The 72,089-nt window shown below is 39.0% G+C and overlaps 2 protein-coding genes and 1 pseudogene across 2 annotated transcripts; 2 read left to right on the top strand and 1 right to left on the bottom strand.

The window, feature by feature from the left end:
* Nucleotides 1-2,515: 2,515 nt before the first annotated feature.
* Nucleotides 2,516-9,620, bottom strand: LOC103037042 (zinc-alpha-2-glycoprotein-like). The gene is made up of 4 exons (XM_049472722.1): nucleotides 9,611-9,620; nucleotides 8,106-8,375; nucleotides 6,243-6,524; nucleotides 2,516-2,874 (listed from the first exon to the last, which is right to left on the bottom strand). Exons 1-4 carry the CDS (start codon nucleotides 9,618-9,620, stop codon nucleotides 2,516-2,518), a joined length of 921 nt encoding a protein of 306 aa, XP_049328679.1.
* A 2,650-nt stretch (nucleotides 9,621-12,270) lies between these two features.
* On the top strand, nucleotides 12,271-17,267 carry LOC103043382 (major histocompatibility complex class I-related gene protein-like; annotated as a pseudogene).
* A 12,257-nt stretch (nucleotides 17,268-29,524) lies between these two features.
* Nucleotides 29,525-53,919, top strand: LOC103041738 (zinc-alpha-2-glycoprotein-like). Its single transcript, XM_049472723.1, has 5 exons — nucleotides 29,525-29,599; nucleotides 30,404-30,818; nucleotides 52,313-52,639; nucleotides 52,728-53,006; nucleotides 53,612-53,919. Exons 1-5 carry the CDS (start codon nucleotides 29,525-29,527, stop codon nucleotides 53,917-53,919), a joined length of 1,404 nt encoding a protein of 467 aa, XP_049328680.1.
* The last annotated feature ends 18,170 nt before the right edge of the window (nucleotides 53,920-72,089 follow it).

Below are 72,089 nucleotides of genomic sequence, written 5' to 3' on the forward strand. Positions count from 1 at the left end.
TACTGAAGATGGCTAACGGCTAATGGGGAACTGTATTCCTGAACTAAATTAATCACTGTTTTTAATAACAGATGGGTGTGTTTGTGCTGGTTAGTGTAGTTTGTAGATCCTGTGGTTTTATAGTATGTGTGGATTATGACTATAGTTTACTCCAGTCTGTAGTTTTATATCTTTACAACACCAGAATACAGCTGTCAGTCCAGTGCTAGCTAGGCTAACAGACTGCTGTTAATAGAGATGGCAAGCAGCTAACTGTCCATGCTAACAGTATTTCTGAGCTAAATTAAGAGCTGTTTTCATAATTAATTATGTTAAAAACATTCATCGATGGATTCAGAGTGATGTTGAAATAGAATTATATCACATATCACTCGCTCTGATTGGTTTAGCCAGGAAAAGGAACTGTATGTTATAAACTGTATTAAAAGTATTGTATGGTAATTTGCTATTACCATATAAGCACTAGGGGTGGGCAATATATCATATACAATATATCGTGACACAGAAATATCATGATATTAAAAATCCATATCGTGATAAAAGGGATGGTTTGTCTTAAAAGTAGTCCATTATTTACTGTGAAGCTTTAGGTGTAATTATTGTAGAATTGTTTTAGTTTATAGTTTTGTTTGCAGTTTACATGCATGCACTAAATATTCTGCAATATTTTTGCTGCATTATATTATTTTATGCCCGTCAGGTCTGATGCTGATAGCGCTTCTGTTTCTCCCACGCTCAGTGCTTCCTGCGATCTCCAGTCTCCGAACTACACTACCCAGAACGCACCACACGCTGACATCACACATTCACCTGATCTCAGTACACCCCCCGGAAGTCCGGAATACAAATTTTTCACAGTATAAATAGCCCTTTCACACGCATACCTGTGCTGAGTATTGATTGGTTTTCCACTTTACAACGCGTTTCTATTTTTGCCTTTGTTTCCTTTTGTGTATGACCCCTGGATTGTTTATACCGTTGCTGATTTTTGCCTGCTCTTCACTATTGCCTTGCCATGTATGACCTCAGGACTGTCCCTCATTTTTCGGTACGTGTTATCTCTCTGGCTGCTGTTCGCCCCTGTTGAACCTTTTCTGTTTATTGACTACCCGTTGTTTCTGTGCTGTAAAATAAATCACAGTTTTCTGCATCTGCACGTGTCTGTCTAGCCTTGACAATGCTATATTATTTATTTTTCCACATTATGATTATACTGTTATAAATTAATTAATTATTTTTCTGTTTTTTATTTTGCCAAGTATATCGTTATCGCAAAAATACCCTGAAATATCGTGATATATACATTTTAGAGCCATATCGCCCACCTTTAGTAAGGAGCAAACTGATTGGCTCTTATTGTTGAAGCTGAACGCTTAAGTGTAATGCAGTGAGCTGGAATTAACTACAGTAAACTCAAAATTCTAAAACTCTAAACTAAGCTCACTGGAGTCAATAACTCATTTTAAACTTTTAAAGAGTTCTTTTAACTTTTTATTTATTTTAATTATTTTGTCTTTTTATTTACCTAATTTTATGTTTTACCTTTAAGCCCTTTTTTATTACTGGTTTTTACTTTTGGCCTTTTACCTTTTTATTTCATTTACTTCATCCTTTTATTTTTTTATACTTTTTTTTACAATTATGGTGTTATTTTGACCTCTATTTCTTTAATTGTGTTTATATTTTATTGTCCTGATTATTTATCGCTTTATTTTATTGCTTTACATTTTAGTCTGTCTGCACATCCTATTTTTTGAAATTATTTTATTTCTTCTTCATTAAACTTTATATTGTTTGCTCTTTTTTGTTTGCTTTATATTGTTTTTCAAATTAAAATGTATTTTTCAGTCTCTTTAAGTTGTAAATGCTCGGCTACACTGGAAATGAGGGTTCCCCTCATGTATTATGTATTACCGAGTGAAAATAAAGGTTCATTGATTGATTGATTGATGATGGTAGAGTCTGACCGCTGCACAAACTCTTCTCCAGCACATCCCAAAGATTCTCAATGAGGTTAAGATCTGGACTCTGTGGTGAACTCTCTCTCAATCCATGTGTGAAAATGATAAATGATGCTCCCTGAACTCTGAACTCTTTCACAATTCCAGACCCATCAATCCTGATATTGTTATCTTAGAATATAAAGAAAAAATCCATTGGTGGAATAATCTGGTCTATAATATTCAGTATATTCAGGTAGTCAGCTGACCTCATTCTTTCAGCACATACTGCTGATGAACCTAATCCTGCAGACCAACTGCAGCATCAACCAACCAACCCCACATCATTTACTTACTTAAATCCAGGTGGAAACTTTTATTTTGGCCAGGTAGTGTATTTTAACCAGTGGTTGGTCTCCTCATTAACCCCTTCATGCCTAATGAAAGATCTCCTAATGCTCTGTGTTCTGTTTTATTACTCTGAATAAAAATAATAAATATAAATAAATGCCTCATTCCCAAGCTTTGACTGGAACCCCAGAGTAAATAACACTAATCAAACACTAACTAAAACCTCACCAATAGTGCACTCCATTAGAGTTTCCCAGCAGGATCACTGGAAATAAGTACCATAAGTGGATATATTTACCCCATAGTTTAATCACTGGTTCTGTGAGGGAGCTGTGAGACACGTGACAGTAATAATCTGCTTTATCGTCTTCCTGTATCTCCACACTCTTCCTCAGCTGGTAGGTTCCATTGTGATTGGGTCTGATTTCAGAAGATGTGATCAGATGATCAGGAATTTCAGTGGTGAACTTCCTCAGACTCATCTTCACGTCTTTGGGGTAGAATCCCGTAGCCATGCAGGTCAGGATCCGCTTTCTCGAGTCTCTTATAGATTTCTTTGCAAACATATGAACAGCAGGTGGAGCTAAAGAGAGAAAAAGCAGATCTCCATTAATATAATGATCATCACTAACTGGCAGCTCATGCCTTTCTAATTACACTACATGCATTATGTTTTTGCAATAAAACAAATTTTACCTCACAATTCCAAAACATAATCAATTCAAATGCACTGTAATACTGTGAACAAAATATGAATGAACGAACACGCACTTTTGTTTTATTTACTTAATTTATTTTATTCTATTTTTACATTTAATTTAACCACAAATGACTTAATTTCAGAACCAAATGATGAATAGATGAAGTTACACTTATATAGCACCTTTTCAGAAACACGAGGATGCTTTAAAATCACATTGTACACTCCACTATTTATACTCATTTATATCTCGTCCACACACTGGTGAGAAACTGCAGCCAATCACACACAACATACTCTCAACCGGAAACAACCATACACCTGAAGGAGCTGACCCAGAACAGAGTGCCAATCCAGCATAAAGTCATGTCATTCACACTTACACGCACCAAGACAAATATAGAGAATCCCATTTTTCTGAGCAATTTAGAAAATCCAATTTACCTGATCTTTATGTTTCTGGACTGTTGACTTTTAAAGCTGTATAATGTAAAATTTATCTTAAAATCAAACTAACCAAATAAGATGTAAGCGTAAGACTTTCAGGTTTAATTCAAGAGGTTGAACAAAAATATCAAATGAAGCGTTTATTAATTATAACCATTTGTATAACCATTCTTCTACAATGTCTCCTCATTTCAGGAGCTCAAATGTAATTGGACAAATGAACCATAAATAAAATGATAATTTATAATGCACTGCTGAGGATCCTGGGCCAATGATACCAGCAATACTGGTTCATTTTTATTTATAAAGCTCTGTGTGTTAAATTCTCATCATGTTTGTGCTCTGTCTCAATAGTTTCTAAGATCTGTTGGAAGACGTGAGACAGAGCACAAACATGATGAGAATTTAACACACAGAGCTTTATAAATAAAACTTAAACCTTTCTCAGATTGTGCACCATGATCATTTTTATAACCTTCAAAACCTTAAAAACAAATTACAGCTTTTTGCGCCTTCTTGGCCAGCCTTTCCTCGAAAAAAAAAAATCTCAATGGACCGCCTGTTTAAATAAAGGTTAAAAAAAACTGTATATTCCACAATTAACTTTTAGGGCCCTATTTTAGTGATCTATAGCGCACCAGTTAATTGCAGGTCGTGCAGCTGGATTTAGGGCATGTACGCAAATATGCCTTGTGCAGCTCAAAATGCACAAAAGGCATGTACTACTTCTCTAATTTATTCATGGGTGTGGTTAATTTTGGGTGTAGTGTGAAATAAACCAATCAGAGTGTCAGTTGCTCATCATTCCCTTTAAGAGTCAGGTGAGCTCTGACTTAGGCGCGTTTGTATTTTAACAGCGCAGCGCTTTTACTTTTACAATGTTGCCGAACATTTACACGTTAAAACGAATTGAAAACATTTAATAAGAAATTAAAAATGATAAGGAACAAAAAATAAATAATAAATAAAATAAATACTAATAAACTAATCAACATTTAGTATAAATGAATAAAATACATATGTAAAAAGGAAAAAAGAAAATCTAAAAAGATCATAAAAACAAATTGACACATAAAAAGCAAAAAATATAATACAGAATAAGAATATATAATAAGAAAAAGGTAATAGCAAAAGTAAAGTAAAATAATAAGAATGATATGAAATTATAAAATGAATAATAATGAACTAAGAACATAAGAATAAAAAAACATTAGATTAAAAATGGTAATAAATAAATAAAAAACAAATACAAAATTTAAATAATAACAAAAAAATTAACTTTTTTTTTTAAAACACTAATTTAAATCAGTCACATGCTCTCTGGTGGTATTTAAAAACTAAAAGTTGTAAAAGCTGAATTATAACTGTAGTGAATTCCAGCTCACTGCTGCTGTTCTGCAGCTAAAAACAGATTTTCCCAGTTCACTAAAAACTCTTGGTACCTGACAGGTGATCCAGACACTGGAGCGAGTCTGATAATTACTGTTATTAAATGAGATTAAGGGAGAGATACGTGAATTTCTAAAAAAAATTAGCCAATGAGATTCTCTTCATGCAGCTACTGAGAACTATCCAGCTCTATGGTATAGTGAGCAGTGGTGAGTAAGGGTAAGGGTCACCAAGACAGAAACACGCCAGAAATGTACCTGAACACACCTCACTTACAGACCAACACGCCCATCAGTGTAGATATATTCAGAAACTCCAGGGCTGGACTGGTAATCTGGTGTAGCGGCAAATGCTGATTTTTTTTCTTCTTCCTTTTTTTCTAAGAGACCGGCCCACAAGTTAGAGGGGGTTTTTCTCTCTCTTTCCCTTTTTTATCTGTCTCTCGCTCGCTCTCTCTCTCTCTCTGACTGTCTCTCTCACTTTTTCTCTCTTTCCCTTTTTTATCTGTCTCTCGCTCTCTCTCTCTCTCTCTGACTGTCTCTCTCACTTTTTCTCTCTTTCCCTTTTTTATCTGTCTCTCGCTCTCTCTCTCTCTCTCTCTCTCTGACTGTCTCTCTCACTTTTTCTCTCTTTCCCTTTTTTATCTGTCTCTCGCTCTCTCTCTCTCTCTCTCTGACTGTCTCTCTCACTTTTTCTCTCTTTCCCTTTTTTATCTGTCTCTCGCTCACTCTCTCTCTCTCTCTCTCTCTGACTGTCTCTCTCACTTTTTCTCTTTCCCTTTTTTATCTGTCTCTCGCTCGCTCTCTCTCTCTCTCTCTCTGACTGTCTCTCTCACTTTTTCTCTCTTTCCCTTTTTTATCTGTCTCTCGCTCGCTCTCTCTCTCTCTCTCTGACTGTCTCTCTCACTTTTTCTCTTTCCCTTTTTTATCTGTCTCTCGCTCGCTCTCTCTCTCTGACTTACTCTCTTTATTTGCTCGCTCTTTCTCTTTTTTCGCTCTCGCCCTTTTTCTCTGTCTCTCGCTCGCTCTCTTTCTCTCTCGCTCTCTCTCTCTAATATAATTTAATTTAATCAATCTAAATCTGATATTTCTTAAAAATAACACTAAAATGCATCCAGTAATAAGGAAAAATATTTGTATTGTAATGTGTTAACGTAATGCTGTTGTTTTTGTTTTTAATAAAGAAATTACAAGTTGGTTGTGCTCTGCAAATTAACCAAAAATGGTCTAAACCAAAAATGCCAGGGCCGATTTTTTGTCCCAGTCCATCCCTGCTAAACTCTGACGCTATTTTAACAGCACCAGGGCAATTTGACACGTGACATCTATAACTGCTAATACCACGACTGATAAGACAAAGAACAAAAATGAAGACGAAAATTATGAAACAATTTCAGCAAGTATTCAGATACTTACATTGACTTGTGTTGATATCAGTAGTGTTGGCAGTTCTGTACTGTAAGTACATCTCCAGCACCTTCACACACTCGTCACATTTTTTAATAGCAATTAGACGATAGTCTTTATTCCACTTCTCCAGCATCCTGTCCGTCGGCTTCCCCGAGGTTAACCACATCTCAGACGTGCAGTTAAAGTAAATTAACTCAATTCCATCATAGGCTAACTCACTAATACTCTTAACAACCGTCAGAGACCTGTCGACCTCACAGCCGTGCCGCCACTGAAGAACATGACCATCTAAAACAGAAGAACAGAAACATTTTAGTAACTATTTAATATTATATGGATTTCTGCATGAATATCTAACTAATTTTAATCTGGGCTTCATCTAAATAACTAAAAAATACACTAAATCCAGGCCTACCAGTACCAGTACCAGCTGCAGTGGTTTGTGTAAAAGGCAGTCTGAGCTGTTCATCTTCATTTTACATAAATTCATATTAAATTTTAGTCCAGCCCGAGTGTCTTAACGCTTTTTGTGAACTATAAAGACTATAAAAAATTTGTAATAATTACAGTTACAATTATATATCAAAGAGTGTGCACACACTACACATATACACACACACACACATATAGGTATACATATAATCACCTACAGTATAACCTCTGGGCATAAATATTAAACTTTATTAATATTCTGTAATAATAATCATGATTAAACCACATTTTCTCTTCTTCTTAAAAATGTGAATAAAACAAATGTTAGAATATATCTATATTAATGGTGTAATTAAATTTAAAATAAATTTGTTGTGGAAATTTGGTGGTTTGGAGTGAAATAATAATGTTGAATGCTGAGTCAGGATCGAAGTGAGCAGCAAGGTTTTATTGAAGTCAGACAGTGTCGCGTACACCAAGAATCTGCTTGCCCCCAGCTGCCCCCTCACGGCCTCTTATCTGCTCTCCCAGCCCCCAGCCCAACCAAACTCTGGACCCCTGCTGTGTTAAACCTCCCCCATTTACAGCCCTTGGTATTTGTACAAAACCAGATGTAACGATTTACACAGTTGCAAACACTTTAACATTAAGAATCATTTAATACCACAGCATTCCATTACAACATGAGGAACTGTTTGGCCACTTTATTCTGCAGCTCTGATTCCAGAGCTTGTTAGACTCTTGGCGGTTTCTGCGATGTATCTGCGCGTCCATGTTTTATCTGCGATGGTAGGAACGAAAAGTGAAAGGAACCAAAAATTCAGAGAGCAGAAGCTTGAGAAATGCTAGAATCCAATTGTGTTGGAATGTCACTTTCCAGTGGGAGCGCAGGGTAAGTTTTGAGACTTGGCTCATGCAAATAGTGACGTAAACAATGTCAACAACCAATAGGAGAAGAGCTACGGAAAGCTGCAAGGCAAGCGCGGGAACGTTTGCGGAACTGAACATGGATGAGACTGCGCCGGTGACTCAGAAATCACGGTTCTCCTGGAGTGTAGAAATGGAGGAGAAACTAGTGGAGCTGTGGAGTGAGCTAGAGCAATAATAATATAATATAAATAGTTATAATAATAATAAAATTGTCTCAAAAAGAATTTAGTTGCAGTCTTGCAAATAATGACGCTGCAAGATCCCCAGTCTTTGCAAAATCTTAGTCTGTGAGTAAAAATCTGTCAGACTTCAGTCTATTAAAAGTCTTTTCAGAGACTTAGCATGAATCAAATATTGGGTCTATATATAGTACTGCTCCAAAATATCCTTTATAGAGACAGTCAAAACTGCTAGAGCAAATGTACCAGAGAGAGAGTAAAGAGAAAGCTCTTAAACAACATACACCACCTTAATTGCATAAGAAGAAGAATCCACAACATTTCTCACCTGACTGAGAGTGTCTGAACTCATTTAGCTGTTGGTCGAGGAGTCTATTTAACAGCTGTCTGTCGTACTGCAGTTTCTCAGAGCTGGTTTTCCAGTCAGATTCTGGAATGTTCTTCAGCCAGTTCTGTTTAGCAGTTCTGGGTTTATTTGAGCTGCTGTTGTAGAAATCTATCTGTCTGTCGTCCAGCAGAGTTACAGCAGTGCAGTCGTAGAGATGAGAATCAGAGGTTTTAGACTGAATAGTGTAGAGATATAACAGAGAGTGTTTATCTGTAGAGAAACAGAGGAAAAATCATTTCACCAGCCGATTCATTATAATAAATAAGAACAGTAATTTACAGAAAACTGAAACAATGCACTGATTAGTTTATTCGATTGGACAAAAATTGAAAAGTTTTATTTATTTAATACTTACTATGATTACATTAGCAGGTTAATGATATTAGCTAAATTAGGGATTCACATATTTGGCAACCAAAAATGATAAACAAAGGCCCTTTCAGTGTTTTGTCTAAATAAGTGAAAAGTGATCATTGGGAGATGTTTTTCTCATCTAAGCCTGCTTTAGACTTCTTCTCCACAATTTTATCTCTGAGTTCCTTAAGTTTTCATGATTCTGTTTTTCACTAGTGTTCACTAACAAACCACTGAGACTTTCACAGAACATCTCTATTTATACTGAGACTAAATTACACACAGCTGGATTATTAACTCTATTAACTTATAAAGTTTAGATTTCTGAAGGCTGTTAGTGTATCACTTAAAATCTCAGTAAAACACATTTAAGTTTGTGGTTGTAAGGTGAGAAAAGATATATAAAAGATATACAAAAGAGGTATGAATACAGTAACACACTGGCATGTACTGTAAATTTACCACAAAATAACAGTTATTCTAACTTACTGTTATGTATTGTCAATATACATTTAAAAAAAACTGTTCAATTTTTTTTTACTGCGGCCAAGCCAGCCTCCACTTCTAAACGCTTGTTTAAACTAGCCGCCGCGCTTTTTTATTTGGTTGTGCATACACTAAACATTACGGCATTTTTTTTTTTTTTCAAAATAAAAGCACAGTGTATCCGCGTTTGCAAGTGGAGACTGGCTTGACCGCAGTAAATAATTTGCGTTAAATGCGTAAAAAACCCACAAAAACCCACAAATTATTGTTAAATTAATGTCGAATTAATGTTGCCACAAAATCCTTTGTGTAGGTAAACGCAGCGCACAGAACAGGATGTTTGAAATCACTTTCGTTTTCAGCACCTCACCCGCACGTGTTAATGTTACATTTGACTGTACTATTTTTGTGCATTTCGATAAATTACAATGAACAACAACAACTAACTATTTAATTCAATCCCCCAAAGGAGGCAAACTTTTCAAAGTGAAACTAAATAACTTACACCCCAACAACTGATCCTCTAACTTACCTCCAAATACAGCCGGAAGATGATTAAATACAGCCAAAAATACTAAAAATAAAGCAGCAGAAGTCATCTTTACCCTCCCACATTGTAACTAATATAAAAATATTCATTATACGGTGAGAGACCGAGTAACACTGCAAGTACTTAGGGTCCGTAAGTTAGAGAAAGGCGGAAGTCCCCAAAGACCCGCCCCCATCAAACAACACCCCCCTCTGGCCCGCTTTCCTCGAGTCCACACGCCACAGTGTTGTACTGTATAAAGTATTTTCTTTATATATTTTTAAATATTTTTTTAACTCTGTTTATTTAAGAAAAAAACTGAATTGCATTAAAAGGAATATATATATATATATATTTTTTCATCAGAACAATTTTATTTAAAAAAAGAAACAAAGAAACTAAAAATTTTTTTTTTGGTGGTTTCTCCTTTTCTACCTCAAAAAAGATTTATTTTCCTAATGTTAAGGCAAACCTGGTTTTGTTGCTGTTCCATCTTTTATTAAAAAAATGTTGATTGTGATAATAAAGTATTTTGTTGTCACGTACAATCCCAGCTGGCATTTCAACATTGAATAAACGTTGTTATGGATGTTATGGATGAATCAAGGTTGGATTTGATGTTGATTTTAAAAAGTGAATCAACATTGATATGGGAATGTTGTTTCAACGTCATACGTTCAACCTTTAATAAACCATAGCTCACTAAACTGAGAAAATCCTATGTTTAACAGAGTTTTAACAATAAACTGTAGTAAATCTGAGTATAAATAAAGTTACCCACCACCACTACCAATCTGATTACTGAACAACTGATCTCAAAAACAGTAAAACTATTAGAACATGAACATGGTGTTCAATTAAAAAGCAGATACTGCAAATAGAAGTAAAACACTGTTTCACTCCTTCAATTGTATGATGATGAAATGTAAAATGCAGATTCAAAAGCCAGAAGTTTGAGGACATTATGTTGCTTCAATGTTAAAATTTCAACGTTCAAACAACAACAGACATTACTTTAATCATATTTAAACTACATTTAAAGGTTGAAGGTCAGTTGTGTGCCAGCTGGGATGTTTGGAAAAAAACTCCTGGGTCTTTTGGATCCTTGGATCTACGAAGCTTAAATATTAAAACAGTATCAGTATCGGTATTGATATCGGCAATACTGGCCCTGCATTTACTTGGTATCATATCAGTACCAAAACTCACAGTATTGTCCTCTACTTCTCTACCTCTACTTAGAACTTCTAATGAACAAGGAGTCAATTCTTCAAAACGAATCCTTTTTCTTGCATCCCCTGATATGACCCACTGAACAGTCTCTTATACCCATACTTTATATGTATATATGTATGATGCTATTTTTGGACCATAAGATTGTCAGTTGGGACACTGCATTAATAAAATCATAATAGACCTTTTTATTGGGTATTTTAAGTTGATCATGTATAAATAATACATCATAACCCATTGATTTTAAATATGGTATGGATGTTTATATATAAGTTACTTTTTTTTATAAAATATTAGACATATATTACAGTAAAAGTATTCATACCCCTTCGAACAGTAAAGGAAAGTGTGGTATAATCACAGTAATACAATCTGGGTTTGCAGCATTGGGCCCATGGCCACAGCACAGAAGTGCCAAAATAACTCGTAATAGCACTTGTGTATTATTGCTTAAATAAACTGTAAAACCGAAAAATTATATTTTTGTAAATCTTACCATATATACTATTTACTGTCATGCAATTAATCTGTTAATATATTTTTAAAAAATCAAAAATTATTTTAATTATAGTTTTTTATTTAAACCCTCTGTCCCTCTGATTGAACTTCAGAATCAGACTGGTTATAGTTCTGTCTAGTAAACAGTGAGTAATAACATAATATGTGGTTTAGGATGATTCTGTCGTTCTGAACACACTTTATACAGTGTTTTTCCCCAAAATTCATCCCTTCAACCCCTAAACTCTCTATAGCACAGTGCAGTTCCTCCACATTCCTCTAATGTTTCATACTGTTTTTAGAGCCATTCCTGTGCTTTTATCTTTCTCTGAGATCAGCAGTGCTATCTAAAGTCCTGTAGCTCCACCTTGTGTCCTGAACACGCAACTAACACTATATGTCCAAATGTTTGAGGACACTTTCTAATGATTGCAGAATTCAGCTACTATAACTTTCACTTATTGCTGATATAAATGTGCAAATTCACAGAAACACACACAGCGTGTGTAATCCCTGTAGAAGAAGAAGAACTGCTGATAGAATAGGAATCTCTGGAGCTGATAAACTAACATGAAGCTGTTATTTACATCATGCCTGATGAACAGTGGAACTGTGTTCTCTGGAATGATGGAGCTCCATACAGTACTTTAAGATGGGATGAGTGGGATGACTGGATGACCTTATCAACATTCATGTCATTAATGCTCATGAATGCAATCAAATCCTCACAGCAGTGTTCCAACATCTATCAGAAAAACTTTGCTGGACAGTAAAGTAGGACTGTAGAGTTTATAGTTAATATAAACCGTTAATTTATATGTTTACATGTTTTAGATTTCAGTATAAGGGGCATTGCCTCTGCTGATTGGCTGAGGTGTCTGTTTTTTTTTTTTACATACCTGTACAGGTTTTACCTGTCTCACACTCATGCAGGTGAGAGAGAGAGAGAGAGAGAGAGAGAGACAGGTGAATAACAGGTAGATCACTCTGAGGGAAAAACACAGAATGGCTGTCTGGGTTCTGATTCTGCTCTGTGCTGTTGGGTCAGATATTAGTGGTGAGTTCTGATTTTATACAGCAGATATTATACTGTAATCTCCTCCGTATGTGGTGGTAATCTGCAGAGTTTATTAGCGAGTTTATATCATGCAACTTTATTAATATTTTAATTAATAATAATATAATATTTTTCTACAGTGTTTAATGTATTTAATCAATTATTTGTCTAAAAAAAGAGTTTAGGCTCAGTAAAGTAAGTTTATTTTTTTATAAAGTTTCAAACTTTCATACACAGAGGTTTAAAGGTGCTGATCCCCCGATGCACTCAGTCCCACTGATCCACCTTAAAAAACACTGTAAATAAAACTGAGGAGAGTTTACAGGAGGGGCGAGTAAATCATATTGGAAGAAATAGAGTAATTTAGATTAAAATTAGACACACAAACTATTATAAGCAGGGTTCAGGTGTGTTACTTTTAAAGATAATTTTAAACATACAATTTTTTTATCAAACATTCCTCCCACAGATAAATTCTCTGTTATCTGCTCTAATTTTAAAATTTAAAAGCGGAAAGCTACTCAAAACTAAAAAGCTTAGTATAAAAACTTCAAATATTAAATCTGACCAAATTCACTTTGGTTTTTATTTCTGCTGACTCTCTTTTAAAAATAATTTTAAAAGCTTAGTTGTGTTAATCACACGTTTTACATGAATACAACTAACGTAGCGGTCACAACACTATATTTTTATATTTGTTAGTCACAAGTTCCCAGTTGTTAACTTAAATTATTACATATCTGTATTTATTGTCAGCAATATAAACTTACAGTAATGTAAATATAAGTAGCTGGACCCACCCAGTATATTGTCTATCTACACTCAGCAACACTAAACACAGTAACTTGCTCTTATAGCCTACAACACTGATACCAGACTATAGATACCATATTTTTTGCACTATGAGGTGCACTTAAAATCTTTTAATTTTCCCCAAAATCATCAGAGCTCCTTATAATCTGGTGTTCCTTATGTATGAATTTTATCAGTCAGGTATTAAGGAGCAGTAAAGATACTCCACTGAAGTACAGAGTTATACAGGAGTTTCAGTGAAGTTTCTCCAGCACCGGGACTGGAGCAGCATTAGCATTACTGCTAATCGCTATTTTCCCATTCAGAGGTGAGTATATCGGTCTGTAGCCTGCTGCTAACCCCGGCTAGCAATGCTGAAGCAGTATTAGCTTTAGCTAAACGTGCTATGCACTAGCTCTTTCACTTTTCAGAGGTGAGTATTATCGGCCTGTAGCCTGCTGATAACAATGGCTAGTACTGCGGGAGTAGCATAGCATTAGGCGCTAACTGCGTTAAGCACTTTCTCTTTCATTGTCTAGAGGCAAGTATATCGGACTGCAGCCATGCCTGTAGCGTAGCCACTAATTCTAATGCTGCTGCACCCAGCATTAGTGAACATCTGGAACTCTAAGCTAACTGTAAGTAAACAGAAGCGCTTTACTCACCCAAATAAACATCCACCACTCATTTTACTTACAGAATTACAGTTTTGTTTAATTAGCTTATCACCCCACCATCACCAACCAGCGGCAAGACCTGCTGAATTAGAAGAAAAACATGGAGACACACCTGTTCCTTACTAGTGTTGCATAATGCACCTTATAATCCAGGGCACCTTACAGTCTGAAAAAAAACAGTATTATATAACACAAATTATATAAACCCCAAGAGATGCAGCAGCAGCCTGCGGGGAATGAGTACACACTGACGGTGAGGGGGAGGTGGGAGGACATGCACAATATGCAAATAGCGTGACCAACATCACGTGAACCCCCTGCAGAATTGCTCAGTAGACCCCGTTTAACTAAACAAAGAGTCAAACTGAGCATGTGCAGTAGTGCAGAGTAGTAGGCGTAGCCTCAGGTTTTAACAAGAAACTAAATAATTCTAAATAATGTTAGTTGAGGTGTTGAGGTTTAGTTTGCTAGTTTGCTATAGTTTACATTTAATTCAATATTTTTTGTTTAACTGATTTACAAATCACAAGGAGTACAGTTTTAAGTTTATTTTTTTAGAGTAGAGCTGCATCTTCTGCACAAGAATAGAAATTAATGCAATGTTTTCTAATGATTTTTCCCAGTGGGAGCATGTTTATTTTCCATTCCAGAGAGACACTCTCTGTTCTACATTTACACCACCCTCTCCAAAGACGTGTCTCTACCAGGAATCTACGAGTTCACAGCTCTGGGTCTGCTGGATGACCGAGAGATCGACTACTACAACAGTAAGGAGCAGAAGAAGATTCCTAAACAGAGCTGGATGATGGAGAAGATGCAGGAAGATTACTGGGTGTCACGTGGTCCCTGTCTGTTCTCGTGTTTCTGTGTTTATTTACCTTTTCTGTGCCTGTCTCTGCTTGTGACTGTGAGTGTGTCTCCCACGTGATCCGTGTTCCTCAGTGTTTCTTGCCCTCACCTGTGTTCATTTGTAACTCCGCCCCTTAGCCCCAGGTGTTTTCTGTTTCCCGTGTGTGTGTTACACTATTTATAGTCCGTGCTCCCTTTCCCTCGTGTCGGTTCTTGTGCTTTGTTAGCCTGTTGTGGTTGTGTCTCTGTTCCCCATGTTTCTTGTTTTCAGTTTAGTTTCAGTTTATTTGTTTATTTTTGTCTTTTGTTTATTGTTAAATAAAATCTCTCGCATTTGCGTCCGCTCTCCTCGTCCTTCCTTCCCGCACCCTGACAGAAGAACCGACCAAACAATGGATGCAGCGAGTGGCTTCTACCTGGGTTCCAGATTGGCGATCCGCCGCACCTCCCTTTCTCGCGGCGTGCTGGAGGAGCAGCCTTCTCCGAACTCCTCAGCTAGCCGGCGCCGGAGGAGGAAAAGACGGCAGCGGCGTTCTCAGCGCTCCCGCTCGCCTGTGGAGGACCCTCTCAAGGGGGGAGCACTTTTGGGGGGGGGGGGCGCACCGTGTTGGCAGGGACGCAGGTTGTGAGGAGTCTTATTTCTGGGATTATGTAGACTTCCTCACACCTGCGTCCAGCTCGGAGGAGGAGGAGGGAGATTACCTCCCTACACCAGCCCGTCGGCCGTTGCCTGCAGGGGCAGTTCTGCCTCCTGCATGCCTTTGTCCGCCCTGGTTCCTGAACGGTCCCGAGCCGGATATCACCGGCGACCTAGCGCTCTCCGAGCCGGACTTCACCGGCGACCCAGCGCCCTCCGAGCCGGACTTCACCGGCGACCCAACGCCCTCCGAGCCGGACTTCACCGGCGGACCAGCGCCCTCCGAGCCGGACTTCACCGGCGGACCAGCGCTCCCCGCGCCGGACTTCACCGGCGGACCAGCGCTCCCCGCGCCGGACTTCACCGGCGGACCAGCGCTCCCCGTGCCGGACTTCACCGGCGGACCAGCGCTCCCCGCGCCGGACTTCACCGGCGGACCAGCGCTCTCCGAGCCGGACTTGAGCGGCGACCCAGCGCTCTCCGAGCCGGACTTCAGCGGCGACCCAGCGCTCTCCGAGCCGGACTTCAGGGGCGACCCAGCGCTCTCCGAGCCGGACTTCAGCGGCGATCCAGCGCTCTCCGAGCCGGACTTCACCGGCAGACCTACGGTCAACTCACCTACTCCTGTGGCCGTGGCTCCCGTTACCACGCCCACTCCCAGGCCCCGCCTTTCCAGGCCTGCTCCGAGGCCACCTGAACTATTTTCTGGAGCTGTGCCCAGGCTGGTCCCACAGACATTTCCACAGACTTTTGCCAGTCCTGGGCACCCATCTATGTTTTTCGTGCCCCTGTCTCTTCCCGTTATGGTTCCTGTCTCTGTCTATGTTCCAGTTCCTGTCCCTGGTGGTTTTTCTGTTCCAGTCCCTGTCACGGTGTTTGTTTCTGTCCCTATTACTGTTTTCATTCCGGTCCCTTTGCCCAGTAATGTCCAGTCCCTGTTTTCCGCTCAGTCTCCTCTCAGGTGTCCTCTGTTCTAGTCTTGTGTTTTTTTTTTGTTTTTTTTGGTTTCCACCCTCTCCTGACCGGCTCCTGGGGGTTTGTTTTTTCGCGCCCCAGGAGTTGCGCGTTAAGGGGAGGGTTCTGTCACGTAGTCCCTGTCTGTTCTCGTGTTTCTGTGTTTATTTACCTTTTCTGTGCCTGTCTCTGCTTGTGACTGTGAGTGTGTCTCCCACGTGATCCGTGTTCCTCAGTGTTTCTTGCCCTCACCTGTGTTCATTTGTAACTCCGCCCCTTAGCCCCAGGTGTTTTCTGTTTCCCGTGTGTGTGTTACACTATTTATAGTCCGTGCTCCCTTTCCCTCGTGTCGGTTCTTGTGCTTTGTTAGCCTGTTGTGGTTGTGTCTCTGTTCCCCATGTTTCTTGTTTTCAGTTTAGTTTCAGTTTATTTGTTTATTTTTGTCTTTTGTTTATTGTTAAATAAAATCTCTCGCATTTGCGTCCGCTCTCCTCGTCCTTCCTTCCCGCACCCTGACACTGGGAAAAAGGAACCCAGTCTCGGTAAAGAGTAAAGAACAGTGGTTCAAGGTTAACCTGGATATTCTGATGAAGAGGATGAACCACAGTAATCAGGGTTAGTGATTTATCAGCATGCCTTTTTTATATTCCTCAAATTTTACTTTTTTAATTCTTGCTTGAACTGAATTTCAGATCTTCATGTTCTTCAGTGGAGAACAGGCTGTGAGATCAGCATTTACCGCGGAGAAGTGAACTTTGTGAGAGGCATCAGTGAGTACGGATACGACGGATCAGATTTTCTTTACTTTAACGATAAAAACATGAGCTGGGTTGCTGCAGTTCCAGAGGCTGAACCTATCCCATCCTGAACCAGTACACCCAGGGCTACCAGGACACAGAGTGTGTGGACTGGCTCCTAAAATTCCTGGATTACAGAAAAGAATTCTGTAAGTTATTAAAATACCTTTCTATTAAAATTATAATAAATTAATTTTCTGTTAAAATAAAGGGCAGTAGTGGAAAACACCCCTTTTAACTTCTGTTATAACTCATTTAACACATTTATCTTGTGGATGTTTCTGTTTTTAGTCAAACAATCTTTCTTTAACACAGTTAAACACATTTTATACACAAATAGCATTCTAACACTGTCAAGGTGTCATACTTCTTCCTGCCTCTGTCAATTCAAACTACAGCTCCCAGAATTCTCTGTTTTCTAAAGGCCCTGTCTTCATTCCTAATTACAGCAGCTTCCCCTGAGTCTGTGTCTAATTACTAATTGTATTTCTGCCTCTTTGCGAAGTATTGCCAACCACATTGTTGGATTCCATGTGTTCCATTCCTGTCTGTTGCTTATTGTGCATGACCCTCACTTTTCTCTTAATTCTTAAAATTCTTAAAACTTTCTCTTTTGTTTTTTTTTTCTTCAGTAAAGTGATAAGTTTTTGAGATTATCTATTTCATGAAAAAAAACATTAACGCAATTAGAACTTGATTTCAGCAACAGATCTCAAAAAAGTTGGCATGGTACAACATAATCGATTTAGGTACTAATAGAAAACAGTTCCAATAGTACACCAATCTGCCAAAATGTGAGCCTAAAAATTGTGAAACAATTTCAGAAAAACACTAAAATAAAACTGCAAAGGTTTTGGATATCCCACCATCTACAGTACATAGTATATAATAAAAAATATAATAGAGAATATGGAGAACTCCCTGTGCATAAGGAACAGGGCATCCTGTCCCCAGAAACACATGGTGTTAAACAGAACGGTAAACTGTTCTGTGGTCAGATGATGCAAAATTATATATTTTATAAACAGTACTGATTCTGAACGGTGTTGATATATGGGTTTGTCTCTGCGTGATCCAGCTTTGACCTGCATTAGTAGATTACAGGATGGTGAACTGTGTCCACAGACAGTATTCTGAAACTGTTCCTGGCAATATAGTCTACATTTGCGGCCCGTTTCCTTTTTTGGAGCGGCCCGCGAGGTATTTTAGAAATAGAATGAAAGTTGGCCCGCTGTTAAGCAGGATTTTATAATGTGAGATTCAAAGTTTGAACGCTAGGTGTCAGAAACGGGCCAAAGAGTCAGGGAGGGTGCGCATTTCTAGTGCAGAAAAAAACGGGCCAAAGAGTCTAAAAGCGGAGAGGGTGCGCATTTCTAGCGCAAAAAAACGTAGCAAAAGAGTCTAAAAGCGGAGAGAGTGCGCATTTCTAGCATAGAAAAACGGGCAAAAGAATCTAAAAGCGGAGAGAGTGCGCATTTCTAGTGCAGAAAAACGGAGCAAAAGAGTCTAAATGCGAAGAGAGGGCGCATTTCTAGCGCAGAAAAACGGGCAAAAGAGTCTAAAAGCGAAGAGGGTGCGCATTTCTAGCGTAGAAAAACGGGCAAAAGAGTCTAAAAGCGGAGAGAGTGCGCATTTCTAGCGCAGAAAAACGGGCCAAAGAGTCTAAAAGTGGAGAGGGTGCGCATTTCTAGTGCAGAAAAATGGGCCAAAGAGTCTAAAAGCAGTGAGGGTGCGCATTTCTAACGCAGAAAAACGGGCCAAAGATTCTGAAAGCAGAGAGGGTGCGCACTTCTAGCGCAGAATATCGGGGCAAAGACTCTAAAAGCAGAGAGAGTGCGCATTTCTAGCGCAGAAAACGGGGCCAAACAGTCTAAAAGTTGCCGTAATTAAGATGTTTTATATTAAGAGACATCATAAAATGAAACACTGTCAAAGATAAAGATAGTAAGTCAAGTAAAATGGTGTGTAAATGAAATAATCAGGAAAATGTATTATTTAAAGTGGTATATTTCATTATTTGTTTTATTACAGGGTCTGTGGCCCGTGACTTCACATATATTTCTCCTTCTGGCCCCCATCAAAAAAAGTTTGGACACCCCTGGTCTACATCTATTTTCTATTCACAGAGCCAAAGCAAATGTACATTTGCTCGACTTTTTCAATTTTCTTTTCTGATGTTTTCAGAAGTGGTGTGGTATATTTTAGAACTGTTTCTATTGTTTTATCCTGACAGCTCCTCCTGATGTTCACGTGTTTGAAAGGAAATCAGTAGCTCACCCAGGAAAGCGTAAACTGACCTGCCTGGCCACGGGATTCCACCGGAAAACCACCTGGATCAATGTGGAGAATTTCTTTCCTAAACGTCTAACAACGTCTTCTGGAGTCAGACCCAATGGTGATGGAACCTACCAGCTGAGGAAGAGTCTGGAGATCCCAGAGGATGATGTGGACCATTACTACTGTAATGTGTATTACAGCTACATCAGTGGACCTATAGTTAAACGATGGGGTAATTATAATAGTATATGATGGTTTATATAGTATTTATTTTATAATTCAATCCAGTTTAGATATTCAGATCAAGTTTTAATTGTAATTTGTATAAAATAAAGATGAAAGAGGCTAGAAATTACATTAAGCTTTAAATTAATAATGACTTTGAATGTAATATATCATACAGTAATAACAGGCTGCATCAGAACATTCACAATCTGCTTGTCTTAAAAAATAAACTGATAATAATCTCTGTGAAAATGTTCTTGATCTACAGAAAAAAACTGCACCATCTGTAACCTTAGTGACGTCGTGATGATTTTTACAGTCACAACTGTTGTCTCTACCTTCGGATCTTTACTCTACAGTTGTTGTTACCTTTGTCTCACAGGTGAGTATAAAAAATACATACACATTAGACAAAAGTACACGACCAGTCAAAAGTTTAACATTCGGTGTGTTTTCTCTCTTTTTAATGATTTTTTACATTGTAAATTTAATATTGAAGACTACACTACTATACCATATATTATAATAATATTATACCACTGACTAATTAAAACTAATTAAAAAAGGAACTTAGGAAAACCTTTCTGTAAGCAGTCTTTTTTTCTTTTCTTTCTCTTGTTTCTCTCTTTCTAAGATCAATTTTTGGTGAGCCTTTTCCTTTATTTTGAGATCTTTGTCTTTTTTGAGATCTTGTTTTTGACTTTTTGGAGATCCCCTTTTTTCTCTTTTCTCTAATTTCTTTTGTAAACCACTGTTACCAGTCACCCTGCTACAAAGGTGCGACAGAGAGCTGAGGTTTGACTGGGATGTTTTTGGCCTATATCCACCAGCTCTTCCATAGCAATGTCTAGGCCCTCTGCTGGTAGGTGGTGGTACATTTATTTTTTAGTGTCTTCATGAGGGAGAGTCACCTGGAATAGTTTTCTCAGCATCTTGAATGAAGGAGTTCCTGGAGGTGCTGAACAATAGCTGCTGCTTTTCCTTCACGCTGTGAAGCTCCAGCTCATCCCAATTAAATCACCTCAAATCACCATCTCAGTTCATCAGGTTTAGATCAGGGGATTAATGTGGAGGAATAACACTGTTTTTTACTGTTTACTACTGAATTACATATGTGTCCCTTAATAATTTTATAGTTTTTAATATTAATCCATAATGTAGAAGATAAATTAAATAAAGAAATTTCAGAAAAATGTGTGTCCAAACTTTTGACTCGTACATTATATCCTTGTATCAAATGTATTCAATGCATGAATTTAATTTTCATTTTAATCTGCTTGTTTTTTAGGCAGGGGAGACAGAATGCAAGAGTAGCAGAAGGTCAGAGTCATTTTTCTTTTCATGGTTTATGAGTGATAAGCTTTAGCTAGAAATTATTACACAGGATTACACAGTAATTACGATACCTGTCTGCATTACATGGAGTAACTGAGTTGTACTTAAGCTGTCTATAGCTAACTAATAGAAAAAACACCCATCACAAGATGATTCGATCATCAGCACATCTATCTATATATCCACCCATCCTCATGAACCATTTATACCATAGACTGTATATAGCTGGTCAGAGCATCGTCTCTCAGAAGTGAAGTCACCACAGGTCGGGCGCCCCCTGCTGTTCGGTTGCAGAAAGCTGTGTAACCCCACCCATCCCATAGGTTTCAATGGCAAAACAGAACAACTTTCAATCACGTTTTTTTCTAATATACTGTAATTCTACCTCCATTATTTAAATGCAGCAGCTAGTGTAACCTCTGCTTATATTGTTAAATTTTTATATCCCCACAGAATTCGTTTTTTAAAACGTTATTGAGCTCTATTCAAAAAAGGTGTGGTTATTGTAAAAGGGCTGGTTATGGGCGGGACCATTAACAGACCGTCAGCTCCACCCCGCTCCGCTCTGCAGCCTGTGACCTCGAGGCAGCCCTCAGGGGCGGGTTTATTTAAATTAGTAGGCTGTCTCTCCACAGTCTTTCTCCCTCCTCTGGTCTCTACTGCGCTCTACAGATGTTGGCTTCATTTTCATTGAATGTATGGGAACGGAGACACGGCGTCCATCTTTTTTTACAGTCACTGATTTGTACACACCAGGCGTGGTGGTGTTGGTGTTGTGCTGTTTGTCTGAGGCGTTTTCATTCTAACTTCTTTCATTTTTTGATTATATTTTGCAGGTAAAATCAGTTTGAATGTGTTTGGAGTCAGTCAAATCCCTCCACTCCATGTTAAAGACCAGATTGCTGGATCACCGGAGAACGTTCATCAGGAGATTACATCTTCAGAGGTTCCTACAGCAAATCCGAGACACTGAGGAGAGAAAATGAATGATTCAGATCCCACATCTGCTAAACTACCAACTACCGGCCCACAGTCATCAACTACCTGTTATTACAGTTTTTCTCAGTCGATTTAGTTCATTTCTCACATCATGATTTACATTGGCATCACAACAAGTGCATTTCTCAAAACAACGCAAACAAAACTCAATGAAATCCCTGCAAAAGCACCTTCAGTATCTCACTCAGAATTCTTTGTTTTTGCTTCAAAAGCAAATATTTATGTCAATCAGTCTGTCAGTGCCATCAGAATGCCTAGTCTGTTTTTAATTGCCTCTAAACAAGGCAGTCAAAATACTTAGTCCTGTTGTCAACAGTGTACAGTGTATAGTGTACAGTGTGAGTATATTCTGATTGAAAAAATCTTTTGATTAGAACCAAATCAATTAAAATTGTATGTTACACACAAAATACACAAAAAACTTACACAAAACATAGTTAATCATGACTGTATGTGGGAGACTGACAGCAAGAAATTGTTAAATATTAAAATAATCACATTCACACTGATCTGTGATACGAGTTCATTTCTCTGAATTGCAATGAATTCAATTCAAAATCCTGCGAGGTGAATTAAATTCAAATGCATTCATTAAATTGAATTAAATACAGAAATTCTGAATTGTGCACAACCCTGCACAGTAGGCAAGGCACGTTAAAGTAACCAGCTGCTGGTTGTCCCTCAGCTGGGTGTAAACTGTGGACTGTTTTAATATTTTAATATACAGACATGAATAAAATTATTAGAATATTTTAATATTTGCATTGTGTTAATATAGTGCATAATTTACCCTGAAAACTAAAAACTGTTGAAATGACTGTTTTAAAACTTCCACGCATTAATTTCCTTACTTCCTACGAATCACACTGAAACACACAATAAATCTGTTATAAACACCCACTCTATACTTTATTAAAGAGGCAATAAACTCTAAACCATATTTTTATATTTCATTAATAGCTGAAATGTGTTCCTTTGAAGTAAAAATAAGACAAACAAGTCCTGCTTAAAATTTATATAAACATTTCCTAACCTGTAATTTCATTGTTTATTCATTTTTTTTAGAGATGCCACTTTAATTTAGAAATTGTAGCTATGAAAACAAGTAAATGATGCTAAATGTTGAGTAAAAAGAACTTAATGTAATGTGTAATAGTTACTTTAACTTAAACTTAAGTTTGAGTTTGTAAATTACTTGTGGTTTGTCTTTTAAATCTATAGAGGCACATTTGTATTGATGCTTATTGACATTGAAGGCTGGGGTTATTGTTTATAAAACTGGGTAATTATTACTTTAACTTTTTAAACTATTTTACTTTCGTTTTCTCTAACAGCGCAGACACACACACGCGCGCACACACACACACACACACACACACTCTTACCTGCGAGTGTAGAGATGAATACTGCGTTCAGTAGAAGAACACACACTGCTGTAGAGACCCCCATCTCCTCCTTCTGATCTTTAATTCAGTTTAAATTCATTAAAAACAGATTTCAGTAAATAAACTCCAGCAGATCAGCGCTGCACTTCTTAAAAAGATCTTTAGTGATTTATAAACAACTCTATAAACAGCAGCTCTGCTCCTGTTTACCAGAAGCCCCCGGGGCGGGTCTACATCTCGCGGGCATCCCCGCCGGTTTATTTCAGACTTCTGCAACATGATCTGGGATGTGTTTCCCGAAAGCTTCGTAACGCTAAGAACTTCGTTAACTCGTACTTAAGATTGATCGTTAATTAAAGAGTGTTTCCCAAACCCGTGCGTAACTAAAGTACTGCGTAAACTCACTCGCAGATTAACGAGTGCTCTCACCCAGTCGTTATTCTTAAAGAGCTTCTTTAGGGGATCTCGACTTGCAGTTCAGCACCTTAAACACCAGGGACCGCCAATTTTGAGGAAGAAAAAATATTATTTCCGTGGTTGAACAATTATATTATATTACTATTAATTATAATCAATTATATTATTATATAATTATCAATATTATTATATTATATTATATTATGTTATGTTATGTTATGTTATGTTATATTATATTATAATGCCAACTTTGTCTGTGGCTTGTAGTATAACTGGGCATATTGGAATTGACCAATCAAACCCACGAATAAATCATTAAAATCCAGATTAGCGATGCTGGAGTTCTTGACATTAATGCTGCAAGAAATGCAATCAGTGATTTCCTGCAGATGATGCTCACGGTTTAAGCAAAGCTGCAAAGTAGGTCCGGTGCAGGGGACGCCTGCGGTGTCTTTAATCCCACCTACACGTATTGTAAAGGGTATCGGTGAATGTGCAGGTAATATTTAATAATATTCCTTATTCAGGTGCTTCTAACCAACATTGTGGCCGTTCATCTGGGCAAACTCTGGGGTGTGTCAACTCGCAAATATATAAGTACCAGTCAAAAGTTGGACACGTCTCATTTAATTATTTTATTTTTTATTTTTTTACATTGGCGATTAATATTAAAACCATGAAAACGATTAATTGACGCATATGGAATTGTCTAGTAAACAAAAAGGTGCATGGCCTTCACAATCCCCTGACCTAAACTGAGTGATTTAGGATGAGCTGGAGCCGAGTGTATATAAAACATATTTTTATATACATACGAATAAGTATTATTATATTATTTTTATATAATTTATTTTTTATATATTTTATATTATTTTTATATAATTATTCATAATAATAATAATAATAATAATAATAATAATAATAATACATTAATATTACTATCAATATTACTATTAATAATATTAGTATAATATCTATAAATATAATATATATTAACTATAATAATTTAAAAAAAGTAAGAAAAGTTTAATGTTTTAAAATAGATTAGATTTTTTATTATTTATTTAGTCATGTGTATCTTTAGGAGTATTTTATTAATGCCAAAGTACATCCTTTTGTAATTTAAATTTCAGAATATGTATAATGTTGATGATTACAACACATTTCTACGTTTTTATGGTGTAATAGTGAATAAATACTGCATATATGCAGTGTTGAATCGATATTTGTGGATCGATTGAGCGCGCTGTTTCGGGGGAGGAGTCAACAAAGACGTTCTTTAACCTCGTTCGTTATTTTTCACGTTGCGAAGCTCTTTGGGAAACACTCGCAGAACTGGCTCGTTCTTTACTCACGTCATTCATTAGTTCGTTCGTTATTCCCTAAGATTGATCGTTTTCGGGAAACCCACCCCTGATTCTGGAGGTGAATCAGAGAAAAGAGCAGAGAAACACGTGGCTGAGTGGAAACATAAGGACGAGACTGAGGCTTACAGACACACAAGTACACATATATGTCAGGAAAACTGAATAATAACAAAAAACTTTTAAGAAATTTGTATTATAATATTAGATTTTATTCCATTTTTATTTAGGTTTTAAATTATAATATTACATACTTCCTTTGTGTGCATTGCTTCGGTGGCCGCGAAAACCCAACGCAGTGCAAATTGAAAAGTGCTGCAAAAGCACAAAACACATCCATCAAAATTACAACACAGGCGCAGCAAAAAGAAAAACGCGCTGCAAAAAGAAAAACGCGCTGCAAATACAACCACAACACAACGGAAGTGAGTCACAACACAACGGAATTTTCCCGGGGGACCTTAAAAGATGCTGTACCAGCTGTATACAAAGAACAATAAGTGGCAAACAAGCTTCTGAAAAGTAAGTAATGTTTATTACCTGTGATTACCACGGTTGTGTGCATATTATTAAAAGTTCTGCTTCACAAAACGCCTTGTTTGCCACTTATTGTCCTTTGTACACATAGTGAAGTCCGAGACGTTACTGAAGACGCAGCTTAGCTGGTACAGTATCTTTTAAGGTCCCCCGGGAAAATTCCGTTGTGTTGTGACTCACTTCCGTTGTGTTGTGGTTCTATTTGCAGCGCGTTTTTCTATTTGCAGCGCGTTTTTCTAGTTGCAGCGCGTTTTTCTATTTGCTGCGCCTGTGTTGTAATTTTGATGGATGTGTTTTGTGCTTTTGCAGCGCTTTTCAATTTGCACTGCGCTGGGCTTTCTCGGCCACCGTACATTGCAGACAAAAAACAGCATTATTATTATTATTATTATTATTATTATTATTATTATTATTATTATTATTATATAAGCACAGGCTCATAATTCAGGTCTGAAAGGGTTAAATGCTTGCTGCAGTCACACGCGTTCGCCTGTAGATTTTAACAGTAAAAAGCCGCATTTAAAGATCAGCACTGCGCAAACAACCTGAATAAAAAGGAAAACAAAAAACAAGATGATAAAAAAGAACATTAAAATAATGGATTAATCCCCCAGGGGGAATAACACTGAACTTATATACAAACACACACAAGTACACACATATGTCAGAAAAACAGAATAATAACAAAAAACAAACGAATTTGATATTGTAATGTTCGATTTTACTCGATTTTCTATTTAGATTATAAATTATAATATTACATTCTTCCTTTTTGTGCATTGCAGACAGAAAACAGCATAATCATTATTATTAATAATAATATATTTTTTAAACACAGGCTCATAATTAGGTCTGAAAGGGTTAAATGCTTGCTGCAGTTACAAGCGGCCGCCTGTAGATTTTAACAGTAAAAATTCACATTTAAAGAACAGCGCCGCGCAAACGCTCTGAACATTGGCGTAGGAACCGGGGGGGATGGGGGGATATGTCCCACCCAATATTAGAAACAGGTGTCCCCCCCCAAAAATGATATCGTTTCGCTCAGCTCAGCTGTACTATTAATGAGGAGACAGATCGGACCAATCAGAATTTAGTACTCTGGGTAATGTTGGTAGTTTAAAGCAGTCTCTTAACCCAAGTCACTTCCCTACAACTGTGTTTTCTATCAGATCCAACTGATCAGCTAATAAGCAATCATTTATTGAGTTTACCTGTTAAAATCCCTTAGCCCCCTATGGATCCTAAATTAATCATTATGAATATCAGCAGTGTATTAGACACATCATACCACCACTTACTTTATTAAGTGCATTTAAAGCAGAGAAAACTGTGTTAATATGTAGAACAGTGGGAGTATGCAATAGAATATGTTAAGAAACACTGCTGTAACCTGACTTCTGTTCATATGTAGTTCACAGTAAGTATGTCCTGACGTTTATATTTACTTCTGCCAAAAATCTCTATGAAACGTAGTTAAATTCTCTTAGTAGAAAGAAGTGCTCTCAGTAGAAAAAAATTAAAAGCGCAGGACCCAAAGTTTTGGGAGTGGAGAAAATGTAAATATACAACAGAATTGACACACAATACATAATAATAATAATAATAATAATAATAATAATAATAATAATAATAATAATAATAATAATAATAACCAAATAATAATAATAATAATAATAATAATAATAATAATAATAACCAAATCTGTTATATTATTTTAAATATTAGGTGATAACTGATCAGTTTTTGTCATATGTATATAAATCAGACATTGCATGCATAATTTTTTTCTAACACCAGTAAATGTAATGTGGAGTAACATCTTTAGGTTGTAAAGTCACCTTTTCTTGGATGTAACTAATTATAAACAAAATACAGAAAAAAACATTAATATTTGTGATAAAAAGTAATTTCCACAAATGTTGTTCTAGGAAACTATTGGGTGGGCTTTGGTTCATATTCGCAAATGTGTCCCCCCCAATATCAAGACCGCTCCTACGCCCTTGGCTCTGAATAAAAAGAAAAATAAGATGATAAAAAAGAACATTAAAATAATGTATTAATCTCCTAGGGGTAATAACACTGAACTTATTTGCAAACACACAAAAACAATAATAATAAGAATAATAATAATAATAAAAAAAAAAAATAAAAAAAAACTTGGGTATTTTTTCCAACGTTTTATTCTGATTCAAATGTTTTGAACCCTGTTTTCAATCAAAAAAATTGCAAATCTTACTATCCTAATAATACATTTATATTAAAATAAATCCAATTATCTATTTTTTATTCCTGAACATGATAACAAAGTGTACTTAATCACATCGAATTAGTAAAAATGAGCTTGTATTACTTTGTCTCCTATGTTATGTAGTGCTAACATGCCCTAATGTTGCTTATTTTTTTCTAGTGCAGTGGGTGGGGATGAGCCACTGTTTCATTGGCTGGTTTATGGAGATCTATTCTGTGCAACAAAATATTTAAAAAAAGAAACTACATGAAGTTTATTGTAATTGACGCAGGGTCTGGAAGGGTTAAAAAATAAATATAATTTTTTCCACGTTTATTTAGTGTTTAGGGATGGCTTGTGAACAATAAGATCAAATTTAAATCTAAAATAAAAATGTTAAGCATTATTTTTTTTTTTAAACACAGGCTCATAATTCAGGTCTGAAAGGGTTAAATCTTGCTGCAATTACACGCGGCCGCCTGTAGAAGCGGATTTTAACAGTGAAAATCCGCATTTAAAGAACAGAGCTACGCAAACACTCTGAATAAAAAGAAAAACACAGAAAAACGCTCCCAGTTTAATTTAAACCTGGAAAGAATGTAAATAAAATAAGATAATAAAAGAGAACATAACATAAAAAAGGATGGTGGAGGTGGAGAGAAGTAAAGTAGGACAGTCTCCACCTGCAGCAGAACTACAGCCGATCTCGTGGTGTGGCTCTAAATAAAATAATAAAAGTAGAACTTTCTCTAATATTATAGAATTAAACTGCATAGATATGAGTAGCTGGAATAACAGCAATGGAGGTTACTATTAGGACTTATTGTAAATAATAAGCACTGAGAACTGTGTATTATTTATGAGAGAAAATTATGTAATATCAAAACAATTTAATATTTTTTATTCAACCCTACCTGGCCTATATTGAGGTGGAGGTGGAGGTGCACCTCTTAATCACCTGTGTCTCTCCACCTGTATGACTGCGAGACAGCTAAAACCAGTAAAGGACAAAGACGCCCCAATCAATTAGCAGAGGGAATGCCCCATATACTGAAATCTTATATATATATATATAATTTGCACATCTGTATCAGCAATAAGTGAAACTTATAGTAGCTGAATTCTGCATTCCTTACAAAGTGTCCACAAACATTTGGACATATAGTGTTAGTTGCGTGTTCAGGACACAAGGTGGAGCTACAGGACTTTACACAGCACTGCTGATCTCAGAGAAAGATAAAAGCACAGGACTGGCTCTGAAACCAGTATAAAAACATCAGAGGAATGTGGAGGAAATTGGACTGTAGAGAGAGGTGAGGGGTTGAGAGTGTTTAGAAGAACAAGATCAGGACTTTAACCAGTCTGATTAAAGAGAAGACCTGTTCAAACTGTTCAAACTTAAGACCTGAATTATATTAATATTAATATGAATCAATATAAAGACTAAATCTCTTTTTTCACTAAATGTCTTTAAGAAACTGATTAACAGGAGGTAGCATTATAATATAGTTTTGATATATATAGTTCTGATGGTTATGTATCATACTGTTAAAAAAGAAAAACACAGATGAGATGTTGTTTCAGGCTTTGGGCAGGTGTGTCTTTAGTGAGTCAGGTGAGTTCAGGTATACAGCAAGAGGCTTCACCAGGCTTTATTGTAATTCTGAATATGAAGTTATTAGTTCAGATTCAGTGTTTGGGGTGGAGGTGAATTTTATGGGGGGACGAAGATGGAGTTTGGGGGGGTGAAGGTAAAGTTTGAGGGGATGGAGGTGAAGTTTAGGGGGATGGAGGTGAAGTTTAGGGTGGGGTGGAGGTGGAGTTTAGGGGTGGAGGTGGAGTTTCGGGGGATGGAAGTGAAGTTTTGCAGATGGATGTGGAGTTTTGGGGGATGGAGGTGAAGTATAGGGGAGTGGAGGTGAAGTTTAGGGGTGGAGGTGGAGTTTGGTGGATGGAGGTGAAGTTTCGGGGGGGGAGGTGTAGTTATGTGTTGATCACGTGTGGTAGTGCCCTCCAAGCTTTGCACCAGAGTGTTGGACAGTCTACATGAGGGTCACGTAGGTACAGTGAAGATGAAAAGCCTGGCCCGCAGCTAGGTATGGTGGCCAGGGATAGATAAACAAATCGAGGACATCACCAAAACCTGTCCAGGATGCCAGAGCATTCAAAACGCACCACCACAGGCTCCCCTACATCCGTGGGAATGGCCGTCTGCACCCTGGCAGAGAGTGCATGTTGATTTTGCTGGCCCTTTCATGAACTCTATGTTTCTCATAGCTGTGGACGCTCACTCAAAGTGGCCAGAAGTTGTCCAAATGAAATCAACAACATCTGAAAAGACTATTTCTGTCCTGAGAACCATCTTCACCAGGAATGGCGTGCCTGAGCAAATTGTGAGTGACAATGGCCCACAGTATACTTCTGAGGAGTTTCAAGATTTCATGAAAAGGAATGGTATCAAGTCAGCACCTCACCATCCAGCAACAAATGGGTTAGCAGAACGGTTCGTGCAAACATTCAAAAAGTCCATAAAAGCACTAACAAAAGAAGACATCTCTCTTTAACACAAAATTGACAATTTCCTTCTGGTGTATCGAAATTCTGTCCAGGCAACAACTAATCGGACACCTGCAATGCTGTTCATGAACAGACAGCTGAGATCTCACATTGACCTTCTGAAACCAAACCTGAGGGGAGAAGTGCAGAACAAACAGTTCAGCAGTCTTTCAAGTGGAACAGCAAGAAGCTTCGATGTGGGACAGCAGGTACTGGCATGTGATTACCGAGGGGACAAGTGGACGCCTGGAAAGATAGTCACCAGGAGCGGACCTCTGATGTACGAAGTGGACACTGGCAAGTATACGTGGAGACGTCATGTGGATCAGCTGTTGAATGCTCGACCACAGACACCGGAGCAACCAGCACATCCACCTGATCCTGAACCCAACTCCGACCACAGTACAGTAACACCCACAGTTACAGAGGACGTGCCCCCTACAGAGAGCACTCCACAAGTTCCGAGACGTAACCCTGAAAGACACCACCTAAAAGATTGGATTTGTGAGTTTACTTGTGGGACTTATGGACTGAAAAAAAAAAAAAAAAGTTATGTCAGACTGTGTTAAAATGCATTGGCAATGTTATATGTTACTTTAGTTATGTAGCATTAATCTAAAAGGGGAGGAGTGTAGTATATAAAGTGGATCTATTTACTTGTTTACTATGTTGGAGTAAAGACACAACAGTGTTAGTTAGCTAGCCGGCTGGACTGTGGTTAGGTTAGCGTAGCATGCTTTAGTTTAGCATTAGCTTAGTTTAGTCTAGCCTGGCTGGTTACCGTTCCGGCTATCATACTGCGGCTGAGGTGACTGATGGATTTTCTTTCTCTTTTTTCCAACAAAAGATTAGTCTTATTTTTTAAATATATTTTTTCAACTCTAAATCTCATAACACATATATTCAACTATTCAAAACTTCGCTGCTGAGCTCAACTACTGAACTGAGAGAGGAACGAATGAGCTAAGGAAGTGATTCGATTCAGTACGTTCACTCAAATGATTCCGCTGTTGGAAAGGATCGTTACGCAAACCACACAGCAGAAGTAAACAGCTCCACCCGACTTCCTCTCCTGCTCTGAGTCTCGGTGAAGAACAGTGTAATTTAATTTAATTTTATCAGCGCGAGGAGGAGATGATGACTCCTGTAGAAGGATTAGTTTTATTTCTGATGATTGGTTTTCTCCCGGCTTCGTTTGGAGGTGAGTTTATAGATATTTTATCAGGGTTTTGTTTGATGAGTTTCACTTTAGCCCCGAACACGGAAGGCCTGTAGATTATATATTATTTTTTATAGGATTTTAATAGTTTTGGTTCATTATAGGTAATAATGTGTATTAATAGGAGTATTATATTATTATTAATGGTGTTCTGTGGTGATTTTAGTAGAATCTGAAACAGAGTTTGGTCTATAGTATAAATCGCTCCTGAAACAGAACCCAGATAGCCACCGAGTGCTGGCCCAGAATTGGGCCTTAGCTGGTTTCTGACGGTCCTCAAAGCTGGCCCAGAACCGGCCACCGGACTCGGCCCAGTGTCTTTTTGAACGTAGGACCAGGACTGGGCCTTATTCGGTTTCTGACTCCTCAAAGCTGGCTGGGAGTCGGTCACCGGACTCAGCCCAGTGTCTTTTTGAATGTGGGGCCAGGTCTGGGCCTTATTCAGTTTCTGACTGTTCTGGAAGCTGGCTGAGATTCGGTCACCGGACTCGGTCCAGTGTCTTTTTGAACGTAGGACCAGGTCTGGGCCTTTTCCGGTTTCTGACTCCTTGAAGCTGGCTGATATTCGGTCACCGGACTCGGTCCAGTGTCTTTTTGAACGTAGGACCAGGACTGGGCCTTATTCGGTTTCTGACTCCTCAAAGCTGGCTGAGATTCGGTCACCGGACTTGGTCCAGTGTCTTTTTGAACGTAGGACCAGGACTGGGCCTTACTCGGTTTCTGACTCCTCAAAGCTGGCTGAGATTCGGTCACCGGACTCGGCCCAGTGTCTTTTTGAACGTAGGACCAGGTCTGGGCCTTACTCGGTTTCTGACTCCTCAAAGCTGGCTGAGATTCGGTCACCGGACTCGGTCCAGTGTCTTTTTGAACGTAGGACCAGGTCTGGGCCTTTTCTGGTTTCTGACTCCTTGAAGCTGGCTGAGATTCGGTCACCGGACTCGGTCCAGTGTCTTTTTGAACGTAGGACCAGGTCTGGGCCTTTTCTGGTTTCTGACTCCTCAAAGCTGGCTGAGATTCGGTCACCGGACTCGGTCCAGTGCCCAACATTGGGCTGAATAGAGTAAGCAAACTGCTTGTAACTGAAGGTACTTTGTCTTTTACTGTTGGTGAATTTGTTTTCTAAGAACTAGGAGATTCAGGAACCTACAATGTTATTCCTACTACTACAAGCTACAAGCTATTTGTACATAAAATTTATGTAAATAACCACGTCGTACATCAGTACATCAATATGATTATTATATTATTATATTATGTTATGACACAACAGTGTTAGTTAGCTAGCCGGCTGGACTGTGGTTAGGTTAGTGTAGCATGCTTTAGTTTAGCATTAGCTTAGTTTAGTCTAGCCTGGCTGGTTACCGTTCCGGCTATCATACTGCGGCTGAGGTGACTGATGGATTTTCTTTCTCTTTTTTCCAACAAAAGATTAGTCTTATTTTTTAAATATATTTTTTCAACTCTAAATCTCATAACACATATATTCAACTATTCAAAACTTCGCTGCTGAGCTCAACTACTGAACTGAGAGAGGAACGAATGAGCTAAGGAAGTGATTCGATTCAGTACGTTCACTCAAATGATTGCTTCATTGGAACGAATCGTTACGCAAACCACACAGCAGAAGTAGCTCCACCCGACTTCCTCTCCTGCTCTGAGTCTCGGTGAAGAACAGTGTAATTTAATGTAATGATATCAGCGCGAGGAGGAGATGATGACTCCTGTAGAAGGATTAGTTTTATTTCTGATGATTGGTTTTCTCCCGGCTTCGTTTGGAGGTGAGTTTATAGATATTTTATCAGGGTTTTGTTTGATGAGTTTCACTTTAGCCCCGAACACGGAAGGCCTGTAGATTATATATTATTTTTTATAGGATTTTAATAGTTTTGGTTCATTATAGGTAATAATGTGTATTAATAGGAGTATTATATTATTATTAATGGTGTTCTGTGGTGATTTTAGTAGAATCTGAAACAGAGTTTGGTCTATAGTATAAATCGCTCCTGAACCGAGTGCTGGCCCAGAATTGGGCCTTAGCTGGTTTCTGACTGTCCTCAAAGCTGGCCCAGAACCAGCCACCGGACTCGGCCCAGTGTATTTTTGAACGTAGGACCAGGACTGGGCCTTATTCGGTTTCTGACTCCTCAAAGCTGGCTGGGAGTCGGTCACCGGACTCAGCCCAGTGTCTTTTTGAATGTGGGGCCAGGTCTGGGCCTTATTCAGTTTCTGACTGTTCTGGAAGCTGGCTGAGATTCGGTCACCGGACTCCCCCCACTGTCTTTTTGAACGTAGGACCAGGACTGGGCCTTACTCGGTTTCTGACTCCTCAAAGCTGGCTGAGATTCGGTCACCGGACTCAGCCCAGTGTCTTTTTGAATGTGGGGCCAGGTCTGGGCCTTATTCAGTTTCTGACTGTTCTGGAAGCTGGCTGAGATTCGGTCACCGGACTCGGTCCAGTGTCTTTTTGAACGTAGGACCAGGTCTGGGCCTTTTCCGGTTTCTGACTCCTTGAAGCTGGCTGATATTCGGTCACCGGACTCGGTCCAGTGTCTTTTTGAACGTAGGACCAGGACTGGGCCTTATTCGGTTTCTGACTCCTCAAAGCTGGCTGAGATTCGGTCACCGGACTCGGCCCAGTGTCTTTTTGAACGTAGGACCAGGACTGGGCCTTACTCGGTTTCTGACTCCTCAAAGCTGGCTGAGATTCGGTCACCGGACTCGGTCCAGTGTCTTTTTGAACGTAGGACCAGGTCTGGGCCTTTTCTGGTTTCTGACTCCTCAAAGCTGGCTGAGATTCGGTCACCGGACTCGGTCCAGTGCCCAACATTGGGCTGAATAGAGTAAGCAAACTGCTTGTAACTGAAGGTACTTTGTCTTTTACTGTTGGTGAATTTGTTTTCTAAGAACTAGGAGATTCAGGAACCTACAATGTTATTCCTACTACTACAAGCTACAAGCTATTTGTACATAAAATTTATGTAAATAACCACGTCGTACATCAGTACATCAATATGATTATTATATTATTATATTATGTTATGACACAACAGTGTTAGTTAGCTAGCCGGCTGGACTGTGGTTAGGTTAGTGTAGCATGCTTTAGTTTAGCATTAGCTTAGTTTAGTCTAGCCTGGCTGGTTACCGTTCCGGCTATCATACTGCGGCTGAGGTGACTGATGGATTTTCTTTCTCTTTTTTCCAACAAAAGATTAGTCTTATTTTTTAAATATATTTTTTCAACTCTAAATCTCATAACACATATATTCAACTATTCAAAACTTCGCTGCTGAGCTCAACTACTGAACTGAGAGAGGAACGAATGAGCTAAGGAAGTGATTCGATTCAGTACGTTCACTCAAATGATTGCTTCATTGGAACGAATCGTTACGCAAACCACACAGCAGAAGTAGCTCCACCCGACTTCCTCTCCTGCTCTGAGTCTCGGTGAAGAACAGTGTAATTTAATGTAATGATATCAGCGCGAGGAGGAGATGATGACTCCTGTAGAAGGATTAGTTTTATTTCTGATGATTGGTTTTCTCCCGGCTTCGTTTGGAGGTGAGTTTATAGATATTTTATCAGGGTTTTGTTTGATGAGTTTCACTTTAGCCCCGAACACGGAAGGCCTGTAGATTATATATTATTTTTTATAGGATTTTAATAGTTTTGGTTCATTATAGGTAATAATGTGTATTAATAGGAGTATTATATTATTATTAATGGTGTTCTGTGGTGATTTTAGTAGAATCTGAAACAGAGTTTGGTCTATAGTATAAATCGCTCCTGAACCGAGTGCTGGCCCAGAATTGGGCCTTAGCTGGTTTCTGACTGTCCTCAAAGCTGGCCCAGAACCAGCCACCGGACTCGGCCCAGTGTATTTTTGAACGTAGGACCAGGACTGGGCCTTATTCGGTTTCTGACTCCTCAAAGCTGGCTGGGAGTCGGTCACCGGACTCAGCCCAGTGTCTTTTTGAATGTGGGGCCAGGTCTGGGCCTTATTCAGTTTCTGACTGTTCTGGAAGCTGGCTGAGATTCGGTCACCGGACTCCCCCCACTGTCTTTTTGAACGTAGGACCAGGACTGGGCCTTACTCGGTTTCTGACTCCTCAAAGCTGGCTGAGATTCGGTCACCGGACTCAGCCCAGTGTCTTTTTGAATGTGGGGCCAGGTCTGGGCCTTATTCAGTTTCTGACTGTTCTGGAAGCTGGCTGAGATTCGGTCACCGGACTCGGTCCAGTGTCTTTTTGAACGTAGGACCAGGTCTGGGCCTTTTCCGGTTTCTGACTCCTTGAAGCTGGCTGATATTCGGTCACCGGACTCGGTCCAGTGTCTTTTTGAACGTAGGACCAGGACTGGGCCTTATTCGGTTTCTGACTCCTCAAAGCTGGCTGAGATTCGGTCACCGGACTCGGCCCAGTGTCTTTTTGAACGTAGGACCAGGACTGGGCCTTACTCGGTTTCTGACTCCTCAAAGCTGGCTGAGATTCGGTCACCGGACTCGGTCCAGTGTCTTTTTGAACGTAGGACCAGGTCTGGGCCTTTTCTGGTTTCTGACTCCTCAAAGCTGGCTGAGATTCGGTCACCGGACTCGGTCCAGTGCCCAACATTGGGCTGAATAGAGTAAGCAAACTGCTTGTAACTGAAGGTACTTTGTCTTTTACTGTTGGTGAATTTGTTTTCTAAGAACTAGGAGATTCAGGAACCTACAATGTTATTCCTACTACTACAAGCTACAAGCTATTTGTACATAAAATTTATGTAAATAACCACGTCGTACATCAGTACATCAATATGATTATTATATTATTATATTATGTTATGACACAACAGTGTTAGTTAGCTAGCCGGCTGGACTGTGGTTAGGTTAGTGTAGCATGCTTTAGTTTAGCATTAGCTTAGTTTAGTCTAGCCTGGCTGGTTACCGTTCCGGCTATCATACTGCGGCTGAGGTGACTGATGGATTTTCTTTCTCTTTTTTCCAACAAAAGATTAGTCTTATTTTTTAAATATATTTTTTCAACTCTAAATCTCATAACACATATATTCAACTATTCAAAACTTCGCTGCTGAGCTCAACTACTGAACTGAGAGAGGAACGAATGAGCTAAGGAAGTGATTCGATTCAGTACGTTCACTCAAATGATTCCGCTGTTGGAAAGGATCGTTACGCAAACCACACAGCAGAAGTAAACAGCTCCACCCGACTTCCTCTCCTGCTCTGAGTCTCGGTGAAGAACAGTGTAATTTAATGTAATGATATCAGCGCGAGGAGGAGATGATGACTCCTGTAGAAGGATTAGTTTTATTTCTGATGATTGGTTTTCTCCCGGCTTCGTTTGGAGGTGAGTTTATAGATATTTTATCAGGGTTTTGTTTGATGAGTTTCACTTTAGCCCCGAACACGGAAGGCCTGTAGATTATATATTATTTTTTATAGGATTTTAATAGTTTTGGTTCATTATAGGTAATAATGTGTATTAATAGGAGTATTATATTATTATTAATGGTGTTCTGTGGTGATTTTAGTAGAATCTGAAACAGAGTTTGGTCTATAGTATAAATCGCTCCTGAACCGAGTGCTGGCCCAGAATTGGGCCTTAGCTGGTTTCTGACTGTCCTCAAAGCTGGCCCAGAACCAGCCACCGGACTCGGCCCAGTGTATTTTTGAACGTAGGACCAGGACTGGGCCTTATTCGGTTTCTGACTCCTCAAAGCTGGCTGGGAGTCGGTCACCGGACTCAGCCCAGTGTCTTTTTGAATGTGGGGCCAGGTCTGGGCCTTATTCAGTTTCTGACTGTTCTGGAAGCTGGCTGAGATTCGGTCACCGGACTCGGTCCAGTGTCTTTTTGAACGTAGGACCAGGTCTGGGCCTTTTCCGGTTTCTGACTCCTTGAAGCTGGCTGAGATTCGGTCACCGGACTCGGTCCAGTGCCCAACATTGGGCTGAATAGAGTAAGCAAACTGCTTGTAACTGAAGGTACTTTGTCTTTTACTGTTGGTGAATTTGTTTTCTAAGAACTAGGAGATTCAGGAACCTACAATGTTATTCCTACTACTACAAGCTACAAGCTATTTGTACATAAAATTTACGTAAATAACCACTGCGTACATCAGTACATCAATATGATTATTATATTATTATATTATATTATATATATTATATATTATCATAGGAAACACTAATAAGGAACTTACCATTGGTTTAAATAAAGTATTTTGTTTACTCAATTAGTGTTAATGAGAAAAAAAAGCTCAAAGAAAGACATAAAACAAAGACTTATATTAAATTTATGTTTAATTCATAAATTTTACATATTAAAAAAAAGGAAAAAAAAAGAAAACAGAAACAGAACACAATTTGCAAATCTGAATCGAATTGTGGGATTCCCAAAGATTCACAGCCCTACTCTGTACTATGAATAACATTGGTTTAATAGGTTTAAGGTTAAAGGTTTGGCACCTGTGGACTTCTTGTTACTTTTTACCGTATTTATTTTTATTTGCATCTGTTTTAATGCATGGTACCTTTGCTACGTAAAACTCTCTTAATATTGAGATAATTGGTTTTAAGAAATTTGCATCGGCCTAAAACATTTTCACAGTAATGTACATACACACATACTGTATAGGTTTTTGTGTGTGTTTGATCTGTACTATGGAGGACCAAAAATGACATATGTATAAATTAATAAATGCACATATTAATGTAGAAATACATAAATATAGACATAAATAAATGAATAAATAAATACATGTTGAAATAAATAAATATATAAATAAATGAACATATAAATGAATGAATGAATAAATAAATAAATACACGCATAAATATTTGCATAGGTAAATAAACAAATTAATAAATACATTTCTTATTTATTTATACATTTATTTATATATTAATGTGCATTTATTTATTTATTTATTCGTTTATTTATTCATTTATTTTCACATTTCTTCATTTATTTATTTCCACATTTCTGCATGTCTATGGTAATTAGAGCAATTAAAGCAGGATTGGTTGCGGGACACAGAAGTACAGCGGCTGTCTTTATACCGTAATTCACAAGAAAACAGACATGGGGGTTCCAGTAAAGAAGTGTTTTACACACCAGTAGAGTGGTGTATACACCAGTACACCCTACAGAACAGTGTTTTACACACCAGTACATAACAGGACAGTGGTGTATACACCAGTACACACTGGTGTACCGGCGCACACCCCGCTGTGCTGCTGTGCGTCCTGTACTTCCGGTATCAGTGAGAAGGAAACAAAGGGACGGCACAGCAACATCGCGGCTATAACCCCTACTGCAGTAACAACTGCTGAGTATGAATGAGGGTCAACAGCTTCAAAATGTTGCCGCTGCAGACCAAGACAGGAGCAGTAGAGCCAACACTTTTGCAGCTCAAAAACTAATCCTGCTTTAGAGCGAGGATAGGACCACCTACCTAACTATCATACAAATGCAGAAATACAGAAATAAATAAATTAATAAATGTGGAAATAAATCAATAAATAAATGTGGAAATAAATCAATAAATAAATGTTGAAATAAATCAATAAATAAATGTTGAAATAAATCAATAAATAAATGTTGAAATAAATGAATGAATAAACAAATGTTAAAATAAATAAATTAAAAAATAAATAAATGCACATATAAATGAATAATTAAAAAATATATAAAAAATAAATAAGAAATGTATGTATTATTTTATTTATTTAACTATACAATTATTCATGCGTGTATTTATTTATTTCTACATTCATGTATGCATTTATTTATTTATACATATGTCATTTTTGGTCCACCATACTGTACTACTTAAATAAATAAATACATCTACATTAATTATACGGAAAATGTGTTGATTATAGATATTAAAATAATATAAGACAATTAAAATAAAGATAATTTAATAATTCATTGATGTCTCCTCCTCAGTAAATTTATATCTTACTCCCGTTTGGAGAACATGTTGGCATTAGCGTCCAATGCAACACCTATCATTAGCCTGAGAGCATTACACACAGTATAGTTTTACTTATTTATATTTCCTGAGTAGGCTCTAAAAGCAAGTTATACCTTCTCTACACATATTTAATTGTACGCTTGTTTCTATAGATACAACTATCAACTAATAGAATCAAAGTACAGTAATAGTTTAATGTTAAATATGTTTATTGCAGTCATATTTGCAAATATAATGTTGTTATGTTTGCCCATTGTGACCATTTTTTTTTTGCCCATAATGTTGACCATTTTAAATTCAGCATCACATTCTTAAAATAAGTACTTGGAAAATTGGGCACCAGCAGAAGCGAAAGTAGGGACAGCAACATTAAAACATATATTAATTTACTGACAATAATAAAAGGCATCTATGATTTTCCTATTTCATTTTCTGCCAATAGATAGATAGATAGATAGATAGATAGATAGATAGATAGATAGATAGATAGATAGATAGATAGATAGATAGATAGATAGATAGATACTTTATTTATCCCGAAGGAAATTTAGGATATATATAAATATAATATAAAACATGAATAAGTTAATTGCTCTGAAAAGCTCCACTATTTTACTTAATGCTGTTAAATTCTCCTGTTGTGTCTAGTTATAGATAACTGTATGTAATTTGATTTTACATTTTTTAAGTAAAACACTTTTGTCTCTAGTATACTTATATAACTTACTGCACACACAAACAACTTCTAGTGTGATTTTACAAATTAGAGAAATGTTGACTAAAGCTTATTTGGTAGTAGTGAGTGTGTTTATATAAAACTGTGCTAGCTAAGTTAATAAAGTACTTACATTTTTAACAAAGTAGCAGAGTGTGCAGGAACATATTACTGATCTTTATTACTGAATAAAGATTTTTTTGTATTAACTGACAGACACAGCACCATTTTATTTAACTAAAAAGCTAGCTAAAACAAACATTACACAGTGACTTGTAGAGACACACAACCACTAAGTTAACCTAGCTGACTAGCTAGCTAATGTACAACATCTAAACAAAAGTTCTGTGGAAGCATTTAGGTTAGCTAATAAAGAACAATTTGCAAGCTAACTACCAAATTGGTTAACTAGCAAGCCTAAATGCTTTTACAGTATGTATGTTTGTAAAAGCATTTAAGCTAACGCTAGCAAACTAGCTGGTTTCTATCCTAGCAATTTATTAGCTTAGCTAACCTAAATAACGTTACCGAAACAGGACTTCTGTTCTGGACTTGTACACTAGTTAACAATTTTAATTTCAAGTAAAACCATACTTTTTGGTTGTCTGTTAGTGACTGTTATAGCTACATTAACATGAAATGTGTTTAATGCTACATTCTGAGATAATTTAGCCTCAGATAATATCACCTTGATATGCTGCTAAGTTAGCTAGCTTAGCTAACTGAAGAGGCAACACAGATAGGGTTATAACTCATATTTGACGGTCAAAATATTTATTAAGTACATGGAATCTAAATAAATGATATTTCAAAAAAGGTACTTAATACTTAGGTACGTAGGTTTGCTACTGTTGTAGAAAAGAAAATGAAAGGTGGGCTACCCCCACCTCTCGTCCGGGGTACAACTCCCCTGCGTGTTCGTTTGATAGAGAGAGTCAGACAGGTGGAGTGAAGTTGAAAGCAAACCAAGTATTTATTACAAAGTACTGAATATTCAGGAGAACCCACACATGAAAGACCGTCTAACAGCCGTCCCAGTATAAGTTCTGACCCCCTCTAATCTGACTCCATGTTTATACCCAAAATGACGTAAAGCCTGTTGCTGAGGCGTTGCTAAAATCATCTCATGTTAGTAGGCACATTCTCACGTGTTAGAGTTCACAGGTCTGATCAGAGCACCTTGACTGTATCCAGTCGGACAGTGTGGTATTGTTTTAAGAATTGACTGGGTCCAGTCAGACAGTGTGATATTGTTTCAGTAATTAGACAGTGCCGCCCTCCCTATGTGCGCGCGTCCTCCTCCCTCTTTGGTAGGTGAAGGACTTTGCACGCACAGAGAGAGAAAGGCCACACTGTTCATCCTGAAGTCTCCTTTGTATCAATTCAGTTCATACAGAGTGCACTAGCTGATGATTGATGGCCGTTAGTCAGAGACATGCAGATAAACAAAATGCTTCAAACATGAGCTATATAAGTTTCACAATAGTTCTCATATGTTATATGTTAATGTGTTAGTAGCGCGTGGTTAGACCGCCATACAATAGACCCTATGTGTTAGTAAACGCCTTATGTATCATGTGGGTTAATTTGTTACAATAAAGTCTGTGTTAGTCACATGCCTGATCAAACAATGTTTTACTATATGTGTAAGGGATATATTGTGATTATTGGTTAATCTTTTATATAAATGCGTGTAAAATACACTGTGAGTAATAAAGATGATCAAATACAATGTGAGTATTGGTTATGCATATAAAATACAAGGTTTCACACAATGATTATATCACTAAGATGAGTAATCATAACTGAAAGATATTTGTCAATAAACCCAACGTATAATAAACAGTTACTCTTTAATTCCCGCTTTTGACGTATCAACCAGATACGTCAACACATCGTAATTCCTCCAAATATGTATATTTACATATGTTCAACACTTGATCAACATGGGAGTGAACATTTTACTAACGGTGGGAGCTAAAACCTGTTCCGGCAGCCTTCCAACCAATTTTGACAGGAAAAATTCTCCCACAGCCCCTCTGCCCCAGGCGGCCAATAATTCGAACCCTATCAAAGGAGGAAGTGACATCATTGCCTTAAAGTCATCCCCAAGACTGGTTGGTTTACAGCAGTTCCTCTTGCTCTGCCTCACACTCCAGTATAGGTAAAATACATGGTGGTTTACAGTCTTTATTATCATTATACACATTAGAGTAATGGTTATTATTACCTGGAGCCATATTGGAATAACTGGAGGGAGTGCTGGTTCATTATGGTGTCCGTACTTTGACCTGTCCCACTCCCTTTTTCCGTACCAAGCCATTATTAAACCATAAGTGTGTTTTCCCTCTAAGTTTCCCACTATTTAGTAAACTTGTTATCTATAGCCCTATATGTGTAAGTGTTAAGATTACAGAGTGTTTTTTTTTTTTTTTTACAATTTAATTTTTTCCAAGGCAACCTGTAAGGAAAACAATGTCCAGGACAACCTGTAAGGAAAAATAATGTGTTCCCCCCCTAATTTAGCAAATCACAGTTTATAACCTTATATGTGTAAATGTTAAAGTTACAATGCGTGTTGTTCTCTTCTTCTTTCTTCTTGTTTCAGTGTTCTGAAGGTAGACTACCTCAGCCCCACGCACGAAGAGCTTTATTCTGGCTCTTGATGTCTGCAATATCAGTGAATGAAAAGTATGAGTCGGTGTGTGATAAGACTATGTGTGTTCTTTAATGAGATGTGTTTAAGGGTCTCTGTATGTAGTGTACTGTGACGCAATCGAAACGTTGCTGAATGAGTTACTCCCTCAATTCCTCTACTTGGTCACAGCCAGGCTGTGTGCTGCTGCTGCTGCGCTCTGAGAAACTCTTTTCTCTGCTGTGGCCAGGCCAGGCCCGTGCTGCGGGGGTTCTGCTGCCCCTCCTTCCTGCTGCGGGCCTTCGTCTGAGTCAGACGATTCAGCTGCTGCTCTCACCCCTCCTTCTGGCTCTGTGAGCGATCTCTGTTGCTGCACAGCTGTCGAACCCTCAGGTGATCTGCGTACGTTGTTCTCTCAGTCACCTGGAAAGGCTCAATCCAGCCAGGCTCGTTCCCCTTTCGTGCGCAATGGCCGAGGAACCCTCACTCTGTGTCCGGACTGGTTCACCTTTGCACCACGTTCTCCTTCTCCCCCTGTGTAAACAGATCTGAAACAAGACTTTTATATTCATTATAATCATGTTTAAGGTTCACTATTCATTTTGGAAGTCTTTTAGGGGTCCTCCGTGTCTCCTTCCTGCAAGTTAAAATACATGGTTAAAATACATTTATTACACTTAACTGGAGCTCTAATTTCCCCTCGGAAGTTAATTATTTCATATTTAAATTTTGTCTGTGCACAGATTTCAGCCCAATTTTTGTTTTCTTACCTTCTTCAGTTGTCTTTCAGTTATATTCACTCATGAGTTTTACTGTCAAAAGTGCGTTCAATCCGTAACATTTAGTCATTTCTTTAAATCCCTAACTTTTAGGAATTTTCCATTTTAAATTGCAACATTTAATTATCATCACCATTAATTACTGGCTTTTAGCCTCCTTTTGTTCACATCCCTTTCCCATTTAGTGTAACTGCTTCCCTGACGCTCTAATTAATCTCTTCTATCCAAATTAGATCTTACAAACACTTCCAATTTGCACGACCAAGTTTACCACCAGACACACACTATGTCTCATGCATGCACACACTCACAAACTCAAACACTACCAAAGCCAAAGAACACACACCTCAACTCTGCAGCATCATTGTACAGACCATATTTTACTGCTTCACAGCCCAAAGCTGCTGCTTTAACCGCACCTGCGGTTAAACCTACCACTGAAAGCTTCTCATATTGTATTGGTAACACTATATAATCAAATCAAATCAAATCAAATTTATTTGTATAGCGCTTTTTACAACAGGTGTTGGCACAAAGCAGCTTTACAGAAACATGATTACAGGACAAAGAATCAGGCAAAACATTAAACATAGAAAATACAGAATACAGAACCCCCAGTGAAAAACTCCCTCAGAGCTGCAGGAGGAGGAAGAAACCTTGGGAGGACCAAGACTCACATTAAAGGGGGGACCATCCTACCACTGGTCAAACGGCTTTTAAATAGAAATTTAAAAAGTCTTTTATACATCTATATAGGTTTTATGTACTCAGGAGTGTAATAGCGCCACTAATGGCTTGGATGTAGTCTGTAGTGGAGAGTAAGATGGTCGATGAGCAGCTGATCTGTGGTGGTGGTGGTGGAGAAGAGCTGACTTCAGAAACTTCCATCAGTCTGGCCGGACAGGAGACGCGAGAGCCTGAGGGTCCAACATCGGTATCGGGTCAGACAGGTGGGCAGTCAGTAACTCGGAGGAAGGCAGAGAGATGGAATTAGTTTTGACTGGATTTATGCAAAACTGAGAATATTAAAACATTATCAGAGTGTGGCAAATGACTCCGGCAGAACTGAATAAAACAGCCTAACTAAAGGCAGAGAGCCAGAAGGTAACATAGACATGGAGGCACTATATAGATAATAGATAAGAAACAAACACTTGGAAATACATCTAATCATGTTTTTTATTATTGCTCCATGCAAAGTTTTAATGATCAGCTGCTCTATTCTCCCATTCATCTCCACACTGATTGATAGAATATCAGGGCCCAAAGTTTTAAACTCAAACAAACTACACATAATGTGGCTTCTGTCTCAGGAATGGTTCCATATTGATGTACTGGGCTTTCTTGGGTTACTTTTGCTTGGACTTTAGAATCACTGTTTGTGGCTACATCATTTACCTGCCACTTTGTTTTCTGCAGTGTGCTATTTATTAAATAATTATATTTCTGACTTTTTATAAAGACTTGATTTCTAGATTTAGTTGATTTTATTTAGTGCTCTAAGAATTGGGATAAGTGGAAAGTGATTATTTTCCTCTGTATCAATCGTTCCATTACAAACAATAATATTAGCAATATCAATAAACTATTTTATGCTTTGCTTTGTTCTTGTTATTATAGCAAATAAATCCGAACAATGCTTTACATTTACTTTTCAATATGTTCAATATGTATTTATGCATATGCAATGCCAAGCAGATTGCTCTTCACAATTATCAACAATACATCTATTTCCTTAAACAATTTATCAAGCCTCACACATTGTTTTCCCTGCTCAAAAAGTGGCTCACATGTTGAATTGTGAAAGTTTAATTTTGTGATTTCTAAGTTTCTTATTTCTTATTTTTAGGATTGAGTGTGTCTTGAAAGCTAAGACTTTTACAATATTGCTGAAAGTAATTGCTCATCTGCATAGTGGTTGTTTTAAAACCAAACTTTAAAAAGATAAACAAGCTAAAAGTGTAAAAATGCTCTATATCTATAAAATAATGATTGGTCAAAAAAAAAAAAATTGTAATAGTGGTGAGAAAAAAAATCAAAAAGTTAATAATAGGTTTAAAAAGATAAAACAATAGTCTGGCAAATAATGGTGGCAATAATGATTATCTATTTACATCTCCCCCTTTTTTTGAAACAGTACTTCTGCTTCAGAAAATTTAACACAAAATTGCTTCACCCTCTGACTGTCCATTGGGCTGGTCTACCCTGCCCAGGCCTCCACTGACCCACACCCCATCACTTCATTCATCCACCCACTCTCGCCCTGGGCTGCGCTTCCCTTCCACGATGTTGTCTCCGTTTTCTGTTAAAATGCATGTGGTGGTCAGATCGAGACTGTGCCTGCCTTAGGTTGTCTCGTTGTAGTACGTTGGGATCTTACCCGTCTTTGGCTAACCAGCCTAGCCCACTGAACCACACACAGCGTAGCAGCACTGTTTTATCAACATTCAGTGCTGTAGTGTTCCTGCAGGGTACAGCTAGGGAGCGCAAACCCAGGTATGTCAGACTGTCCTAAACTCACACTCTGATGTTCACCGTGAAAGCCCGTGCAAGGCACCAAGTACCCATGGTTTATTATTTGTTATTATTGTATACATATTTTATTTATTACCATCATTATCACCACTTCTCTTCCACTTAATTTAGCTTAAATTATTTGCTTTGATGCCACTGCTCTGGAATAGACCCAAAAGAGTGCATGTCAATGAATAATTATTCAGATTTGGCATCTGTACCTTAAAGGTGTACCACAAGGTTAAATTTTGGTCCAGTTTTATTTAATATATACATAAATTATAGTGCTGGCTCTGCTTCTCAGATTGCAAACTTTACCATTATGCAAATGAAACAATTTTATATTGCTTAGCTGATTTAGTTCATGCTACAGCCAGAAAATTATGCATTTGTTTTATAGGTGGCATTGTATAAGCATGAAAACTAAATTTATGCTGTTTTCCAGATCTCTTTCTAGTCTAATTTTAATACCGTAAAGCAAAACAGAGAGCTGCATTTTTAAATACATTTGATGTCCCCTTATTTAAAATGAGAAAGACCCAATTCACTAAAGCTTGTATTACATCCAATACTGAGTTTCATTTTCAAATAAATAAGGTCTTTCCTCATTGGTTCCTGAAATCAACTATCCCTCTTAAGAGGATCAAAATGTCGGCATAGACTGAGATACATGAGAACATAGAGAAATTAGATATTACATCCGTCTTATATAAGTCTCATTCAGCCAGGACTGAACTGAGATCAGTCTGAATAAGAAACGAATAGTCAGATAATTGACTAAATCACCTGATAGAAAAAGCTGTGTTTGGAATGGCTCACTTATTAACTCATTCACTATTCACTATGTAGCATTTTTCTATTTATTGAACTGATTATTTAAAAATCAAATAATAAACCATGTTTATTTGTCCTGCTCTGAGGACATCTGACACAGCAGTACTGCATGGCATAGTATATTTTGGGCTTCTGTATAATATTATTATAATATAATGTAATTAATAGTGAAACTATATGGGGAAAAATGTACTGCTGAGTTTTTACAAAGCATTGTAAAAATGGCCAATCCAAATTGCTTAGTATTTCTGCAATAGGAAACGATTCCGACACCGCCACACACATTCATTATTTCCATTATTAGATTTGCGTATAGAATATAGAGTTAGACATATGTCCCTGTTAGGTTAGGGCCCCCAAGATATAGTCCAATACCCAAAATTAAGCTAATTATTTTCCTAAATTCTGACTCCCCCTTTTCTTTTCTTTTTTTTTGCTAACCAACCCCATAATCCCTTTATTAAATTCTCTAAATTCTCTAATTATCTATCCAGTCACACACCTCTCTGACATTATTCAACAACTTAATTATTAATATTAACACTTCCCCAACCTCGCTTACAGTAAAGTACACTGTACTCATGATTGGGTATTCACATTTTCACATTCTCTTTTTAGAACTATCTTATAACGTATGCATATTTATATTATATTATATTTCTATTTCACATCAGTTACTTTCGTAATCGATGTCATTGCACTTTACTCTGTTAATTATTTAATTATTTATGACCATTAGTAACATCTACTGCACCGCTCCGTTTACAGATAGATCCCTACCTAGTATAGTGTGTTTTTTTATATCCTTATATATCTTCTTATATATATATATATCTACCCATACAAAAGCCTTTTCCCCCTGTTCACCTCTGTCCCCCATTTTCACTGTGTATTACTCTATTTCCCTACTGAACTGATGTTCTATTTTCTATGATATCTCACAAGCGTTACGTTTAGTCACATGCCTGATAAAGCAATGTTTTACTATATGTGTAAAGAATATATATTGTGGTTATTGGTTAATCTTCTATATAAATGTATATAAAGTAAAATGTGAGTATTGATTAGTCTTCTGTATAAATGTATATAAAATACAAGGTTTCACACAATGATTATGTAATTATAGATACTAAGTTAAGTAATCATAACTGAAAGATATTTGTCAATACACCCAAGGTATAATAAACAGTTACTCTTCACTAGCTCTGTCACAGGGTTTGTTCGGTTTACAACACCCACAGCTAGTTATCTACAGTTAGCTATAGTAGCTAGCTAGCACTGTCACAGTGTTTGGCTAGTTTACAACCCCACTCTATTCTCCCAGACCGCGTCTCGTACCCACCGCACCCCTTGTTGAGTTAGCTTTGCCTCTCATTGAATCGGTGTGTTGCAGTAGTTAATACAGATATCGAAATATTTATTAATTAGCAGTGACTGATAAGGTATTGCAGTGGAAGTTAAAGAACAGAGCTGCAGCTCTTGAGCTTAAACTTTCCTTGTGCTCTGTTTTGTACAGGTTCGTGTGAAGATGCAGTGGAACAGCAAGCTGTTTTTATGTGTTACTTTGCTGAAAGAATTGTTAGTGGTTCAGCAACACAAAAACTGTTACCTTGCAACATTTTGCCAGTAAAATACATTGGAACTTAGTGTAGTTGTTTTTTCTGTAGCCTATAAAAGTAATCTTTCAGAATTACATTTTAAGAAAAAATGAATAGTTTTTTTTTTTATTTTCTACCATTCAAACTTAAGAAAATAGATAATTTATGTGAATTAATGATTTTGAGGAAAGACTACTAAGGTAAGCTTGTTTTGTCTACTGCATCCAGTTAAGAGTCTATGTGAATTTAACTTCTTTAGTTACTTTTTGTGCAAAAACATAAGTTAAGGCAATGGGTTTCCACACAAATTTCTGGTAAAGTCAACTAATTTGGGTTAAGAGTTTACCGAGAGATTTCTCCGCCGTGCTGATCGCTGCTGTTTACATCCCTCCGACCTCCAACAACAGCGTGAGGACCGAAGCACTGAATGAACTGTACCAGTACATCAGTGAACAGCAGACAGCGCACCCAGATGCTTTTTCTCATTCTGGCTGGAGATTTCAACCATGCAGACCCAAAGAGTGTGTTCTTAACCTTTTTAAGTGCGCGACCCCCTTGTATTCTCCCCCATCATTGGCAGCACAAATAAAATGGTTGGGCCTGCATTGAGGCGCAAATATTTTCTATGTATGGCTTAGTAGGGCTCAGGAACAGGTGCAAACTACTTTCACGTTGAGACGTACGGTGGCCGAGAAAGCCCAGCGCAGTGCAAATTGAAAAGTGCTGCAAAAGCACAAAACACATCCATCAAAATTACAACACAGGCGCAGCAAATAGAAAAACACGCTGCAAATAGAAAAACGCGCTGCAAATAAAAAAACGCTGCAAATAGAACCACAACACAACGGAATTGAGTCACAACACAACGGAATTTTCCCGGGGGACCTTAAAAGATGCTGTCACAGGTAATAAACATAACTTACTTTTCAGAAGCTTGTTTGCCACTTACTGTCCTTTGTATACAGCTGGTACAGCATCTTTTAAGGTCCCCCGGGAAAATTCTGTTGTGTTGTGTTTGTATTTGCAGCGCGTTTTTCTAGTTGCAGCGCGTTTTTCTATTTGCAGCGCGTTTTTCTATTTGCTGCGCCTGTGTTGTAATTTTGATGGATGTGTTTTGTGCTTTTGCAGCGCTTTTCAATTTGCACTGCGTTGGGCTTTCTCGGCCACCGTAGAGACGGGCTCTGTGTTAGTTTTTTAGATTGTGCAGGAAATCCAGATTCACAGAGAAATGTTGATCCAAAGGGAAGGATTTTTTTCAGTGCCATTAAACTTAGTACAGTAAAATCCAGAAATCATGCAGAGACCATTCTTAGCCACATACCCCACACTGCAGTTGTGTATCCTCTCCTTTGCATGTCTGTGAATATTTTTTTTGCATATTTTTTCTGCAAGCTTGACCTTCTAAAAAAACGCTCCATTTTATTCCAGTCTGGACTTGCAGAGCCACTGGGCGCATGTGTGAACCTTAATCGAGATGGAGATCAAAGAGTCGAGTAAAGCGGCGAATGAGTCAGTTTGAATCAGCGAAAAGATACTTTATAAAAAAAGTGAGTGATTTTAAAGCATGCTGTTCCCTGAATTAAGCCTGAGAATTAGTCGGTTTGATTCAGTAAAGAAACACAAAAGGTTAGTGCCCAAATCTCAAGTTTAGCTGAGAAAACGTGACCCCCCCCTGGAATTATGTCCCGACCCCCAGGTTAAGAACCCCTGACATAGACTTTCCAACTAGGGGAAACAACACATTGGACCAGGTCTTTACTACACACAGAGGAGCCTACCGAGCCTCCCCCCTCCCCCACCTGGGAGCCTCTGATCACCTCACCATTATGCTAATGCCAGCTTACAGACCACTGGTTAAAGTCACCAAACCAGTTCTTAAGCAGGTACGAGTGTGGCCAGAGGGTTCCTCAGAGGCACTTCAGGACTGTTTCAGCACAACAGACTGGAATATGTTCAGAGAGGCTGCCACCCACAACAACTCCACAGACATTCAGGAGTACACAGAAACTGTCTCTGCCTACATCACCAAGTGCACTGATGATGTAACCGACCTCAAGACCGTCACTGTTCGAGCGAATCAGAAACCATGGCTGACAGGAGAGGTCCACAAGCTACTGAAGGCTAGAAATGCAGCCTTCAGAACAGGTGACCAGGCAGGCCTGAGGTCAGCCAGGGCCAACCTGTCCCGCGGGATCAGGAAAGCTAAGAGGCTGTACTCAAAGAAGATTTCCCAACGCTTCAGTGACAGCAGAGACACACGGAACCTGTGGCAGGGTATCCAGTCTATCACAGGCTATAAACCACATCCACAGACCTGCGACAGCGACACATCTCTGCTGAATGACCTGAATGGGTTCTTCGCAAGGTTCGAGCCACTCAACAACACACCCGCCCAGAAATCCATCCTTCCTCCTGGTGACCAGGTGCTGACGCTGTCCCCAGACAGTGTGAGGAGAGCATTCAGCAGGATCAATGCTCGGAAAGCTCCTGGGCCTGACAACATTCCTGGCCGTGTGCTGAGAGACTGTGCCTGGGAACTCGCAGAGGTTTATACTGATATCTATAACACCTCTCTGAGTCAGGCGGTGGTTCCCACATGCTTCAAAGCCACCACCATCATCCCTGTCCCAAAGAAGGCATTGCCATCCTGTCTCAACGACTATCGTCCAGTTGCACTCACCCCCATCCTCATGAAGTGCTTCGAACGACTAGTCATGCATCACATCAAGTCTTCATTTACAAACTGGACAGTCTGGGGCTGAAACGGACCTGCACTACACATCCCATACCTGCACTACTGCTATACTTGCACTGCATTACTCACTTTAACTCCCCATAAACTGCATTCATTCACTTTTCCAGCCTTTTATAAGCTATTATACTATATTTGCACTACTGTTAATCACCCCCATCACTATTGCACTATTGTATTCTGTCTATGTATGTCTACTGTGTTCTTGTTGTATTGTACATATAGTGTCTCCCATTCTTTTGTATTATATATCTATTTTCTGTACTTGCTGTTATATTTGGGAAGGAGAGTAATGTAATTTAAATTCTCTGTATGTCCTGTACATATGCAGTATTGACAACAAAACTACTTGACTTGAAACAATTGTGTTTCTCACATTCCCAGTTCTTTGTCATGAGGTGCAATGTTGATTATCCAGTGGTCACCAAATTTTACAGTCCAATTTGAACATGTTCACTGTAAGGTGTTTAGTGGTGTAAGAGCAGAGTGTGAAGGTTCAATTAGCAGGGTAAGAGCACAGTTCTGCTCTAAATATTGCAATGCACACAACATTATGGGAGACATACCAGAGTTCAGAAGAGGACAAATTGTTGGTGCACGTCTTGCTGGAGCATCTGTGACCAAGACAGCAAGTCTTTGTGATGCATCAAGAGCCACGGTATCCAGGGTAATGTCAGCATACCACCAAGAAGGACCAACCACATCCAACAGGATTAACTGTGGATGCTGTAAGAGGAAGCTGTCTGAAAGGGATGTTCGGGTGCTAACCCGGATTGTATCCAAAAAACATAAAACCACTGTTGATCAAATCATGCAGAATTCAATGTGCACCTCAACTCTCCTGTTTCCACCAGAACTGTCCGTCACCACAATAAATAATTATGCTCTAAAACCAGGTTATCTCATCCAGCAGTGGTAACAAAGTTTTAAAATGATTATAAGGGTTTCACAGAGGGTTAGATAATTTTATTATTGGGCTTTGTGTGTTTGCTTCAGAGAAACACTCCCTGTACTACATTTACACCGGCCTCTCCAAAGACGTGGATCTACCAGGAATCTACGAGTTCACAGCTCTGGGGCTGCTGGATGACCGAGAGATCGACTACTACAACAGTAAGGAGCAGAAGAAGATTCCTAAACAGAGCTGGATGATGGAGAAGATGCAGGAAGATTACTGGGAAAAAGGAACCCAGTCTCGCAAGAGTAAAGAACAGTGGTTCAAGGTCAACCTGGATATTCTGATGAAGAGGATGAACCACAGTGATCAGGGTCAGTAATTCATCAGATCTTCATTGTTTCTATCCACCGTATGTAAGTTCTGTACTGTAATTGTGATTTTTTTCTGTTTAAATTTCAGATCTTCATGTTCTTCAGTGGAGACACGGCTGTGAGGTCGAGGAGTCTAATGGAGAGGTGAAGTTTCTGAGAGGGATTAGTGAGTACGGTTATGATGGATCAGATTTTCTCTCCTTTAATAATTCGGACAGGGTCTGGGTCGCTTCGGTTCAAGCTGCAGAACCAACCAAGAGAAAATGGGATGGTGTGAACCAGAACACCCAGGGATACCTGGAGAAAGAGTGTGTGGACTGGCTCACCAAATTCATGGAGTACGGAAAAGAATCACTGAGAAAACACTGTGAGTTTATTTTTTTAATTTTATCCAGCTTCATTAAATTTCTCTCATTTAGAATTCAATGCAACAACACATCAAACCCAGATACAGTATGGGATTTAGCATTGTCTTGCTGAAATTTGCCTTTCCTGAAAGAGGCATTATCTGAATGGGAGCAGATGTTGTCCTAAAACCTCTGAGCCATTGACATATGGCTTCTTTTCCGTATGATCCAGCTTTAACCTGTTTTTAGGCACTGCATGGTGAACTGTATTTATGCAGTACCACCTGAGGGCAAGAAGATCATCAGCATCTGGTACTGACCATTAGCCTGTACATTACAACCAGGGACTTTGAAAATTGCAGCTGTAATATTGTTCAGACACTGTCTGAACTTTTTTTTAGATGCGTCGCTCAGGAACAGGGTTATGTTTTTTTGTGAGATGATATGTATATTTGCTGTAAAAAAATGTGGGTCTTTAAAATTTGTAGATCACTGTATTCTGCTTTTATTTACATTTCTTTACATTTTACTCAGCGTCCCAACATTTTCCAGAATGGGAATTTGTTTGCAGAAATGGTGGAATAATCTGAAAGCACAGTAATGAATGAATGTGTTCTCTTTTCAGCTCCTCCTGTTGTTCATGCGTTGGCAACTAAATCTGTTCGTGACCCAAAAAAGCTGATTCTGACCTGCCTGGCCACGGGATTCTACCCTAAAGACGTGGAGATGGGTCTGACATGGTTCCGCACTTCAATTCCTGATCATGTAATAACATCTTCTGGAGTTAGACCCAATGATGATGGAACCTACCAGCTGAGGAAGAGTTTGGAGATACTGGAAGATGAGAAAGCAGATTACGACTGTTACGTGACTCACAGCTCCCTCAAGAAACCAGTGTTAATAAAATGGGGTAATTATATCTGTGATTGGTGACACTTATTGCAGACTGTAACCATGAATCCAATTTTATTATGGAATTAAAATGGAATTTACTGTGGCAGTAGTTTCTCAGAAGAATTGGAAAAAAAATCACTCCTTTAGGAAAATTTTATAATATTTTATATTATTTATAATTAGGTCATCATTTCTAAAATACCCAAGATAAGTCTGTGAATTAGTGAATATGTTTTTTCCATTGATTATTTATTATTTGTACCTTTCTGAGGTTATGAAAAGATATTGTTATAAGATATGTGTTGGGTTAGGCTTGTTTAAGTACATCAGCAGATGAATCAGGATCAGTAAATCAGTAACTCTGTGTTACTGTGTGTTTCTGTGATTGATGTTGAGATCTGTTCTCTTTACAGTAAATATCGGCCCTGGATCAGGACTGATTGCAGGAGTAGTTGTGATTGTGATCTTGCTGATTTTGCTGGCTGTGCTCATCTTTGTTCTTCGATGTAGGAGGAGGATGAGGAGGTGGATGGGTGAGTATAAGTGTTTCTGTACAGATTCTGTTTAAAGAGAAATATAAGAGTTAATATTAAAAACTGATCACCACTGATCACCACTCACACCATTAACTCCCTTAGTCTCTACAAACATAAACTCTTATACAGAAAGGCAGTAAATATGATGGAACCAAGGTTAAAGCTTTCTGGTGTCTCCACCATAGTACAAAAAACGATTAATGAACATTAACATGAAAAATCTGAAAAGTATTATGTGCAAAAGTATTCATCCCCCTATATCAACACTTAGTAGAGCCACCTTTCACTACAATTACAGCTGCAGGGGTTTGTCTCTACCAGCTTTGATCATCTAGAGACTGTAGAGATTTTCCTCCATTCTTCTTTATAAATCAGCTGAAGATCAGTCAGGTTGGATGTGGACTGTGATGTGGTCTGTGAACAGCAGTTTTCATGTCTCTCCACAGAAGATCAATAAGATTTAAGACTGGATCATTCTAACACATGAATATTCTCTGATCTAAACCATTATAGCTCCACTGTAGCTCTGGCTGTATGTTCAGGGTCATCGTCTTGCTGGAAGATCTCAAGTCTTTTACAGCCTCCAACAGCTTTTCTTCTTCCAGAATTGTTCTGTATTTATTTATCTCTATCCATCTTCCCTCCATCAACTCTGACCAGCTTCCTAAATCTGTCCCTAATGAAGAAAAGCATCCCCACAGATGGTGTGTTCAGGGTGATGAGCAGTGTTAAATTTCCACCACACATAGGGATTTGCCTTTGTAATGCTCAGATATACTCAGACAAGCGCAGATGCAATATAAAGGAATATTTATTAAACAGAGCAGATATAATAACAATAACAGGGTAGTCAGACTGAAAAATAAGGTCAGCGGGAGCAAACAACAACCAGAGAGGAATAGCACATACCAGAGTGAGGGACAGTCCAGAGTTCATACACGGGGAGGCAAAAACCAGAGGTAATCCAAATCAGTAGCGTTAACAGTCCAAGTTATACAAAGAGTTCCAATAATAGGCAGAAGGCAAAAATCAGAATCGAGGAATAACAGTCCAGAGAGTCAAAACCAGGAAATCAAAATAGGAATATCAAGAATACGCTTTGTAATGAGGGCTAACCAATCAATTACTCGGCACAGAGTGTAAGTGAAGGGGGTTTTTATAGTGTGGATAATCAATATTCAGGGCTTCCGGGTGGTGGCAGGTGATCAGGTGAGTGCGTGATGTCAGAGTGTGGTGTGTTCTGGGAAGTGTAGTTGGGAGACTAGAGATCGTCTGCAGCGCTGAATGTGGGAGAGTCAGGAGCACCAGACCTGACAGCCTTTAGGCTGCAAACAACACTTCTTTGATTAAAAATATGAAAAACATTTTCGCTCCACTTCACAGTTATGTGCTACTTTGTGTTGGTTTATCACTTAAAATTTAAATTACATAGTGGAATGCGTAATGTAAATCCAAATTATTATCCCATGGAGGTCTGGATTTGGAATCAAACTCAAAATCAAAGTGGAAAAAACACATTACAGGCTGATCCAACTTTGATGTAATGTCCTCAAGACAAGTTAAAATGAGGTTCAGTATTGTGTGTGGCTCCATGTACCTGTATGACCTCTCTACAACTCCTGGGCTGCTCCTGATGAGGTGGAGGATGTTCTCCTGAGGAATCTCCTCCCAGACCTGGATTAAAGGGTCAGTAACTCCTGGACAGTCTGTGGTGCAGTGTGGAGTTGGTGGATGGAACGAGACATGATGTTCCAGATGTGCTGGATTGGATTCAGGTCTGGGGAACGGGTGGGGTCAGTCCAGAGCATCAATGCCTTCTTCATGCAGGAACTGCTGACACACTTCAGCTACATGAGGTCCTGCATTGTCCTGCATCAGAAGGAAACCAAGACCCACTGCACCAGCATATGATCTTACAGTGGGTCTGAGGATCTCATCCTGGTACATAACTGCAGTCAGGGTACCTCTGGTGAGCACATGAAGGTCTGTGCAGCCCCCCAAAGAAATGCCTCCCCACACCATAACTGACCCACTGTCAAACCGGTGATGCTGGAGGATGTTGCAGCAGCAGAACGTCGTTCTCCACGGCGTCTCCAGACCCTGTCACGTCTGTTACATGTGCTCAGTGTGAACCTGCTCTCATCCGTGAAGAGCACAGGGCACCAATGATGAATCTGCCAATCCTGGTGTTCTCTGGCAAATTCTAATCATCCTGCACGGTCTTGGGCTGTAACCACAAGCCCCACTTGTGGACATTGGGCCCTCATACCACCCTCATGAAGCCTGTTTCTGACAGTTTCAGCAGAAACATGGATATTATGTGTCCTGCTGGAGGTTGTTGAGGTCTGCTTCAGCACCAGGAGACCATTTCCTGAAGGAGTGTGTAGATGCAGGTTGTCTACGGACCTGGGGATTGTACTGGGACTGCAGGTAGATCAGGTTGTGGTCAGATTTTCCCAGAGGGGGGAGAGGTGTGTTCACAAACAGCACGAGCCCCCCACCTTTGGTTTTACCGCTCCGTTTGGGGTCTCTGATTTTAATACTTGTTCTAATGGCTTAAATGATTTATTAAAATATTTAGTTTTGTAAAGGAAACCGTGTTAAAGTTGCTGGTGTATCTCTTTTTAAGATCTGTTGTTTACGTTCTTTAGCTGTTTTTCTGCTAATAAAGTTTGATTACCCTTTTTTCTGTACATATATCTATTGATGCATATGGACACATCATTAGTGATGTTCCTGGATTCATAGGGCGTTTCGGGTCTTTCAACATCATACGCCCTCCCCTAGGTGACCCAGCTGTATTGATCAGACCGCAGCTTGTGTCCATAAGGCTAGCTAGCTACCACTGCTCCATGGTTCTCCTCTCTTGAGCCACAGCCATCTTGAGGCCCTCTCTGCCACATCGGTGGTCTTGCGGATGGCTCTCCTCTTTTTCTCTCCCACGATGCCTAATCTGCTTAAGGCTCTGGTCAGAGAATGTGCTGCAAAACCTCTGCAACCAACCTCTACTGGGAGGCACCTCGCCCCCATCCAGCCTGCTGACAGTCACTAACCAGTCCAGAGTATTTTGAGAGCTTCCTCTCAAATGCTTCTTCCAAGCGGTCCTCCCATGGGACTGTCAGCTCCAGCAGCACGACTTGCTTGGTCGACTCAGACACGAGGACAATATCTGGTCGAAGGGTGGTAACAGCGATGTGGCTGGGAAATTTTAGTTGTCGTTCAAGGTCCACCAGCAGCTGCCAATCGTTAGCAGTAGTCAGAATGCCTGCCCATGATCTTTTGACCGGAGCTGCCTGCTCCCCAGCTTTGACGAAGGTGATGGTTTTCTTGGATGGACGAAACTGCTTTGCCCACACAAGTCCATTGCTAATGGCTTCAGCAATGCTCTTAAGGACTTGGTCATGCCTCCACCTGTATCGCCCTTCTCCAAGTGCTGTAGTGCAGCAGCTGAGGATATGCTCTAGGGTGCTTCTCTTGGAGCACAAGGGACATGCTGGTGTTTCTGCTATGCCCGTCCTCACTTGGATTCCAGCTTTGGCCAACTTTGGATCATTAGAGTCCCTGTACTGCACCACCTCTCTAGCTTTTAAAACCTTAAATTCTTCTTCCAAGGATTTAAAGGGCAGCTGCAATTTGTTATTGTGCCCATAGAGTGCGATGCTGCTCAGGCTTTTTGGTAACCCAAGCCAACTCCGGAGGTGGTTGCTGACTTTTTTCTCCAAAGTTTCAACTGTGGAGATAGGGACAGCATAAACGAGGAGGGGCCACAGGATCCTTGGTAGGACGCCATGCTGGTAGACACAGGCTTTGAACTTGAACTCCAGGTAGTCCAGACTTGTCCACGGATTTCAGCCAGCCGTCCAACTCAGCACAGGTTGACTGGATAGATGTTGAATCTTTCAGAGAGCTGTCAAAAACCTTGCCCAAACTTTTGACTGGCTTTTCTGTAATTGTTGGAATGGCTGTACCTGAAATGTCAAACCGGAACTTGTCCTCCACCTTTCCCTTTCTCAGCACCAAGGATCTTGATTTGGCAGGTTTAAAACAAATCCGGGCCTACTTCATGAGCTTCATAAACCTTTCAGAATCCATCTGCAGCCTGCATCCTGTGATGATACCAATCTCCACCTTATGCCAACTCGATGTAGTAGCTCCAGAAGTGACCCTAATCCTGAAGTTCTTGTAATAATCATCAATGAGCTCTCTGCACCTCCTAGGAACATGATGTTTTCTCAGAGTGAGCTGCACTAGCTTGTGTGGAATGGAACCAAATGCATTTGCCAGGTCAAGCCATAATTGAGACAGGTTGCCTTTTTTCTCTCTGGCCTCACGAATTAGCTGCGTCACCACACCCGTGTGCTCCAAACAGCCCGGCATTCCTGGAATGCTGCCCTTCTGGACTGAAGTGTCAATATAGGTGTTCTTTATCAGGTAAGTGCACAGCCTCTTGGAAATGGCACTGAAGAAGATCTTTGCCTCCATGCATAGTAGGGAGATGATGCGGAACTGGTCAAGCTGAGTGGAGTTTTCTTCCTTCGGGATCCACACCCCTTCAGCAACTCGCCATTGTTCTGGGATCTTCCCCTTCCTCCAGAAGACTCGCAGGATTTTCCACAGATGCAATAGAAGTTTGGGACAGTTCTTATACACTTTATAAGAAGTGCCACTTGGTCCTGGAGCAGATTTTGCCCTTGCTTTATGGACGACCTCTCTGATTTCCTTTAACTGTAGCTCTGCCAAGTCAAACTGCACTTCAGGTTCAGGGGGATCTAGGAGGATGTTACACTCTCCCAGCTCCAGCTCTATCCCAGGGTCGCTGTACATCTGTGTAAGATAAATGTCAATTTTATCTTGTTAGGAGACAAGTTTCCCACTGCGTTTCTGCCCAAACAGGTCTTTAGTGAACTTGAAGGGGTCAGCAAAGAAAGGCCGCTCGTTTACGTGCCCTCTCACGACGCCGCCTCCGATGCCACTCTGCCCGGCGGAGAAGCCTAATCTTTTTCCGTAATATACATATTAGCTGGGCCAATGCGTTCCTCTTTTACTGCCTCTTTGTGCTGGGACTTCAAAGCTTTCATCTCCTTTCTGATGTTATGGATCTTCACAGCTCTCTGGTTCTTTGAGTAAGATGTTCTGGAGCTTTTCTCCTCCTCTATACCAAACCTTTCAGCTGCAATGATGACAATGATTGTTGTCATGGATTGAAGTTTGCCATTGTCTGCAGAATTTGATCAACATCGTCATCAAACTGCTTCCACAGTGAAGTCATGGTCGCTGCAGGCCATTCAATCCGCCTCCGCTCCGAACTGATGCTTGAGTGATTAGTCGACAGCACATGGAGGCTCCGGGCACTATGGGGTGACTCCAGGCCCGGCTCCTCCGGCGTCTCACCAGGTTGAACACCTGTGCGCTGTGTTGCTCCTGTTCCCAACAAACACTTCATCTTTGCTTGATGGATTTTCAAGCCATGGGCGTTTTTGCAGATTTTACCACATGTACACTACTTAATCATAGTCGTTTGTCAATTGCCTGGGTCTGTTGCCATTTGTAATGGGTGGGGAGCAGCAGCTCTCCAGCCCAGAAGGTTGTTAGACCCAAGTGCAGAGCAGAAGATCTCAAAGCAGGTTAACCCAAGGAAAAAAAGGGAAATACTAATAATAAGGATGACAATGATAATTATTATAATAGCAGGAATATAAATAGTTATATTATATATAGTACTATAAAGATAATGATTATAATGATAATATATATGTATATAAGTGATATATATTTATATATCACTTATAATTGAACCCCTCAACACCAGGGACAATTAACCCCGAAAACGGGCGGAAAACAAACCCGGAAACGGGCAGAAAACAAAACCCGAGAACGGGCGGAAAACAAAAACGGGTGGACAAACACAAAATGGCGCCGAAGAAACAGAGGATCGCCGGGGAAAAACGGCTGCCCCTTATTTTCAGGGAGATAAAGGGAACAACTTCACAACTAAAACAAAGGTAGGACTCTTGGTGCTTGTGGGGGAACTGCGGTTCCACCGGGGGGAGGAAGGGGGAACCGCGGGGAGCCAAACAGCGCGCTGCCGCTGCTACACACACACAAAGACTCGAGGGAGGGGCGGCGGAGGAGAGCACACTGCTCTAGCTCCACCAGACTCGAGAGAGAGGAAAGAAAACTTAAAGAGGAGTCGAGGAGACCTCGCTCACAGAAAAGGTGGGAAGCGTAGATAACAAGAAGGGAAGCGAAAAGAGCCGTGGCTCGCTCGAGAAACAGGCATAGATTCGCTCTCACGAGCTTTAAAGATCCAGCGCCGAGTGGCTGGTTGGCGTTGCTTATAAAGTGTTCAAAGCAGATGTTAGTAATTAGCCAAATTAACCCTCGGTGCTGGCCTGGCGTGCCCTCTGATGCCCCGGAGGAAGCCTCGGTTGGCCACTAGCACTTACAGGACCCCCTCCCCGAGGGGCGGCACCCGACGGCCCCAAACCCGCTGCACGTCCCGCCGAAAAGCCCTGAACAGTTCCGGGTGCAGGATGTGTCTAGCGGGCACCCAGGACCGCTCCTCGGGACCGCACCCCTCCGAATTTGAGGTCTCACCTAGCTCATTACCATCCAGCTATCGAAGCGCAACTTCCACCACCAAGTCACGGACCAGCCTCTAAAGCTACAGCTCAGGCCGGGTGCAGCCGACAGTTAGGAGTAACTGAATCGTTTGCAAGACTTGCCAAATACAGCCATGAATGTAACAGACATAAAGACCTTACCGCCGAGAAACCTGCATTCAGGTCAATGCTTCAAAAATTCGACAAGCAGTACGAGTTGCCTGGCAAGACCTACTTCTCCGAGACTGCTGTTCCTAAACTGTACGACAAAGTAAAGGCTCTGGTGAAAAGCGAGCTCAGGAATGTCGACTACTTTTCCGCCACTACTGATATGTGGTCCAGTGTCAATGTGACTCCTTATATGAGTTTAATGGTGCATTATCTGACACCGGACTGGGCTCTTACATCACGTTGCCTTGAAACAGTGTTTATGCCCCAGAACCACACGTCTGACAATATTTCGGAAGCTCTCCGCCACGCATTTCATGAGTGGTCTCTGGATGAAAAGAAGCTAGCCTGCATGACTACGGACAATGGGGCAAATGTCGTAGCAACAATAAACAAATTGAAGTGGCCATGGCTGAACTGTTTTGGTCACAATTTACATTTGGCAGTGACAAACGCACTAACAAGCGTTAAGGACCGCACAGCCCGAGCAATGGGACTCTGTCGCACCTTGGTCAGTACGTTCTCTCAGAGTTGGCTGACTGGAGCTCCAAATACCCCAGCATTGCTTAATATTGGTAAGCTACCAACATTAGTTTATTCATTAATCATATGTACCTTTTATTCATTAGCAAACTGGATATTAATAAAACGTGTCATTTAGGATTGTAAAAGAAATTTAATTTGCAGGATGATTTAAATTCATGTTTTCGTTTGATAAAATATATTAAATTAATTTGCAGGATGATTTAAATTCATGTTTTCGTTTGATTAAATAAGTAAAAATAATAATACAAAACGAATAATAATTTTAAAAAGTAACCAACTTTATGTTTATTAAATCTACTAAATATAAGTTGACAAATTTTGACAAAAAAAACGTCAACTTACGTTTTATATATTTTATCAAAAGAAAAATAAATTTAAATCATCCTGCAAATTAATTTTATATATTAAGTTAATTTGCAGGATTATTTAAATTCATGTTTTCGTTTGATAAAATATATTAAATTCATTTGCAGGATGATTTAAATTCATGTTTTCGTTTGATTAAATATAATAATAATAATAATAATAATAATAATAATAATAATAATATTACAAAACGAATAATAATTTTAAAATGTAACTAACTTTATGTTTATTAAATCTACTAAATATAAGTTGACACATTTCAGCCCTAGTTTAATGGCCGATATTCTTTGCAGGACTGCGCTACACGATGGGGTACCAAACAGAAAATGGTGGACAGAGTCTTGGAGCAAATCCCTGCTGTCAAAAGGGTTTTGGATGACCGGCGACACCAGCATTTAATTCCGAGCTGGCAGGACATTGCTGTCCTTGAGTCAGTGAATGCAGCATTGAAACCCTCGGCTGTGTTTACGGATCTGCTGTCTGGCGAGAGCTATGTTACGGTGTCATCAGTCAAACCCGTCCTGCAACTCTTGACTGGTGATGTCCTGAAACCATCAGAGGAGGACACAGGGTTAACATCAGACATCAAGCTGAAGATGTGTAGTGTTCTCGAGCAGATATACGAAGCTCCTGCCTTACAAGAACATTTGTCAAAGACCTGCTTGCTGGACCCCAGATATCGGGGGAATCATGTCTGTACTGAGGACACAAAACACGCGCTAATCGAAGAGATGATGGGAATGGAAAGCGGAGGGAGCAGTGCCAGTGCGTCGGCAACTGAAGACGAAGCGTCCACTGTGCAAGCATTGATGCCATCTGCAGCAAAGAAGAGAACTCTTGGAGACCTGCTAAAGGGACGCACAGCAGCCTGTGCATCCATACCCAAGAGAGCTCGAGCAGGCACGGAACTCACACGCTACATACAGGAAGAGCCCATAGACTCTAACGCTGACCCGCTCGCCTGGTGGCGAGTCAATGAGGCTAGATTCCCTGTGCTCTCCAAACTTGCCCGCAAGTACATGTGCATTTGTGCAACAAGCACGCCATCAGAGCGAGTTTTTAGTACTGCCGGGAATATTGTTAGCCCTTTCCGTTCCTCACTGAAACCACATAAGGTGAACATGTTGGTTTTCTTAGCTCGCAACAAGGATGTGACGACAACTGAGGTTTAGGCTCTTACAGGTTATTCGGAAAGGTTTCGTTTTGTTTAGTTATGTATTACATTCCCCTTACTTTTTAAAAATCTCATTCAGATATGTACTTAAAATATTTACACAGATTCCCTTTATTTGTTAAAAATCTCATTCAGATATGTACTTAAAATATTTAGGAGAAAGGTTGTGCGTTCTTATTGCATCTATTTTTACTGTGTTCTTGATTTGACAATAAACATGTATTTAACTAGTCTTAAAACTGTGTCATCTTTGCCGTTTAAAAACAATGATATACATAATTCCTTATCGATAAATACAATAAAGCAGTGGTTTTCAACCTGTGCCCCCCCAGGGGGCCGCAGAGGTACTGCAAGGGGGACATATCGCATCATACCGCATATCGCGGTGTTGAGCCAACATATAGAACTGCAGGGAAAATTCTTTCACCGCGACAGCCCTACCTGCAGAATCACTCCTTTATAGGGGTTGTTTTCGCTGATTGCCTCTTATTTCTACCTGTTGTCTGTTTTATTTACACTACAGCAGGTGAAACTGATTCATAATCAGTGTTGCTTCCTAACTGGACAGGTAGATTTCACAGAAGTGTGGTTGACTTGAAGTTACATTGTGTTGTTTAAGTGTTCCCTTTATTTTTTTTGAGCAATGTATTTCATTAACAGATTCAGGTTACATGTGTATTATTGATTGATTAATTTAAATGTATTTATTTTATTTGTATTTCAGGTGGTGCAGGACGTGGGCAGGTCATCTATGGTAATACTCAGGACTTCAGTGCACGGGGTAAGTGTCAGTATGGTTTCATTACTCTAAAATGTTGTGATATAATACAGACAGTGTGGTTTACGTTTACATTATTATACTGTACCCAGTTTTACATTGATTATGTTAAATTGTAGTGCAGTCCTTTAGTGTTCTTTATCTGTAAGTAATTGTAAAAATAAATCAGTGTTCATATTCGTAGTGTTTCATATTGTTCATAGTGTTCATATTGTTCATAGTGTTCAGTGTTCATATATTCAGTAGTCAAAGAGGCCAGTATTAGAAAATTACAATGAGTCTCATTGTTCTGTGTATCACTAGTATCCTGTGTATTACTAGTATTCTGTGAATCACTAGTACACCGCCAAATAAGCATAATGATCACAGGGTGCGGGGCACTGTGGGAATGGGGAAGAAATATAAAACTTATAAGATTCTAAACTGAGATTTAAAAATATATACATAAATATACAAAATATGGGTACTGGAACCAGGCATGATGTCTTCCACAGTGTGGGGACCTTATATACATAAATAATAATAAAAATACTGTGATATGCATTTTTGGTCATACCGCCCAGCACTAGTTTATTGTCTATTATTATCTCCACCATTTAGTTCGATTGATTTTTCATCCTTTTATTGAATTATCTCTAATATGTATTTTCTGAATATTTCTGATATAACAGCTCAATTCTAATCCTTCAGGTTAAAGGTGCTTCCTCATTTAAACAGCCATAACATGTATTTGTATCAGGCTACAAACAGGGCTGCTTTATGAATTCATGCAACACAACTATATCTAACTCTGTTTCACTCTTATTCAGTGTGGGCATAACTTTTGCTAATATTACTTTTATTACTTTTTGATTTTACTTTTTATTTAAATAATACTTTTATACTTTTTTACACTTACTTTAGTCATGCTTAAATTGCAAAGCTTTCACTTATAAAATCTGTTATTTCACTTGTTTTAGTGCTATTTAAAACATGTTGAACCACACCATAGGGGCTACAAATTCAAACTACTATGCAACCTTTCAAAACAGCTTTAACCCAAATATCTAAAATGCTATGATGTAGCCTAAAATGGACACTTGCTGCTCATCTAACATGTAATGGGTGGGGAGCAGCAGCTCTCCAGCCCAGAAGGTTGTTGGACCTATATATATAGGAAGGGGGGGGAACCGCGGGGAGCCAAACAGTGCGCTGCCCCTGCTACACACACACACACACACACACACAAAGACTCGAGGGAGGGGTGGCATTTAATTTTTTTTTTAGTAGTTTAGTTTACCCACTATAGTTAGCAACTTAGCTCGCACAAGGAGATCGCTCAGCATGTGGCTGGAGGAAGACTTCAAGTATAGCTCAGAGAGAGCTAGGGGCCGCGCGCCTGGCGGGGGCGTGAGGATTGATCTGCCTGCCCCGTTCACCGGAGATGGCAGCCAAAGTTTTCTCAGCTGGGCACGGCAGCTTGAAGTGGCAGTCAAGGCTCTCACTGGAGGCGGAAGCGAGTATGAAGATGAACTGGTGAGAATTCTGCCTACTCGCTTAAGCAAAGCTGCGTTTCTCTTGTGGGACAGCCTTCCAGCAGCGGTGCAGTCAGATTATGCCGCTGTTAGAGAACGGATTAATAACGCGTTTGGACAGAAACAGTTTATGGACAGGTTTACAGCCAACCTTGCTGCCCGTCTGCGTGCGCCCCAAGAAAGTCTGGAAGTGTATGCTGCGGACGTTAGCAGGCTGGTTCAAGAGGCATTCCCGGAGTATGGGAAAGTGGCACAAAGGGAGGAAAAGTTTCGTCGCTTTCTGGCAGGACTAGACCCATGTTTAAGAGCAAAATGCTATGAAACTCTCAAAGCAGACAGTGTGAATACGCACCCCAACAGTTTTTTTCCTGGACAGAAGGCAGCTGTACAGTCAGTGTCAGAGGGCATGGGTCTAAGGAAAGCTGTTGACATACTTACTGAGGAAATGTATGCAATGAGAATGCAAATGAAAGAGATGCATGAGGAGAATAGGAGGCTACGGGCTGCAGCATGGGGAAAAGAAAAAATGGGCGTGGTTTTTACTCGCCTTCTAGTACCCGCTGCGGCTGTACATGTGGTGAACTTGGATGCCAGTCTAATGGACATAAGGAAGCTCAGTGAGGTCGTTCTCCTGATCGTACACCCTCACATAGAAACAGCTACAGGCGGTATGAACAAAATGATCCAGGCCACCCCCCATTCTATAAAACAGCAGGACCACGAAGCCCCAGCCCAGGATGGCGTCCACGCCGTGAGGAGGAACAGCGAAGGCGCAGTGTGCGTTTTCTTTCACCACAGCCTGGACACAGCACCACTCAGCAGGGAAACGGGCTGTAGCTGATGTTGAGGCCTGGACAGGGGCTATCTCACCCAAGAAGTTCCATTATATAAAGCTGAAATAGACAGCTGTGAGGTGAGCAATGAGAATCCTACTTCATATGTCAGAGGTGTGATGGAAGGCACTGAAGTGTCAATGCTTGTAGATTCAGGTGCTACTGTTTCACTTATTAGTGCAGATTTTCGTATGTCAGTTCCAGCCCTGCGCAGTCGGCCTTTAACCAAAACCTATATAAACTCACATGCTGTAAATGGACAAATGCGGGACACACTTGGCACTATGACAGTGACTTTTAGGTTGGGGTCAGTTACGTGGCAGCATGAGTTTCATGTTCTCAGGAAGTCCACTCAGGCAGTCCTCCTTGGTTTGGACTTCCTATTGAGAAACCATGCCCGGCTGGATCTGGACGCAGGTATGCTAGAGTTAAAGGACACCTCCGTGCCCCTTCTGTGGAGTGCTGATTTGGTCCCAGAGTGCTGTAATGTTTGCCTGGCCAATACTTTGACCATTCCCCCCCTTTGTGAAACCCTGGTGCCAGTGAATGTGTGCCCTCCCAACACAGCCGACCTCACCTCATTAAATTTCGAGGGATATTTGGAGCCAAATGCACCTGAGTCCATTAGTGTAGTAATTGCACATGCAGTGACAAGTGTCAGGAATGGTGTCACAGTGGCTCGTGTGTTAAACCCTACTAGGAAGGACATTATGCTTAAAGAGGGTGTGCATTTAGGTGAGCTGTATCGCGTTGGAAAAACTGACCTTGCACCACTTCCTAAACCAGCCAAGGCTGCCATGGTGGCTTCAACACCTCATGTCCTTCCTGTCTCTCTGGATAAGTCTCCAATCACAGCACAGCAGAGAGAGCAGCTGACTGCACTCACACAGAAATTTGCAGGGGTTTTTGATGTTTCTAACAGAAATACAGGAAGATGCAGCCTGATTAAGCACCTCATCAGAACAGGAGATCAACCACCCATCAAACAGCGTGCATATCGCACCTCTCCGGAGAAGCAAGTGGAAATCGAGCGTCAGTTGGCTGACCTGTTGGCGGATGGTGTCATTGAAGAGAGCTGCAGCCCCTGGGCATCCCCAGTGGTCCTAGTTAAAAAGAAAGGTGGACAGTGGAGATTCTGTGTGGATTATAGACGACTGAATGCAGTCACAATTAAAGATTCTCATCCTCTGGCCAGGGTGGATGACAGCCTAGATGCTCTTGCTGGCTCCTCCTGGTTTAGCACACTTGACTTTTCCAACGGCTACTGGCAAGTGGAAGTTGCCGAGGAGGACAGGGAAAAAACAGCCTTCACCACAGGAAGAGGATTATATCACTGAAAGACGATGCCGATGGGCCTCACCAACTCACCCGCTACGTTCCAACGTATGATGGAACTCATTCTTAGGGGTCTGCTGTGGCATATTTGCATTCTTTATCTTTAGTAAATGTTCTAGTTTTAGTAAATGTTCTAGTTTTAGTAAATGTTCTAGTTTTAGTAAATGTTCTAGTTTTAGTAAATGTTCTAGTTTTAGTAAAGTTTCTAGTTTTAGTAAATGTTCTAGTTTTAGTACATTTTCTAGTTTTAGTAAATGTTCTAGTTTTAGTAAATGTTCTAGTTTTAGTTAATTTTCTAGTTTTCGTAAATTATCTAGTTTTAGTACATTTTCTAGTTTTAGTTAATTTTCTTGTTTTAGTAAATGTTCTAGTTTTAGTAAGGACCCTGGCTGCAGCATTTTGAACTAGCTGAAGTTTATTAAAGTTACTGCAGGAACATCCAGACAGTAGCGCATTACAATAATCTAGCCTTGAGGTAATGAAGGCATGGACTAATTTTTCTGCGTCATGCAGTGAGCAGGTATTTCTTAGCCTGGAAATGTAGAGCTGTTCAGCTGTAAAGCTGTTCTAGTAACATTAGATATGTGTTTATCGAATGCTAGATCTGAATCTATGATAACTCCAAGGTTTTTAGCTGCTGAACCAGGGGTGGCTGAGAAGTCGGCCAGATTTAGCATTAAGTCTGATCATTTATTTCTAGCAGCTTTGGGGCCTAATAGGAGAACTTCTGTTTTATCACTATTTAATAGGAGGAAGTTGTGTGACATCCATGATTTTAAATCTTCTACACAATCCTCGATTTTCTTTAATCTCACTCTGTCATCAGGTTTGGCTGATATGAAGAGCTGCGTGTCATCCGCATAACAATGAAAATCTACGTCATGTTTTCTAATAACTTTGCCCAGTGGGAGCATATATAATGTAAATAATAACGGTCCTAATATAGAGCCTTGTGGAATTTCATATCTTTCCTTGGTATAATTGGAAGACATATCATTTATCCTCACAAACTGATAGCGATCGGTTAAGTATGATTTAAACCATGATAATGCAGTTCCAGTTACACCAACCATGTTCTCTAATCTTTCTAAAAGTTCATCGCTCTTTAAAAGTAGAGTGTAAATTCATTATGTTATTCTATTTTCATTGTATCAGTGGCAATATACAGTATTTAAATTACAGTAAAGTTAAATAATTACAGTTAAAGTTGGAAATAATGGAATAATTCTGACATGCCTAGAAATAAATAATTGCAATATTTAATTGGATCCTGTTTTCTTATTCTTTATTACCTGATGTTTAATGATGGTAAAAATAAGACTGTTTAATAAATGCTTTTTATTACAGGAAGATCAACTCATTCAATGCTTAATCCTCCTGATTTTGGTAATGTTTAATTTTAACTGCTATTCAGCTACAGTCACATAACATTACATTACATATTACAATATATTCATATTATATATCACAAAAAACAATATTGTCATTTCTGCCAGAATGAAATAAAGAAATACATTATTTATCTCTTTTTTATTTTTTTATCAGCTGGTGATGATAAAGCTCAGAACAGACTTCTGATCTCAGCGGAACATAAGTTCATCACCTGATCTTAAAGAGAACATTTACTAAACATGGAGTAAAAAACAATCAACTAATCAATACTGTTTCCTCATCAGGAGAAATAATATTCCTGAATTTTTATAGGAAAGAGTCTCATATAGTGAATAAAATACATATTCAAATAAAAATACAAAGTCCATCCCCAAAATTGTCCTCAGATTGTCCTTTAAATTGTCATAATATTGTCCTAAAAATATTGTAATTCAGATTGTCCTAGAGTTGTGCTAAAATTGTCGTCCAGATTGTCCTTAAAGTGTCCACAGATTGTCTTAAAATTGTCCTTAAATTGTCCTCAGACTAACCTAATAGTATCCTCTCATAATCCTAAAATTGACCTCAGATTGTCCTAATATTGTCCTCCAATTGCCTTAACATTGTCCTAATATTGTTCTAAAATTGTTCTCAGATATTTAAATATAAGCAACAACTCAGTAAAATCTTTCCTCCTGCTGTTTAATAAATGTTTTTCTATTCATTACAGGAAGATTCAGTAAATCAATGGATATTTTTCCTCCGCCAATGGGTAATACTAATTATTATATTATTATATTAGCAGCTGCTGTTCAGTGAAATATTTACTGAGATTAACAATGCTAAAAATCACTAATGTAGAAAATAAATAATATTATTTTTTATTTAGCTGGTGGTGATGATGATGATGGTGGTGATAAAGGTCAGAACACACTGACTCCAGCTGCACGTGAGTTCATCACCTTATTATAAACATGCAATAAACACTGAATACAGAACAGTGTTTAAGCTTACTCACAAGATAACACCTCACAGCGTATGCAGGTGTGGGTGTTCCCAAGCTGTTCCCTGAGGCATCACTGCAGAAACAGTCTGTTTAGAAAGTTAAGAGTTTTAAGGAGCTCAATAAACAAAGTGCTATCAGTGAACTTCAGGAGTAAAAAGAAAATACAGTGTAGAATTAGCATTTAGAATTACTTCTATATTTAAAAGTGATGTGTTTTTTTAAATACAGACTTTTAAAATTTTTAAAAATTTAAAAATACTTTTATGTCCACTGGATTTTTGTTGGGTTTTTATTTTGTCCAGTGATGAAAAATGTGTACCCAGCTCTGTGTATTAATTAAGTACAATTAAATTAAATGTATTCTGTTTATTCTATTTATTAATTAGACTTTGTGTGTTGTTATTGTTGCAGCTTTTGGGAGAAATGATCAGTAAAGAAGTGAACATTCAGTGAAAGATCCATTACTCACCTGCAGTGCCTCGCACCAATACCAGCATCACCACCAACACCATGAATCACCATTATCTCTTAAACCCTGCCCACATCCATGAACTGAACACACTGACCAACTCTGTACTGGTTCATCTAACTTTTTAAAAACAGGTAAAATATTTCCCTTTAAAATTCAGATATGAGTCATTATGATTTGTTAACGTTTTCAGAAATACGTCATAGTTACATTTATTCCAGTTAGAAACAGGTGCAGTGAACTTTTTTATCTTATTTTATAACTGTGTATTTTGTGTTAAATGTTATATAGTTTGTATTTTATGCTGTATGTTATCTAGTTTGTATTTCTGTATATATTTGTGCATTGTAATAATAATTTTTGAAATACAGACTTTGACTGTATGGAATCTGCATTTTTACCTGCAAATGTTTTTTAGCTGTGGGGTAAAAATGAACACACTGCATTCATTATTTGCACTTAGATCTCATATTTATTCTGCTTTAATGCAGAATTTTTGAAGTGGCTTTGAAATGCAGAATTGTTGATGAATTTTTAAACTGTACAGTCTAAATGCAGACTTCAAAAGAAATAATAAAGAACAAATGCTAAACATGTGATTTGTGCCCTTTAATTAATTTAAAATAAAAATAAGGATTTTTACAACAATTTTACACAAAATTTACAGTTTAACACATTTTCATTATTGAATTGTTGAATCAGAGTCAGACTCTCCATCATACATCCAGTATGAATTCCTCACTGTATTAAAGGAGGCTCTCCATCATACATCCAGTATAAATTCCTAAAGGTATAAGAGGGGGCTCTCCATCATAGATCCAGTATGAATTCCTCACTGTATTAAAGGAGGCTCTCCATCATACATCCAGTATAAATTCCTAAAGGTATAAGAGGGGGCTCTCCATCATAGGTCCAGTATGAATTCCTTACTGTATTAAATGAGGCTCTCCTTCATACATTCAGTACGATTTCTTTACTGTATCAGAGGGGGCTCTCCATCATACATCCAGTATGATTTTTTTTACTGTATCAGAGTACGCTCGAGGGAAAAGTCAGATGATGTGTCCAAAATCTTAAGCTTAATTTTCACCCAACTGAAAGAATCCTGCATGGAGGAGTGGGAAACACCTCCAATAGATAGCAGTACAATTATTTTTTATGTGCTTAGTTTTGTTTATTTGTGTGTAGTTGCATTCTTATCATTGTTGTTACCTTTGATTTTTTTCACATATGGCTTTAGGATTACAAATAATTTCCTATTTTTATCTTATTTGTTTTATAGCTTGTTTTAAAATAGCTTATTTATCTTACTAAAATTCTGTTTTTAATTTATTTATACTTGTTCCTTGGAAATTTCTTCCTTATGTATTGGCTCTGCTACACTGTGAATGAGGGCGTACTCCGAATTTAAATAAAGGTTAATTGATTGATTGGTTGATTGATTGATTGATATCTACAGTCCAGTGCCGTTTAAAACTGTGAAAAAGTTCATTTAGTAGTGAATTTCTCTG

This window comes from Astyanax mexicanus, unplaced genomic scaffold (assembly GCF_023375975.1).
Source record: "Astyanax mexicanus isolate ESR-SI-001 unplaced genomic scaffold, AstMex3_surface scaffold_31, whole genome shotgun sequence".
NCBI lineage: Eukaryota > Metazoa > Chordata > Actinopteri > Characiformes > Acestrorhamphidae > Astyanax > Astyanax mexicanus.

Excerpts from the sequence above, each read along its gene's own strand:
- LOC103037042 (XM_049472722.1), bottom strand. Across the intron at positions 6,525-8,105 it reads GTTCAGACACTCTCAGTCAG|ATGGTCATGTTCTTCAGTGG; the intron begins GTGAGAAATGTT and ends CTTCTGTTTTAG. Across the intron at positions 2,875-6,242 it reads TGATATCAACACAAGTCAAT|CTCCACCTGCTGTTCATATG; the intron begins GTAAGTATCTGA and ends TTCTCTCTTTAG.
- LOC103041738 (XM_049472723.1), top strand. The coding sequence starts at position 29,525 with ATGGAGTTTGGGGGGGTGAAGGTAAAGTTTGAGGGGATGGAGGTGAAG. Across the intron at positions 52,640-52,727 it reads GATGAACCACAGTGATCAGG|ATCTTCATGTTCTTCAGTGG; the intron begins GTCAGTAATTCA and ends TTTAAATTTCAG. Across the intron at positions 53,007-53,611 it reads AGAATCACTGAGAAAACACT|CTCCTCCTGTTGTTCATGCG; the intron begins GTGAGTTTATTT and ends TTCTCTTTTCAG.